This window comes from Macaca fascicularis, chromosome 8 (genome assembly GCF_037993035.2).
Source record: "Macaca fascicularis isolate 582-1 chromosome 8, T2T-MFA8v1.1".
NCBI classification, from domain to species: Eukaryota; Metazoa; Chordata; class Mammalia; order Primates; family Cercopithecidae; genus Macaca; species Macaca fascicularis.
The window spans coordinates 117,153,438-117,225,526 of NC_088382.1; the positions used below are offsets into that span (position 1 = coordinate 117,153,438).

Below are 72,089 nucleotides of genomic sequence, written 5' to 3' on the forward strand. Positions count from 1 at the left end.
GACAATATTACTAAAATAGTGCAGGGGGTGTACACGTCCCTGTGATACTGTTCCAAATATCCAGGAAAGGAGAGGAAGATTTTACTCCCAATATCACAGAGTTTTTACACCCCACCTTGTGATATTGTTCCTAATATTCACAGGAAAGAGGCTGATATTACTGCCCACTTGGCAGAGGGTGTACACCCCCCTGTGATATTGTTAATATTATCCAAAGGGAGAGATGATTATGTTACTGTCAATATCTCAGAGGGAGGGGTGTACATCACCTCTGTATTATTGTTACTAATATTCAGTAGAAAAGAAAATGATATCAATCCCAATATTGAAGGGGGTGTACACCCCTTCTGTGATATTGTTCCTAGAATTCGGTGAGGGGGGAGAAAATGATATTACTCCCAATATCGCAGGGGGGTGTACAATCTCTATGATATTGTTTCTAATATCCGTGGGGGAGAGGTTGATATTACTTTCAGTATTGAAGGGACTGTACACACACGCTGTGGCATTGTTCCTAGTATTCAGGGGGGAAGAGGATGATGTTACTCTAAATATTACAGGCGGTGTACACCCCTTTCGTGATATTGTTCCTATTATTTAATGGAAAGAGGATAAAATAACTCCCAATATCGCGAGGGGCGTACACACACCCTCCGTGATATTGTTCCTTATATCCAGAGAGAAAAGGATGATATTACTCCCAATACCGCAGGGATTGTACACCCCTTTTGTGATACTGTTCCTAATATCGAATGGGGAAGACGATGTTGACTGCCAATATCGCAGGTGGTGTACTGACCTCTTGTGATATTCTTTCTAATATAAAGAGGGTGAGATAATGATATTACTCCCAATATCGCAGGGCTTGCACACACCCTCCCCCAGTGATGATATTGTTTCTAATATCCAGAAGGAAAGAGGATAATATTACTCCCAATATTGCAGGGGTGTACGCCACCCCATGATATTGTTTCTAATATTCAGGGAGAAAGAAGATGCTACTACTCTCAATATCGAAGGGAATGTACATCCCCCCTGTGATAATGTCCTTACTATTCAGGTGGGGAGAGGATGATATTACTCCCGATATTACAAATAGTTTACACACACACACCCTGTAATATTGTTCCCAATAGCCATGGGGGTAAAGGTTGACATTACTTCCAATGGCGTAGGGAATGTACACCCATCCTGTGATAGTCTTCCTAGCGTCTATGAAGGGAAGGGATGATACTACTTTCAATATCGCAGACGGTGTACACCCTACTTGTGATATTGTTTCTAATATTCGAGGGGGGAGATGATGATATTATTGTCAATACCGCAGAAAATGGACACTCCTCCCCGTGATATTGTTCCTAATATCCAGGTTGGGAGGAGGTAATATTATGCTCAAAATCGCAGAGGGAGTACACCCTCTTTGTGATATTGTTCCTAATATCCAGGATGACAGAATATGTTATTTCTTCCAATATCGCAGAGGGTGTACCTCCCCTCTCAGATATTGTTTCTAATATTCAGAAGGAAAGAGGATCATATTACTTTCAGTAGCACAGGGGTGTACACTTCCCCTGTGATATTGTTTTTAATATGCAGAAGGAAAGAGGATAATATTACACTGAATAGTATAGGGGGTAAACACCCACTCTGTAACATTGTTCCTAATACCCAAGTGAAGAGAAGATGATATTACTTCTAATATTGAATGGGGTTTCCACCCTCTCTGTAGATATAGCTCCTAACACCGAGGGGAAAATAGGATGATATTATTTCCAATAATGCAGGGAGTGTACTGCCCCCCTGTGATATTCTTCCTGATATCTAGGTTGGGAGAGGATAATATTACTTCCAATATCTCAGAATGTGTACACTTTGCCTGTGATATTGTTCCTGATATACACCAAGGGAGATGAAAAAGATATTACTCCCAATATTGCGGAGTATACAAAGCCCTGTGACACTGCTTTTAATATCCAAGGAAGGAGAAGATGACACTACTTCCAGTAGTGCAGGGAGTGTACACACCACTATGATATTGTTCCTAATATCCGGGGGGGGGGGGGGGAAGATTATATTACTCCCAATATCGCAGGGGATGTACAAACCCCTGTGATGCTGTTCCTAACATCCAGGGGGTAGAGGATGATATTACTTTCAATATCACAGTTCTTGTACGCCACCCCCCGTAATACTGTTCCTAATATCAAGATGGGGAGAGGATAACATTACTCTTAGTATCGCAGGGGGTGTACACCTTCCCCGTTATATTGTTCCTGGTTACTGTTGCCTTGTAGTATAGTTTAAAGTCAGGTAGCATGATGTCTCCAGCTTTGTTCTTTTTGCTTAGGATTCTCTTGGTTATGTGAGCTCTATTTTGGTTCCATATGAAATTTAAAGTAGTTTTTTTCAATTCTGTGAAGTCAGTCAGTGGTAGCTTGATGGGGATGGTGTTGAATCTATAAATTACTTTAGGCAGTATGATCATTTTCACAATATTGATTCTTCCTATCCATGAGCATGAAATGTTATTCCATTTGTTTGTGTCCTCTTTTACTTCCTTGAACAGTGGTTTGTAGTTCTCCTTGAAGAGGTCCTTCACATCCCTTGTAAGTTGGATTCCTAGGTATTTTATTCAATTAGTAGTAATTGTGAATGGGAGTTCACTCATGATTTGGCTCTCTGTTTGTCTGTTCTTGGTGTATAGGAATGCTTGTGATTTTTGCACATTGATTTTGTATCCTGAGACTTTTCCGAAGTTGCTTATCAGCTTAAGGAGATTTTGGACTGAGATGATGGAGTTTTCTAAATACAAGATCATGTCATCTGCAAACAGAGACAATTTGACTGCCTCGTTTCCTCATTGAATAACCTTTATTTCTTTCTTTTGCCTGATTGCCCTGGCCAAAACTTCCAATACTATGTTGAATAGGAGTGGTGAGAGACAACATCCTTGTCTTGTGGCAGTTTTCAAAAGGAATGTTTCAAGTTTTTGTACATTCAGTATGATATTGGCTGTGAGATTGTCATAAAAAGCTTTTATTATTTTGAGATACGTTCCATCAATACTAGCTTATTGAGAGTTTTTACCATGAAAGGCTGTTGAATTTTGTTGAAGGCCTTTTCTTCATCTATTGAGATAATCATGTGGTTTTTGTCTTTGGTTCTGTTTATGTGATGGATTACGTTTATTGATTTGCATATGTTGAACCAACCTTTCATCCCAGAGATGAAGCCCACTTGATCATGGTGGATAAGCTTTTTGATGTGCTGCTGGATTCAGTTTGCCAGTATTTTGCTGAGGATTTTCGCATCAATGTTCATCAGGGATATTGGCCTAAAATTCATTTTGTTGTTGTTGTTGTTGTTGTGTCTCTGCCAGGCGTTGGTATCAGGAAGATGCTGGTTGGCCTCAAGAAATGAGTTAGAGAGGATTCCCTCTTTTTCTGTTGATTGAGATAGTTTCAGAAGGAATGTTACCAGCTCCTCTTTGTACCTCTGGTAGATTTCTACTGTGAATTCATCTGTTTCTGGACTTTTTTTAGTTGGTAGGCTATTAATTATTGCCTTGATTTCAGAACCTGTTATTGGTCTACTCAGAGACTCAACTTCTTCCTGGTTTAATCTTGGGAGGATGTATGTGACCAGGAATTTATCCATTTCTTCCAGAGTTTCTAGTTTATTTGTATGAAGGTGTTTGTAGTATTCTCTGATGGTAATTTGCATTTCTGTAGGATCAGTGGTGATATCCCCTATATCATTTTTTATTGCATCTATTTGATTCTTCTCTCTTTTCTTGTTTATTAGTCTTGTTAGTGGTCTATCAATTTTGATGATCTTTTCAAAAAACCAGCTCCTGGATTCACTGATTTTTTGAAGGGTATTTTTGTGTCTCTATCTCCTTCAGTTCTGCTCCGATCTTAGTTACTTCTTATCTTCCGCTAGCTTTTGAATTTGTTTGCTCTCGCTTCTCTATTCTTTTAATTGTGATGTTAGAGTGTCAATTTTAGATATTTCCTGCTTTCTCTTGTGGACATTTAGTGCTATAAATCTCCCTCTACACACTGCTTTAAAGGTGTCCCAGAGATTCTGGTATGTTGTGTCTTTGTTCTCATTGGTTTCAAAGGACATCTTTATTTCTGCCTTCATCTCGTTATTTACCCAGTAGGAGCAGGTTGCTCAGTTTCCATGTAGCTGTGTGGTTTTGAGTGAGTTTCTTCGTCCTAAGTTCCAATTTGATTTCACTGTGGTCTGAAAGAGAGCTGTTGTGATTTCTGTTCCTTTACATTTGCTGAGGAGTGTTTTACTTCCAATTATGTGGTCAATTTTAAAATAAGTGTGATGTGGTGCTGAGAAGGATGTACATTCTGTAAATTTGGGGTGGTGAATTCTGTAGATGGCTATCAGGTCTGCTTGGTGCAGAGCTGAGTTCAAGTCCTGGATATCTTTGTTAATTTTCTATTTCATTGATCTGTCTAATATCAACAGTGGGGTGTTAAAGTCTCCCATTATTGTTGTGTGGGAGTCTAAGTCTCTTTGTATGTCTCCACGAACTTGCTTTATGAATCTGGGTGCTCCTGTATTGGCTGCATATATATTTAGGACAGTTAGCTCTTCTTGTTGAATTGATCCCTCTACCATTACATAATGGCCTTCTTTGTCTCTTTTTATCTTTGCTGGTTTAAAGTCTGTTTTATCAGAGATGAGGATTGCAACACTTTTTTTTCTTTTTTTTTTTTTTTTTTTTGCTTTCCATTTGCTTGGTAGATCTTCCTCCCTCCCTTTATTTTGAGCCTCTTTGTGTCTTTGCACATGAGGTGGGTCTCCTGAATACAGCACACCTATGGGTCTTGACTCTTTATCCAATTTGCCAGTCTGTGTCTTTTAATTGGGGGCATTTGACCTATTTACAGTTAAGATTAGTACTGTTATGTGTGAAGTTGACCCTGTCATTACGATGCTAGCTGGTTATTTTGCCCATTAATTGATGCAGTTTCTTCATAGCATTGATGGTCTTTACTATTTGGCATGTTTTTGCAGTGGCTGGTACTGGTTGTTCCTTTCCATGTTTAGTGCTTCCTTTAGGAGCTTTTGTAAGGCAGGCCTGGTAGTGACAAAATCTCTCAACATTTGCTTGTCTGTAAAGGATTTTATTTATCCTTCATTTATAAAGCTTAGTTTGGCTGGATATGAAATTCTCGGTTGAAAACTCTTTCTTTTCAGAATGTTGAATATTGGCCCCCACTCTCTTCTGGCTTGTAGGGTTTCTACTGAGAGATCTGTTGTTAGTATGATGGGCTTCCCTTTGTGGGTAACCCAACCTTCCTCTCTGGCTGCCCTTAACATTTTTTCCTTCATTTCAGCCTTGGTGAATCTGACAATTATGTGTCTTGGGGTTGCTCTTCTTGAGGAGTATCTTTGTGGCATTCTCTGTATTTCCTGTATGTGAATGTTGGCCTGCCTTGCTAGGTTGGGGAAGTTCTCCTCATAATATCCTGAAGACTGTTTTCTAACTTGGTCCCATTCTCCCCATCACTTTCAGGTACACCAATCAAACATAGATTTGGTCTTTTCACACAGTTCCATATTTCTTGGAGATTTTGTTCTTTTCTTTTTACTTTCTTTTCTCTAATCTTGTCTTCTTGCTTTATTTCATTAATTTGATCTTCAATCGCTGATATCCTTTCTTCTGCATGATCGAATTGGCTATTGACACTCATGTATGCTTCATGCAGTTCTCATACCGTGGTTTTCAGCTCCATCAGGTCATTTAAGTTCTTCTCTACACTGTTATTCTAATTATCCATTCGTCTAATCTTTTTTCAAGGTTTTTAGCTTCCTTGTGATGGGTTAGAACATGCTCCTTTAGCTTGGAGAAATTTGTTATTACCGACCTTCTGATGCCTACTTCTGTCAACTCATCAAACTCATTCTCCATCCATTTTTGTTCCCTTGCTGTCAACCAGTTGTGTTGCTTTGGAGGAGAAGAGGTGTTCTGGTTTTTGGAATTTTCAGACTTTCTGCTCTGGTTTCACCCCATCTTAGTGGTTTTATATACCTTTTGTCTTTGATGTTGGTGACTTATAATGGGGTTTTCATGTGGATATCCTTTTTGTTGATGTTGATGCTATTGCTTTCTGTTTGTTAGTTTTCCCTCTAACAGACAGGCCCCTTAGCTGCAGGTCTGTTGGAGTTTGCTGCAGGTCTACTCCAGACCCTTTTTACATGGGTAACACCACGGAGGCTGCAGAACAGCAAATATCGCTGCCTGATACTTCCTCTGGATGCATTGTCTCAGTGGGGCACCCACCTGTATGAAGTGTCTGTTGGCCCCTACTGGGAGGTGTCAGGCTACATGGGGGTCAGGGACCCACTTGAAGAGGCAGTCTGTCTGTTAGCAGATCTCAAACGCCATGTTGGGAGAACTACTGCTCTCTTCAGAGCTGTCAGGCAGGGATGTTTAAGTCTGTAGAAGCTGTCTGCTGCCTTTTATTCAGATATGCCCTGCTCCCAGTCATAGAATCTAGAGAGGCAGTAGGCCTTGTTGAGCTGTGGTGGGCTCTGCCCAGTTTGAGCTTCCCTGCCTCTTTGTTTACACTGTGAACATAGAACTACCTACTCAAGCTTCAGCAATGGCAGATGCCCCTCCTCCCACCACACTCTAGTATCCCAGGTCAATCTCAGACTGCTTCACTAGCAGTGAGCAAGGCTCTATGACCATGGGACCCACTGAACCAGGCATGGGAGGGAATCTCCTGGTCTGCTAGTTGTGAAGACTGTGGGAAAAGCACAGTATTTGGGCAGGAGTGTATGATTCCTCCAGGTACAGTCACTCACGGCTTCCCTTGGTTAGGAAAGGAAAATCCCTCAACCCCTTGTGCTTCCCTGGTGACGCGATGCCCTGCCCTGCTTTGGCTCACCCTCTGTGGGCTGCACTCACGGTCAAACCAGTCCCAATGAGATGAACTAAGTACCTCAGTTGGAAGTGCAGAAATCACCCTTCTTCTGCATCGATCTTGTTGGGAGTTGTAGACCAGAGCTGTTCCTATTCGGCCATGTTGCAATCACCGCTCGACTTGATTGTTTTTTTAAGGTTATCTAACACTTAACGTTCTTGCCTAGCCACACCAAAAATTTGAAGTGGCAGCTGACTGCAGTAAGTGATAGAGACATGGACCTATAGAGAGAAAAAGTTGTAGGCTTTATTGAGCAGAGTGAAAGTACAAAGCTTCCACAGCACGGAAGGGGTCTCAAATGGGTAACCAGAGTTAGATTACACAATTGCTTTTTAAACTCTTTAAGGTGGGAAATACATGCAGCGGGAAGATGTTACCAGAGTGAGAAACAAAGACAATTAACCATTTGTGATGTGTCTTAGATCTTGACGAAAACTGGAATTGCAACTTAGGTTTCATCTATTTTATGACCCTGCAGTGGCATGGCAAAGGAGACAGGATCTTACAGGACTTTACAAAGTATGTTCACAAGGAATTGGAATTGGGAGGATAGGTAAGGCCCACTGGTCACAAGAAAATGGGCAGTTAACGTTCCTTTTAATTTTAGTTTTGGGGAGGGGGAAAGGAGTGAGGGAGAGAAGGACACGGGGAAACTTACAGCAAAATTTTCACTGTTTATAGATTTCTTGGGGAAGACAACACATGCACAAATCCTGGTGTTAGGAATAGTTTAAGCATATATCTTCAATATTATTCATTCAGGACTGAAGCAAGTCCTGATGCAGGAAATGAGTGAGTTTCATAGCTTTCTAAGCCCCTACTTGGCCCAGTAAGCCCAGCTGTCCCTTCCTTTCAGTCCCCCCTCTAAACAGGACATCGCAACTGCTGTTGGGAACTGGGCAGCAGTCATTCTGGCTATTTCCTGCTGGTTGGGGGCAAAGAAGGGGCCTTGCAGTTGTGGTGTCCTCCAGAGGGGAACTTTCTAGGCTAGTTGAGGGACCAGCAGGTTGATCCAGGGGTCCTTGTAGAAGCCGTGAGTTGAGCTCATTTGAGGTTCCATTTGTAAGACCATTTGTAGCTTAATGGCCTCTATCCTGGAGGAAAGAAATTTGACAAGGAGGTTAAAAATGCAAGGCCCAAAGGCGCGTAATAGTAGAATGGCTGTCACAGGGCCTAGAAAGGGGAGGAGCCAAGATATCCATTGGTTAAACATAATCCAGAGTCCTCAGTGTTCAAGCTTGTTTTTCCTACTTTCTATCCGTTCTGTTATTTATTTGACCTTTTCAGTAATGATTCCTGACTGGGTAATGAAATAGCAACATTCTTCTCCTAGGAAGAGACAGGTTCCTCCTCTTTCACCTGTTAATAGGACTAGGGCTCTTCAGTTTTGGAGGACTACTGCAGCCAGAGAATTAAGCTGGCTTTGTAGGGTCACTAGGGAGTTGGCAACTCATTCCATGTCATCATTTAATTCTCATGATAATTTATAATAGAATTGGGTGGAGGAGGTTATGCCTCCAATTCTAGTCCCAAGCCTGCCCAGTATTTCGGCTCCCATAATAAAAGGGACAGTAAGGGCTTGTGTGTGACAGGATTGGGGTGTAAGGAGACTTTGTAACTCTTGTTCAGTATATATGGACATGGGAGGTGCTAGAGAGGAGGGAAAGCATAGTTCTTTTGGAGTCCATTTAGGCATTGATAGGCTGTGTTATCATGGATGAAAAAGATCCCTGAAGTTAACCAGGTGAAACCTGAGGTTACTAATATCCAGGACTGACATCAGGAGATGTTCTTATTGAGAGTCATGCTGAAGTTTATGTATGTGAGATTTGAGACCTGTGTGGCTGATAAATCGGTGACTATGGTGGTGTTTAGGACTGGGGTGGATAAGTTCCACTGTCTGGGGACAGGGACTGGGACATATGGTCGAAAACGCAAGGGGAGACACATCCAACAGTTGGTTGGATTACTAGCAGAGGCCTCTAGTATTCCTGAAAGGGTGGTGTTAAACTGGTTCCAGAGATGAGAATGAGAGTTAAGGGTTTCTTGTAGCCTGGAAAAGTCTAATTTCTTGTATGGACTGGGAGTACTGGAGAGCTGGACCAAGTTTTTAATTACTTGTTGGATATGGCATTCTTTAGCCTCGTCTTGCACGCCTCCTCTGTCAGACATACCTATACGTGTATAACATGTCCAACAAGCGTTGGCCCCCATTTCTCAGGACAGTCACCTCAGATCATTTTTCCTTGGTGATGTGTACAGCCATTGTGAGAGCAGAGAGAAGAAGTTTTTTTTTTTTTTTGACACGGAGTCTCGCTGTGTCTCCCAGGCTGGAGTGCAGTGGCGTGATCTCAGCTCACTGCAAGCTCCGCCTCCCGGGTTCACGCCATTCTCCCGCCTCAGCCTCTCAAGTAGCTGAGACTACAGGCGCCCGCCACCACGCCTGGCTAGTTTTTTGTATTTTTAGTAGAGAGGGGGTTTCACCATGTTAACCAGGATAGTCTCGATCTCCTGACCTCGTGATCCACCCGCCTCAGCCTTCCAAAGTGCTGGGATTACAGGCTTGAGCCACCGCGCCCGGCCGAGAGAAGTTTTATAACATTCTTTTCTCATGTAAGTATATGCAGCGAGAGATACAGGTGCTTGGAAGGGGCTACCTAATCCCCAAGAGTTTCTGAGAGAATGCCACCTGACTCCTCCAGGGGAGGCACACTGACATGAGGCGGTAGGGGAGTGTGGTAGTTGGAGAAAGGGCCATGAGTATGAAGAGGATGGCAGGAAGCCTAAGAGGAGTCATGATGTGTTGTAGGTGGAAGGTCGTAGGGAAGAGGAGAGAAAAAGGAGTAAATTGCTGTTAGAAGGATGGACGATAGAAGAAAGGTTGATGTGATTAAGACTTTTGTCCCGGCTGGAGCTACAGTATATAATCCTACTGCAAAGAGTATGGTTAGTATACTGCTTAATAATGTAACAAAACAGTAGAAGGATTCCATCAAAGAGAGAAGGAGAGATGTCAAAGATCATGTAGGCTTTTTTTTTTTTTTTTTTTTTTTTTTTTTAACTTATCCCCCTTTAAGTAGGGAGAAGTTCCTCTTCAGGATTAACTTCAGGAGTTTTTCTGGTCTGAGGTGTTTCCTTCTGAAATAGGAGACGCAGGTTCTCTAGTGGCTGACAGGTGTGTCAAAGCTGGTCTGGCTGACCTTGTAACTCCTGAGTTGATGATCCTGTAAGTTCCCGAGGAGGTGTCCAAGGTTTAACTCGGGTGTGGTGAATCCAGGATTCCACTCCTGCCACTTTAACTGTAGTGGAGGGAGAGAGGATTACTAAGTATGGTCCCTCCCATGAGGCATCCACAGATAGAGAGGTAGAGGGGAGAGACTTGACCAATACTAGATATCCTATTGAAACAACTCTATTCCTTTTTCCCTGTCACAACTTTTGGGTAAAGTTTTAAGGTTTTGTTGATATTTTGCCAGAGAAGTTATATCTTTGACTAAATTGGTCATTTCCTTATGGAGCAGGAGGTCATTTGTGAGAAAAGACCATCCATACAGCATTTCATATGGACCGAGCCCCTTTCTGTGAGAGGAGTTTTGGATTCTTAATAAGGCCATGGGCAAGAGAGTGGGCCATGAGAGATGAGTTTCTTGCGCTAGCTTTCTCAAATGCCTCTTTAGTATTTCATTTGCCTTTTCGACTTTCCCTGAGGATTGTGGCCTCCAGGCACAGTGAACGTGATATTGTATTTCGTGCCTTGGAAATTTGCTGAGTTATTGTAGCTTTAAAAGCTGGACCATTGTCACTTTGTAAGCTTTGGGGAAGCCGAAATCTAGGAATTATTTCATGAACTAAGACTTTAACCACTTCTTGGGCCTTCTCTGTTCTACAAGAGAAGACTTCCACCCAATTTGTAAAGGTATCAACACAGAGCAGTAAGTATTGAATCCTCTTGACTTTGGCATATGGGTAAAATCTGACTGCCAGTCTTCTCCAGGATAATGCCCTGTTCTTTGTCCTGGAGGGGGCTTATGGTGGGCCAAGGGGTTATTCTTTTGGCACACTTCACAGGCTTTGACCAGTTACTGGATGGTTTTGAGGAGGTTTGGCCCTGTAAAGAGGAATGTGGCCATCTTATGGGTTCTTTCAGTACCCATATGAAAATTTGGTGGAGAGTTTTAAGTACTTTCCACTGGCTAGCTTCGGGTATTAGGACCTTTCCTTTCTCTGTTGCTAGCCACCCCGAGGGGAGAAAACTATGTCCTCGTGAAAGTCCCCATTCTGTTTCAGTTGGGGAATATTGGGGCTTAACCTCCTGGAGGCAGTTGCTCCATACCAAGGGTCCTTCCATGGGCATTTCTAAAGGAAAGTCCTGCCTGGCAGCAATTTTGGCCTCAGCATCTGCTTGGTGGTTTCCTTCTACTTCTTCTCCTTCACCTTTCTGATGGCCTGAGCAGTGTAAGACTGCCATCTCCTTAGGTTTTTGTACTGTGTGCAATAACTCCATGATTTCTCTGTGGTACTTAACGGGTGTTCCTCTGGAGGTTAGGAACTCCCTTTCTTTCCATATTGCAGCATGTGCCTGTAGGACTAGATAAGCATACTTGCTATCTGTGTATACATTTATTCTTTTCCCTTCTCCCAGTTCTAACCCTGGGGTAAGTGCCACTAGTTCTGCTAATTCAGCACTGGTCCCTGGGAGAAGAGGCTTACTTTCAAGTACTATTGCATCACTAGCTATGGCATAGTCTGCCTTTCATACCCCATTTTCTACAAATGAACTTCCATTGGAGTACAGGTTAAGGTCAGGGTTAGTTAAGGGGATGTCTAAGAGATCTTTTGGAGTGGCATAAGTCTGAGCTATAATTTGTTGGCAGTCATGCTCAACTGGTTCCTTATCCTCTAGGAGAAAAGTGGCAGGGTTGAGGGCTGCACATGTGTGTATCTGAAACACTGGTCCCTCAAGGAGTAGTGCCTGGTATTTAAGTAGGCGCTGAAAGTCATAAACTTCCTTTAGCATTTAATATGCCACTTAAATCATGAGTAGTCTGGACAGTGAGATCCTTTCCTTATATTATTTTAATAGCCTCTGACATAAGATGGCTACTACCGCAACCACCCATAAACAGTAAGGCCAGCCTTTGGCTACTACATCAATTTCCTTACTTAGGTATGCCACTGTTTGTGGGGCTGTCCCATGAGTCTAAGAACTCCAAGAGCTATTCCTGCTCTCTCAGTGACATATAGAGAGAAATTTCGTACTGTGGGAAGGCTCAGGGCTGGAGCTTCTACCAGGGGCTGCTTTAAAGTTTTGAAGGCTGTTTCTGCCTCTGTTTCCCATTCTACTAGATGAGTATTTGCCTTCTGAGTCTCCTTTTTCAGGGTATAGAGTGGCCTGGCCATTTCACTGTATTCAGGAATTCACAGTTGGCAAAAGCCAGTGATTCCAAGGAATCCCCACAACTGTTTCAATGTTTTAGGGTGAGGATAGGACAGTATAGGCTGAATACACTCTTTGCTAAGGGCCCTAGTTCCTTTGACTAGGACTAGGCCTAGATATTTAACTTGTTGTAGATAGAGCTGGGCCTTTGTCCTGGACACTTTGTACCTTCAATTAGCTGAAAAGTTTAAGAGATCTAGAGTAGTCTACTGACATGAGGCTTACTGAACTGGTAGCCAGAAGTATGTCATCCACATATTGGAGGACTAGAGTGCCTGAACTTGAGAACTGGCCTAGGTCATGGGTCAATGCCTGACCAAACAGACGAGGGCTATCTCTAAACCCTTGGGACAAGACCATCCACGTAAGCTGGAACATGTGGTCTGTAGGATCCTCAAACACAGAGAAGAACTGGGAGTTAGAGTGCAGGGGAATGCAGAAGAAGGCATCTTTGAGGTCCAGAACAGTGAACCATTCTGCTTCCTGTGGTATCGGAGAAAGCAGTGTATAGGGCTTGGGTACAGCATGATATAAAGGAATTACTGCCTCATTGATGATTATGAGGTCTTGCACTAGTCTCCACTGACCATTTGGTTTTTGTATTCCAGGGATTGGGGTGTTGCAAGAACTGCTGCATTTTCTTACCAAGCCTTGAGCTTTTAAATGTCTAGCAATATCCTGTAATTATTTATGAGCCTCAGGACTTAAGGAATATTGCCTTTGATAAGGAAAAGTGGTGGGGTCTTTTAGCCTGATTTGAACTGGATGGGCATTGTTTACCCTTCTGAATTGTCCTTCCAAGACCCAGACTTCAGAGTTGATTCTTTCTTCAAGTAGGGGACAACAAATGTGTAATTTGTTCCCCATATTCATGTAGATAATAGCCCCAGCTTTAGCGAATACGTCCCTCCCTAATAAGCATGTGGGAATTTCGGCATAACAAGAAGGCATATGAAAAGAGCAAAGTCTCCCAATTGCAGCTGAGGAGGTGAGAGAAATACCGGTTATAGGCTGTCCTAAGATTCCTCGTATAGTAACGGACTTTGAGGACAGTTATCCGGGGCAGGAGGTTAAAACTGAGAAAGCCATGCCAGTGTCCAGGAGGAAATCCACTTCCTGGCCCTCAATGGTCAAACTCGCCCGGGGCTCTGTGAGGGTGATGGCATGAGCTGGTGCTTACCCCAGGCACCCTCAGTCCTGTTGCTGAATCATCTGGTTGGGTGCTTCTGGTCCAGAGGGCCTTCATCCTCTGGGGCAGTGCGCCTTCCAGTGATTACCTTGACATATTGGACGTGGGTGAGGGGGTAGTTTGTTTCTTGTTGGACAATCTTCCTTAAAGTGCACTGATAACAAGCCCCCCAAACTGCACTGATAACAAGCCCTACTAGGCAATTGGCCTGCTCCTCTTTTGGTTCCTTCTGAGCCACTAAGATCTGCCTGTCTGAGGGCCACAACTAAGGCTGCACCCTTTCTCTTATCTCACTTTTCCCTTTTGGCCTGTTCCTCTTGGTCCCTGTTACAGAACACTGATGTTGCCAGGTTTAATAATGCCTCCAACTTTTGTTCTGGGCCTAAGCCAGACTTTTGAAGTTTTCTTCTAATGTCAGCTGCTGATTGGGTGACAAATTTATCCTTTAAAATAAGTTGGCTTTCTACAGGATCTGGAGTTAGGGTGGCGTGCTTTCTTAGGGCCTCCCTTAGCCTTTCTAGAAAAGTGGAGGGGTTTTCCTCTTTTCCCTACATAATTGTGGAGAGCATTGAGTAGTTCATAGGCTTTTTCTAAGTCTTCCTAAACCCTTCCAAAATGCAAGTTAGCAAATGCCTGTGGCTCCAATCTCCATGATCTGAGTCAGTATCCCATTGAGGGTCTACAGTGAGGACTGCCTGTTGCACTATGGGGAACTTTTTCCTCTCCTCCAGGGCCATTCGATCATTTACTTGGCTAAGGTACCACAGATCACCAGGCTGCTGTTAAAGCTGCTTCTTTTTCAGCAGGACTTAAGGTCTCATCAGGAAGTAACATGATATCTTTTCATGTTAGATCAAAGGACGACCCTAATCCTTGCAGGACATCTATAGTTATCAGGATCATCCAAGAAGTTCCCTACATCTGCCTTTATTTGTTTTAAATCTGAGAGTGAGAAAGAGACATGTACATGGGTGGGCACAAATTCTCCTACTGCTGCTTGTAAGGGACATAGCTTAGGTGCCTGGATCGCAGAGTTTACATTCTCTTTCCAGTGTGCCTTTAACAGTTTGGTGTGCCTGGATGGAGGAGAGTCAGTGAGGGAGGAGAGTGGGGCTGAGGGAGAGGCCCTGAGTATGGAGGCAGTTGTGGGCCTCTGTCGTTTGGGCAAAGCTTGCAGGCTTGGCACAGGGCGGTATGGTCACGAAGGGCAAAGAAAGCCTGTAAGTAAGGGACTTCACTCCATTTACCTTCCTGTTTACAGAAACGATCTAGTCGTAGAAGGGCATTATAATTAATTCTTCCCTCAGGGGGCCAAGTTTCTCTATTTTGTAAGGAATACTGTGGCCAGGCAGTGGTACAGAAGAAAATCAGTGGCTTCTTTTTTAAGGTTTCAGGGTCAAATTTGTCCCAGTTATTCAGGATACATCTTAAGGGAGTGTCTGGTTTTGAAGGGGTGGTGCCCATCTGAAATTTTAAACGCAGGAATACCCGTAGCCCTGGTTAGTCCCAGGATTTGTTTTCCCTTAGGGCATCCCCTAAGGGTCAGGTTCAATTATACTCAAAGCTCATGGCCGCTTTTCCCGAGCTCTCCGTCTACCAGATTTAACCATGCTTACTGGTGGGATGAAAACTTCCCTTGCCCCTGCTGTGCGCCCTTTGACCACTTAATGGGGCACAAGGACTGTTGGATTTATTGTGGTCCTTCTACCAACGCATCTTACCTGTTCCAGGACGGTAAGGCCTGGGTCAAGGGCACTACTGATGCTTGCATGCTAAGGTCCAATTTACGTGGGCCTGGCCATAAAACTGTCCTTCAAGGAGAAATCTCTGAATTAGCAACAGGATGCTTAGTAAGCTTAAAAGGGGTGGTGGATGTCCTCTAGGCCAGGGCCAAGAGAATAGTTGATGTACTTTAGCCTTCTGTCCCCACTTGCCACGAAAGGAGTAAGCCCCCCTTTCAAGGGGGTATCTTGTGTCCAGTATCCTGTGTCCCAACTGACTATATTTTCTTCCTTCCAATACCAATTACTGAATGGTTGAAACAACAATTTAATGGCTCTAAGACCCATGCCTATGCACCACAGATTGTACCTGAGAGGCCCCAAGGAACGGGAAAATCTATCTGGGAGCAATGGAGGAAATGTCCTAAGCCTTCTACTATCCACATGAAAATTACAGACTTGTCTTTAAATTGTCCTGATGCAGGGGACCATACACTATGGTGGGGGACTGACCCTTCAAAGTGGCCATCAAATGGTGACACCTGCCTAAACCCCAGAGGGCACTTCTGGGAGGCACCCCAAGAATTTAAGACTTCTAAATAGGGAATCTTGACCCTGTCTAGCAGGAATAACCTTGCTTGCAACATGAGGAAAGAAGTCTAGCTGGTGGACATCAGGACCCAGGAGGCAGAAGTCAGAAGATGTGGCTGTCTCACACTCTGTAATGCATGCAGGGGGAGCCTCTGGTGGGATCATGGATATCCCAGGATATCTGGGAGACTAAGATGTCTGCTGAGCACTCCAGGGTGTACTTCAGGACCACCACGGAAAGAAAAGAGTTGGAACTGGCCAACCAACGCTCCCAATCCTGAAGGGTCAGGGATTGTTAGAGAGCCCTTTTCCAGATAGCCTCACACCTATGTCTTTAGTCCAGCAGCCACACTAATCGCCTTTAAGTGGCCAACAGGTGCCCAGTATTTAGCCTCAAAATTCTAAGGAAGGATAGGACGTAATAGCAAGCGAAAGAGGTCCAATCGTACTCACCATGTGACGATCTAGATGCCTTTCCTGGAGTCTCCTGGCTGCCTTGCCAAAATGTAACGCTTAAGGTCCTTGCCCAGCCATGCCGAAGGATTGGAGTGGAGGCTGACCATGGTGAGTGATAGAGACATGGACCGATAGAGAGAAAAAGCTGTAGGCTTTATTGAGCAGAGTGAAAGTACAAAGCTTCCGCAGCATGGAAGGGGTCTCGAACAGGTAGCCAGAGTTAGATTATACAATTGCCATTTAATATCTTTTAGGTAGGAAATACATGTGGTGGGAATATGTTACCAGAGCAAGAAACAAAGACAGTGAACCATTTGTGACATGTCTTAGATCTTGAGGAAAACCAGAATTGCAACTTAGATTTTATCTATTTTATGACCTTGCAGCAGCATGGCAAAGGAGACAGGATTTTACAGGACTTTACAAAGTATGTTTACAAGGAATTGGAATTGGGAGCATAGATAATGTCTGCTGGTCACAGGAAAACAGGCAGTTAACATTCCTTTTACTTTAATTTGGTGGGGAGGAAAGGAGAGGGGCAGAGAGGACACAGGGAAACTTACAAGAAAATTTTCTCTGTTTATAGCTTTCTTGGGGAAGACAACACATGCACAAATCCTGGTGTTAGGAATAGTTTAAGCATATATCTTCAATAGTAATTCATCCAGGACTGAAGTAAGTCCTAATGCAGGAAAACTAGTGAGTTTCACAGCTTTCTGAGCCCCTACTTGACCCAGGAAGCCCAGCTGGCCCCTCCTCTCAGTTGCTTAGTATTCCATGGTGTATAAATACCACATTTTCTTTCTTTTTTTTTCATTTTTGAGATGGAGTCTTGCTCTGTCACCCATGCTGGAGGGCAGTGGCACCATCTCCACTCACTGCAAACTCCGCCGACCAGGTTCACGCCATTCTCCTGCCTCAGCCTTCTGAGTAGCTGGGACAACAGGCACCTGCCACCACACCTGGCTAATTTTTTGTCTTTTTGGTAGAGACGGGGTTTCACTGTGTTAGCCAGGATGGCCTCGATTTCCTGACCTTATGATCCACCTGCCCTGGCCTCCCAAAGTGCTGGGATTACAGGCGTGAACCACTGCGCCCAGCCCAAGTACCACATTTTCTTCATCCAGTCCACCACTGATGTACATCTAAGTTGATTCCATGTCTTTGCTATTGTGAATAGTGCTGCAATGAACATACGAGTGCATGTGTCTTTTTAGTAAAATGATTTTTTTCTTTTGGATGTATAATCAGTAATGGGATTGTTGGGCTAGATAGTAGTTCTTAAGTTCTTTGAGAAATCTCCAAACTTGTTTCCACAGTGGCTAAGTTAATTTATACTCTTACCAAGAATGTATAAGCATTCCATATTCTCTACAGCCTCACCAGCATCTGTTGCTTTTTGATGTTTTAGTAATAGCCATTCTGACTGGTGTGAGATGGTATTTCATTGCAGTTTTTATTTGCTTTTCTCTGATGATTAGTGACGTTAAGCATTTCGTCTATATTTGTTGGCTGCTTGTGTGTCTTCATTTGAGAAATATCTATTCATGTCTTTTTCCAGTTTTTAATGGGGTGATCTGAAGAAATCTTTGCCTACTCTAAAGTTGCAAAAACATTCTCCCCTGCCTTCTTCTACAGACTTAAAGCTTTTGCTTTTATGTTTAAATCCATGGTTCATTAAAAAACTTTTTTTTGTTTCTGGATTAAGAAACAAAGTTAATTTCTTTCATACAGATATCAAGTTGTGTCACCCTCTTTTATGGAAAACTTGCTTTCCTCATTGAAACACTATGGGGACTTTGAAAAAATAAATATAAATTGACAGTATAAGTGTGAATGAATTGCTATACCATTAATCTATTTGTCTATTATTATGATGTCTGGATTACTGTAATTTTATAGTAAGTTTTGAAATCAAGGTGCTATGAGTCCTATAGTTTATTTCCTTTTATTAAATATTACTTTAGCTTTTCCAGATACTTTACATTCCATAGAAATTTCAAATTAACTTCTCAGGTTTTTACAAAATCTCAGCCAGGTTTTTCATGTGGGTTGCATTAACTTAATACGTGAATTGGCATGGGAATGTTTTTTTGAAATATATTAAGGAAAATATAAATAAAAGACATTATTGTTGATGTTAATACCAGAAATAGGGGAATAAATTGACATTTAAATTTTTAGCATAAACCTGCAAAACTTTACCTAAGTAAAATCTGTATGAACACACTGAAGATACATGACATACAACCCAAATGCTATGAAATGTTCTAAACCAGAGGCAGAGAAGATTCATTGATTCACTTGAGACTTTTATTGAGTACCTACATTATAGCTGACTAGGATCTCCAAATATACATGAGACAGTGCCTGAGACACAGACAAAACTCAGTGCTTGCTGAATGAGGAAATGCGTGAGACACACTCCACAAAGAGTTTGTGATCTATTAAAGGAGGCACCCATACAAACAAGTAATTAAAAGGCAACATTGAAAGACTTATGGGTGGCTTTAGGGAAGAGCTGCTAAATCTGATAAGCTCTCTGATTTCAGTAAAATGCAGCATAAAATTGTTTTCGGGTGAATGAAGTTTACAATCCTAAAATACTCTAAGATCCTAATTGGCACCTAGGGAAGCCTAGTTACATGTTTTTCTCTTTATACTCATTCCTTCTGTGTTACTTTAAGATAAAAGAAATTTAAAGTGCCATAGCTTATAAGTCAATGTTTATGGTTTTTAAAAATTATTTACAATGGATTTATCTAAACATAAAGAAGTCACTTTATTTTCCTGTAAAATTGTGGTGTATAAAGACCAATAAATTATTTTATTTTTCTGTTTAAATATCTTAATGTATTTGAAAAAAAGCATTGGGCTATATTGCTTTTGCATGTGGTTCTGGTTCATTTAAACCCTCTGGTTTCTCTGATCTTGTGTGAAAACACTTTTATATGCATTCCTTCAACTGTGAACAAACATTATCATCTACTGTGTGCCAGATTAAAAATCAAAACAAAACATGAAACCTACAGTTCTATATAAAAGTTAAGTAAGTTGTATATAAAACCTATAGTTTTATATACAAGTTAAAATAAAGATATTTTCTGAAAAGTTTATTATACATGGACAATGTTTGCAATAAATTTTAGAGAATTTATTACATTAGTAAGAAAGAGTAGTCCAGGAAGAAGGTATTTGAGAAAGGAAGTGAAAACAGAATGTGTTTTCTATTTTAAATGATCCTCTAAACATTTATATTCTTAAAAGACTCAGGCTAAAATAGTACATGATACCATGTACTATGGTTTAATGTGGCCCCCGAAAGTGTGTATGTTGAAAACTAATCTCCAACCCAATGGTTTTGAGAGGTGGGGCCTAATAAAAGCCATAATGAGTGGGTTCGTCTTATTCTATAGGTGAAGGGTTAGTAACCATAGTAGTGGCTTTGTTATAAAAGCAGGCTCTTTCTGGCTGTCTTGCTCTTGCTTTCTCACCATGTGATGATCTTTGTTATGTTATAATGCAGGAAGAAAGCTTCTACCAAATGCTGATGCCATGCTCTTGGACTTCCGGCCTCCAGAACTGTGAAAAATAGTGTCTTTTATTATTATTATTATTATTAATTACCTAGTCTATGGTGTTTTGTTATAGCAACAGAAGACAAACTAAGACACTATGGATATCAACTTGGGAGGAAAGTTTAATTTGTTGTGTGCTCAGGATAGAAACAACTAGGAGTTAAAAGTGTGCTGTGGTACACATTTTGTTTTATGAAGTACATACATTTGATACATTTCAAACAAATAGGGAAATATAGCCTAAATAAAAGATTTTTATAGAGATAAACCCCACAAGACATAAAATGGGGAAAAAAAGGTATCCAGTATAAAACAATAAGGAAGAAAAAAATTATGTATAAAAAATAGAAACCACATAGTGTTAAATAAATGTAAATAAACTCTCTTTAACACAAGTAATAATAACTGCTAATGGCATAAGTTTCTTGATCAAGACATGAATATCCACATTGAATTTAAAAATCAATTCAATAATGTAATAAAAAAGATGAGAACGTTTGAAAGGATATATTTCTCCTCAATCCCCCACTTTCCATTCAGTTAAGTCTAATTGAATGTAGAGTCTGTAATAAGGACAAAGCCTCACTTTTGAGATTTGATTGATGGCAGTTTTTCAAGTCCTCAGCATTTCTTCTCCTCTTTGCCCCACATCTCAACAACAAGATTCTGAACCCCAATTCTGGCTCCATCCACTAATCACAATAAAAGCACAAAACCACCAATGTTTCCTTTTGTTTAACTCCCAACTGTATCTGAAATCTTCTCTTTGAAAATCATTTTGCTATTTACTCTGTGAGTAATACAGTTTATTTCTCATTCCATTGGTGCTAATGTATCATTCCTAACATTATCCATAAATCATTGAGGAGAGGGATTGTGGATGGCAGCTGCTCAACCTCCAGCAGGCGATTCTAGGTACCCAAATAAAATGGAGGCTTTTTCCATTACAGTGTCTAAAATTTCAGCCTACTACTTACAACTCTGTTTCTTCTGGATGCTTTCATTTTTCAGTAGCACTTATCACCATCTAACATATAATATGATTTTACTTCGTTAGTTCAATCTATTATTATATGTTTTGCCTACTAAAATATAAGCTTCAGATAAGCAGGATTATAACCTATTTCTTTATATCTAGAACCTAAAGCAGTGTCTCACATTAAACATTAAATATTTGTTAAATGCAATAAAAAAAAAAAAAAGATATACCAGGTCAATATAAACCAAAAGAAAACTTTGGAAGCAATTTTAATATTAGGAAAAATGAATATTTAAGGCCAAAAAGTTATAAGGAACAAAATAGAGGCTTATAAACTGAGAGAAGAAATGATAAGAAAACACAACAATCATCATGCAATTATGCATCAGTAAATATATTATGTTGAAATATATCACTCAACAATAAAATAAATTGTTGAGATAAGTGGACATCAGTATTTTTAGCTAAAGTTGATAACATACTCCTCTTTAAAATTAATAGATGTAGTAGAAAAAACAAAAATATTGTAGGTTTGAATAACATAATAATTGATCTGTAGAGATCAGAAGGAGAAAAAAATGTTAAAAGCAAACACATATAGAACACAAAAATTTTAAATCAGATTTGCATAAATTTATAAAGAAAAACTGATGAAGAAAGTCACAATAGGTTCTAAACAATAACACTCACTCTATGGTTTTGGTACATGTTGTAAATTCAAAATAATTCCAAAATTATAGAAAAATAATTCCACATATGTGGAAAAACTAAAATATGCTACAAAACACACCATGGATTAAAAGTAAAATTATAGCTGAATACTTAAAGCTTAAATAAAATAATAAATAAAAAAATAGAACCAAATAGAGTAGTGCTTAAAGGAAAATAGCTATGTATGTATTTACTGAAAAACAAGAAATAGTAAAAATAAATGAAAAAAGTATTCAAATCAATAAATTAGGAAAAAGAAACAGAGCAAACTTCAAAAATAAGAATAAATAAAATAATAAAAATAAAGAATAAGTAAAATAACTACAGGAAAAACAAAAGCAACACAGAAATGCAAATAATTAAAACCTAAGATAGTTATTGAAAAGTGTTGATAAGTTAAACAACTGGTACTATTGTTAAGAATAAAAAGGCAACCACAAAATATATAGTGTAAAAGGGAGAATAGCTGTGGAAAAACATAAACACTCAAAAGATAATATACTACTATTGAAAAAATTATGTGACAATTTTTAAATATAGATTGAATGGTTTAGGAAAATACTGACACAGAAAAAATAAAAAACTGGAATAGATCAGTAATCACCATCGAAATTAAAATGATAAAACCTGTCCTTTTACTCACCTTTAAGCACACTAAAATGGCTTTACTGGTGAATCCTACCAAACTCTTATGGACCAGATCATTTTTATCTCATATAAAATATTTCAGATAATAACACAAGAAAAGGGAAGGTTGCCAGGGTTATGCTAATAGAACAGCCTTATCTTGCATTTAACTCAGTTGAAGGCAATAGAAAAATTAAATATTATATGCTAATTGCATTTATTGACATAAATTCAAATTTTCTAAATAAATAATCAGGTAACTGAAGCCTCTTACATTGTGGTCAGGTATGACTTAAACAAGAAACAGTAGAGTTCTTCAGTAGCAGCATATTTATCAATGAGGCCATTTAGTTCATGAATGAACTTAAAAAAAAAGTTACAGATTTTTTTTTATCTGTCTGTCAATTTGCCATATTTTTTTTAAGTTATAGATTTTTTAAAGTGACATTGAACATCCAATTGTGTCAAAATCTCCTAGAACATGGCAATTTCCTTAAACTAACAAAAGATAATTCCCAAACCTTACACCAAATGTGGTACCTAATGAAGAAATATTAGAGGCATTCTTTTTTAACTTTAGAAACAAGGATGATACTATTACCACTACGGAGCAACATAATATAGCATCATGGGGTAAAGCAACCAAGCAAAAAAAAAAAAAAAAAAAGTTCAAAAAAATTGGTATTTGCAGAAGCTATCATTTTCCTTTTTTTTTTTTTTTTTTTCTGAGACAGAGTCTTACTCTGTCACCCAGACTAGAGTGCAGTGGCACTATCTCAGCTCACTGCAACCTCTGCGTCCTGGGTTCAAGTGATTCTCCTGCCTCAGCCTCCCGAGTAGCTGGGACTACAGGCGCCCTGTCCCCACGCCTGGCTAATTTTTGTATTTTTAGTAGAGACGGGGTTTCACCATATTAGCCAGGCTGGTCTCAAACTTCTGACCTTGTGATCCGCCTGCCTCGGCCTCTCAAAGTGCTGGGATTATAAGCGTGAGCCACTGCACCGGCCAGAAGCTATCATTTTCAATGGAAGATTCATTTTATATAGAGAACTGATAGACAAACTATTAAAACTACTATAAGATGTCAGCCAATTATCTAATTCAAGATCAACATACAAATATCTGTATTTTTCTATCACCACAATACATTAGAAATATAATCAAAGATGTAGGTACAGTTTGTAACTGCAGAAAAATAGCCTCAGAAATCGCCAATTTTATTACAGGACAAAAAAAAGAATGCTTGATTAAATGAAAAAGAAACATCACGTTTATGGATAGTCCTTCCTTCATTACAAAGCTGCCAATTCTCTTCAAATAAATCTATATATCTAAGTGTAATTTCAATTACAATTCAAGCAGAATTTTAGAATAAATTTGGCAATTGATTCTAAAAATTTATGGAAAAATAAACTCAGACATATCTGGGACAATTTGAGAAAGATTAAGATCCTACTCTGCTCTATGTTTTCTATTAGTTTCACTTAGTTTGATGTTGGCTTACCCATATGGGCCTAGATATTATTTCAATTTCTACCTTGCTCAGAATTCTATCAGCTGCCCAACTCTTTTCGTATCTCCAGGATTAGATGCAGGTGAGGCAGCGTGCAGTCTATGCGTAGTTTACTATGTGATCCTCCCTTTTGTAACATTGCTTATAGTATTTGTTCATTCTCATACATCTGTATAGTTATCATTCTATTGGGTAGTTTGCCACTCTCAAACTTTTTTCTTCCTTATAAAGCAGGACATTTTAAAACATTCTCAATTATTTTTAGTGATTGGTAGAAAGACAAAGTGGATCCAGCTGACAAGTTCTTGGCTTCCACTGGCAACAAACTCCTGAACAAAAGGGCTATCTGAGAGCTGTGAGCACAGCACACAGTGTTCTATTCTTTGTAACTTGAGTCCTCTGTGTGCCCTTTGAAGTGTCACCAAAAAAAAAAAAAAAAAAAAAAAAAAAAAAAATCCTTAACAAACACAGCTTCCCATTACAGGATCCCTACATACTCCTCTCCTCTCCTCTCAGCTTTTCACTTCCTGAATTTCACTTTGTGTCATATATATATACACACACACACATACACACAACAACATACGTATGATATTGATAGTTCCTGAATTTCATCTGTAAAATGAAATTTTATTATTTTATGTCACAGTTTTAAACTTCTGTAATCCTGTATCATAGCTGCATATGAAGAGCACGTGAAATTCATGAGTCTGAGATTTATATTTGATCTTCACACCATGGTTGTTAGGCATATATGTATAAAAATGGTAAAATTGTGAATCAAAATTATTTTATTGTAACTATACATTTATATCCGATAATTCTTCCCATATTTTTTCTCCCATCCAAACTAATTTCAAAGAGTTTTTGCAATGCCTTTGTTTTAGGACCAGAACATAATATTAACACATAAGCTATTTTACCACAGAATTAACCTATAAATACACTCAGCATGTATTGGATACTGTAGCAACTTCAATATAGGTTGAAATATTTGGTCCAGGTTTTTACAAAAGACTTTTATTTTGTAATAGTCTATCACCCAGGTTTCTTTGATTCAGATTGTTATCACATCTTGATGTTTTTTCTAGTTCTCTTAAAGCATACATCCCATTTAAAGACTTTCTCTGTGAAGACGGTCACAATTAGTTGAGCTGTAAATACGATTTTGTTTGGTTTTATTGTTTATACATTTTAGTATTTAAATTTTGACAGAGTTTTTGAAATACTCTATGCATAACTACGAGATTTTTTAAAATCTAGAGAAACAAGCAGAACCTCTTTTTCAGTTATAATTCAGGGTCTCATGTATATATTTTTATTTAAAATGTAAAGCTATTCGATGGAGAAATTAGATCACCCACTATACTTTGAAACATGATTCCAGACCACCCCAGAACTGAAAACACTCAGCCTCTTTAAATCCTTCATAGCAGTCCAATTTAAATAATAATCTAAATTTTCTTATAAAGAAATAAATGTTAAACTTACAATTAAAAATTCAGGGAAGAAAACAAAAGCAATGCAGACTAATGCTTAAATTATTCTTTCTTCAGTTGTTAAATCTATACCTCTCCTATTGATAATGAAGTTTTTAAAAGGCATATAGCTTTTAATTGCTGATTACCATTAATTTAGGTTTCTTAGTAGTTTTGTGCTAATTTATTTGCATACAGGTCTGAAAGCTTTAGATGAATTAGATACTCAGTTTTGTAGTTATTTTCCTATTGGTATGTGTTTTTAATTAGAGAAGCTGTGTTCTGTTCTCTTAAAAATAATAGCTGCCCTAATATTCACATCGAGTTCTCAAATATAATGTGAATAATTTATTGATTGGTAGATTTCTCACTTTATTTTATGGCTGCATAAAGATATATTATTCCTCTCTCATTCGTTCTAATAATTATTATTTTCTTGGAGGAAAAGAGAAATTCAAGACTCAATGATTAGTTTATTTTAAAAGTAACTTGTTAATTAAAGAAAAATTAAATATGAAAATATGACAAAGAACTAAAAATTATCTGATTTTCTCTATCGACCATGTTAAATCTCTATGTCTTTATTTCTTTTAATGTATTGAAAGAGCCTCAAAGATCAGTAGTGTCATAATATTTGCCTATACTTTTAGGCATAAGAAAATGAAAACTCTATGTCTATTTCACCATATTTTGTTCCTCCTTTTCTCTCACATTCTTTGACCTACTTTCACAACTCAGTTTTAGCTAACCATTTTGTGATTTTGAAATGTTTATATGTTTTCTTGTATTTTCATTTTGATGCATATTTTTAAACAGGAGTAAATTATAATAATATGAAAGGATAACCTAATCAGTGAGACCCATATTGAAGAAATTTAATTCAGAAGCAGTTTTCATTAATAAAAATGTTAGTGTATATAAAATGTGATTAAATTTTGGCCCTATGAATTATATACAAATCTTAAATACAATTTTTGCTATAAAAATATATCATGAATTAGAAGAAAAAATTCTTTCTTCAGTAAAGAAAACAGATTAGTGAAGTTCAAATAAATGAGTATTTGTTTTCTAAAGATTAGGTTTTAAATTCACAGTGTGAATAGAATTTTATGTGATAATTGTCCTTTTCTATCTATGCACTTGATATTATAAATTTTAAATATCTTGACAAGATACTGATAATTAATCCTTGATGACATAATTCTTTTCTAATCTAGACAAAATAACAAAGGGGTTCAGCGGTTTCCCATATTTCTTGGGAAAAAAATTTGTGTTAAGGTGATTGAAAGTGTAGCTTTCAAAATTTCTGGTCCTTACGGCATTTATAATGAATGAAATATTACCAGAAGAATGTAGTATTTTAATCCACCGTACCTTACTGCAGTAACCTTAAAAATGAGTCTTCCCAAACAGTAACTGAAAAAAAGGCACTTATTTAATTGATACATATCTACATAATATTTAATACTCAGAAAATTTGCAGCATGCATATATGTTAAAATTTTTTGGTGATAAAAATGTCTGTGAAAGTAACCAAAGTGAACATTTTATTTCATTTGCTTCTTTTCATGATAACTATGCACGTGAGAATACAGGTTGAGCATTCATAATCCAAAAATCCAAAATCCTAATGCTTTAAATTTGGAAACTTTTTGAGTGTTGATGTGAGGCCACAAGCGCAAAAGTGCACAACTAACCTCATGTGATGAGTCACAGTCAAAACACAATCAAAACTTTGTTTCATGTGCAAAATTATTTAAAATATTATATAAAATTACTTTCAGGTTATGTGTATGAGATGTATATGAAACAAATAAATTTCATGTTTAGACTTAGGTCCTGTCCCCAAGGATATGTCATTAAGTATATGTAGATATTCCAAAATCCAAAAAAATCTGAAATCCAAGACACTTTTGGTTCCAAACATTTTGGATAAGGAATATTCAACCGGTACTACTTAAAAGTAGCCTATTAAAAAATACTGTATATATTACCAAAAAGTTAGAAAATAAAATGGAAGAAAATTGTCTTTTAACATAGAAACAAGAAGATAAAAATAAATGTCTGAATAAACTTAACAAGAAATATTCAGCTGCTGCATAAAATTAATTTTTTAATGTTGAGAGAAAATTCCATATTCTAAATGAGCTAATTTTTTCTAAATTAATCTTTAAACTCAATTCAATTTTAATAAAAGTACTAACTGCAGTATTTTCCAAACATGATAATCTTCTTTAAAAATGCATGCTAAAGATAATTTTAAGGCTATCTAAGAGTAGCTGAGTAATTCTAAAAATGTAATAAGGAGTGGGGCATTCACTGTGCTAGACAATAATATTTACTATGAAGCTCTAGTATTTTAAGCAGTTTGGTACTGGATATAAATAATTAGTAGAATAGTTCAAAATCCAGACATATACTCATATGCATGTGGAAAGGAATTATAGGATAAAGGTACTGCTTCAAACATGTTGAGACAAGATAGATTAAAAATCATTTTTTATTGTTTGAATTATTTAGCTGACTGTGCATATGTTTTTAAATAACATGTCTATGTAATTATTAGAGAATTTATATGTATAACATATAGACACTTACATATATGAATATAAGAAAACATGTAATATATTAATATATACATGTACAAAACTGAATAAAATACATATGTGTTTATATATGTGTCTGTATATACATGTGTATATAAATGCACACATATATAGTTAGATGAGAGCATGTTATGTATATATATGTATGTGTGTGGGTCAAAGAAGAATAAAAATGTTCAAACATATATTAGATACATTGTTTTATGGTACTATGTTCTTAATTTTCATTTCATGGGTTTTGGGTGTTTTTGGCTTTTTTTTGCTTCAAGAAATTGGTACACCATAACAGTATAATCTTTTTTTTTATTTTTATTTTTGTTTTTTATTATTATTATACTTTAAGTTCCAGGGTACATGTGCATAACATACAGGTTTGTTACATATGTATACTTGTGCCATGTTGGTGTGCTGCACCCATCAACTAGTCAGCACCCATCAACTCGTCATTTACATCAGGTATAACTCCCAATGCAATCCCTCCCCCCTCTCCCCTCCCCATGATAGGCCCCGGTGTGTGATGTCCCCCTTCCCGAGTCGAAGTGATCTCATTGTTCAGTTCCCACCTATGAGTGAGAACATGCGGTGTTTGGTTTTCTGTTCTTGTGATAGTTTGCTAAGAATGATGGTTTCCAGCTGCATCCATGTCCCTACAAAGGACACAAACTCATCCTTTTTGATGGCTGCATAGTATTCCATGGTGTATATGGGTCACATTTTCTTAATCCAGTCTGTCACTGATGGGCATTTGGGTTGATTCCAAGTCTTTGCTATTGTGAATAGTGCCGCAATAAACATACGTGTGCATGTGTCTTTATAGCAGCATGATTTATAATCCTTTGGGTATATACCCAGTAATGGGATGGCTGGGTCATATGGTACTTCTAGTTCTAGATCCTTGAGGAATCACCATACTGTTTTCCATAATGGTTGAACTAGTTTACAATCCCACCAACAGTGTAAAAGTGTTCCTATTTCTCCACATCCTCTCCAGCACCTGTTGTTTCCTGACTTTTGAATGATCGCCATTCTAACTGGTGTGAGATGGTATCTCATTGTGGTTTTGATTTGCATTTCTCTGACGGCCAGTGATGATGAGCATTTTTTCATGTGTCTGTTGGCTGTATGAATGTCTTCTTTTGAGAAATGTCTGTTCATATCCTTTGCCCACTTTTTGATGGGGTTGTTTGTTTTTTTCTTGTAAATTTGTTTGAGTTCTTTGTAGGTTCTGGATATTAGCCTTTTGTCAGATGAGTAGATCGCAAAAATTTTCTCCCATTCTGTAGGTTGCCTGTTCACTCTGATGGTAGTTTCTTTTGCTGTGCAGAAGCTTTTTAGTTTAATTAGATCCCATTTGTCAATTTTGGCTTTTGCTGCCATTGCTTTTGGTGTTTTAGACATGAAGTCTTTGCCCATGCCTATGTCCTGAATGGTACTACATAGGTTTTCCTCTAGGGTTTTTATGGTATTAGGTCTAACGTTTAAGTCTCTAATCCATCTTGAATTAATTTTCGTATAAGGAGTAAGGAAAGGATCCAGTTTCAGCTTTCTACTTATGGCTAGCCAATTTTCCCAGCACCATTTATTAAATAGGGAATCCTTTCCCCATTTCTTGTTTCTCTCAGGTTTGTCAAAGATCAGATGGCTGTAGATGTGTGGTACTATTTCTGAGGACTCTGTTCTGTTCCATTGGTCTATATCTCTGTTTTGGTACCAGTACCATGCTGTTTTGGTTACTGTAGCCTTGTAGTATAGTTTGAAGTCAGATAAACATAATCCAGCATATAAACAGAACCAAAGACAAGAACCACATGATTATCTCAATAGATGCAGAAAAGGCTTTTGACAAAATTCAACAGCCCTTCATGCTAAAAACGCTCAATAAATTCAGTATTGATGGAACGTACCTCAAAATAATAAGAGCTATTTATGACAAACCCACAGCCAATATTATACTGAATGGGAAAAAACTGGAAAAATTCCCTTTGAAAACTGGCACAAGACAGGGATGCCCTCTCTCACCACTCCTATTCAACATAGTGTTGGAAGTTCTGGCTAGGGCAATCAGGCAAGAGAAAGAAATAAAGGGTATTCAGTTAGGAAAAGAAGAAGTCAAATTGTCCCTCTTTGCAGATGACATGATTGTGTATTTAGAAAACCCCATTATCTCAGCCCAAAATCTCCTTAAGCTGATAAGCAACTTCAGCAAAGTCTCAGGATACAAAATTAATGTGCAAAAATCACAAGCATTCTTATACACCAGTAACAGACAAACAGAGAGCCAAATCATGAATGAACTTCCATTCACAATTGCTTCAAAGAAAATAAAATACCTAGGAGTCCAACTTACAAGGGATGTAAAGGACCTCTTCAAGGAGAACTACAAACCACTGCTCAGTGAAATAAAAGAGGACACAAACAAATGGAAGAACATACCATGCTCATGGATAGGAAGAATCAATATCGTGAAAATGGCCATACTGCCCAAGGTTATTTATAGATTCAATGCTATCCCCATCAAGCTACCAATGAGTTTCTTCACAGAATTGGAAAAAACTGCTTTAAAGTTCATATGGAACCCAAAAAGAGCCCGCATCTTCAAGACAATCCTAAGTCAAAAGAACAAAGCTGGAGGCATCACGCTACCTGACTTCAAACTATACAACAGTATAATCTTAAACTCAGGATTTGGACACAATAAAAGCTTTAGGAAAAAATAACATTTGATCCTTTTTCATTTTTCACTGAAATTAAGGCAATATAACACATGGGATAAAATTTCTGCAAAAATACCAAAGAGAAAACTGTATATAAATTTTATTTAGAAATTTAGATGACATTATTTAAATACTGTAGTTAATTTAATCATTAGATTTAATATTTTAAAACCAAAATTTAAATTTAAATATAAATTTAAAATACCATTTCTGCAATGATGAGGTATGTATTCTGGAATTAGAAAGAAAATAAAAACAAAATTATTCTGATAGTAATTTAAGTAAGTAGCACATCTAACAGACGGATTCTGATTGGATGATAATGTAATAACTCTTAACTAAATAAATACAGATGGAGAATCCCAATCCAAAAATGAAACATTAATCAAATTCATCAAAAAAATCAAGTAAATATCCACAATTGTTACCCGCCAACTAAAAAGGAAAAAGAAAGAGAGAAGTAATTAATAAATGTATTGGAAAAAAATAAGCAAGGAGATTGACAGCTCTGACGTAAAAAATATAAAGAGAGAAAGAACCCGCCCTAATTTCATGGAGCTCAATTTTCAAACAAGATTTAGATCATTGGTCTCCAAGTTCATTTACTCTTGGAAAAGGAAAGCTTTCTGTTTTAAGAGTAAAGGGCTTGTTTTAAAGACAGATTCTTCTTACACTACAATATTAGTTAAGTATAAACGAATCAGAACTATATATGGATTGAGTTTCCTTCCAACAGCACATGGCTTGTATGTTATAGGAAAATCCCTCCAGGCTACATGTTTTATCAAACCTAGAGCATACTGAAATAGTTTTAAGATGTTAAAAATATGCAAACTGTGGCCAAAAGTACCCATTCCTGAAGCAAATAAACCACCATGATCATAAAATTCTATATATACTGTTTAGAATAGAATAGCATGGGAAACACCAAAATTTACTAGAAGGTGTAATATATTTCTGCAAAAAAAATTCTGAGGCTATCTACTCTGTCTTCCAAAAATACATCATATCTATAACATTAAAGAAAAACATTTAATCAAAGCATCAATGAATAATGTGTACCCGGGCACACAAAGAGCTATCACTTTACAATATGATATTCCAATACAAAAGATAGCCATAACTTAGCTCTGTTTCATTAAGATGCATTTTTCCTTCATTAACACCCATATCCCATTCCTCCTATTGTAGACTCACACTACCACTTCCTTCTCAACACACACACATACACACACACACACACACACACACACACTGTGCATTTTTAGCTTCTTTAGAATGTAATTCATTTTAATGATTTTGGTGTTGTGGTAAGGTTGTAATGCATCAGCTTAATTAGGTTGACCTACGTATTTTAGAATTTGCTTCCCTCTGCGTTTTGTTAGGGGGTCCACATGTGAGGTTCTTGTGGGAGATTTTGAAGGTGGAAATAAAACCACAATCATTGTGTTGCTCACCTATGTTGTTCCTAATCTTCAGCTTAACTCATGGGTGTGAGGCTGTAGCCATGCCTGAAACTTCCCCACGAATATAATTTGGATATTTGGCCCTGCCCAAATCTCATGTTGAAATAGAATCCCCAGTGTTGGAAGTGGTGAGTGGAGGGAGGTGTTTGGGTCATGGAGGCAGATTCCTCATGGCCTGAGAGATCCTATCCTGTCCCCAAGACAGTAAGTAAGTTCACACTATATCTGGCTGTTAAAAAGTATGGCATCATGCCCCATCCTTGCCCCCGCTCCTGCCAGATGAGATGCCTGATCCCCCTTTGCCTGCTGCGTGATTGTAGGCTTCCTGAGACCTCCCCAGAAACAGATGCAGGTGCCATGCTTCCTGTACAGCCTACAGAACCATGAGTCAGTTAAACCTCTTATAAATTACCCAGTCTCAGGTATTTCTTTATCACAATGCAAGAATGACCTACTACACCCACCTTCCTAGTACTGTCTTTCAGCATTTCCAGCTCCTGGGGACAGGAGCCTGTGTTTAGATCCATGATAAAGGACCCTGAGTTTTAGAGGATACCTACACCATCCATGAACTGACAAGGATTTCAGTCCAAATTAATGGGTTTGTTCTTGTTCTCCATCAGTGTGATTTGACTTTCCAGGTTATTCTTGCCCTCCTGCACTTTATATCCACCTTTCCTTCCCAATTGCCTTTCCTTAGGACTCATGAACATGACAGCTTCACAGAGGTTGCCTGACCAGCTCTCACTGTTGCATTAGGTCAATCTCTGTAACAAAATGGTTAATACAAACATACACACAAACAGACACACACATATATGCATATGCACTTCTGCATCTGTAACTGAATCTTTACTAGTATAAATACTTGGAACTTAAGGCACACTGGCAGCAGATGGATAATATATTTGGAAATCCGAAAGATCTTCAAAAGACCCTATCATTTACATAGCTATATACACTGCTGATTTTCAAGTTCTGGCTTTGAAAATACCTATGCAACAAGTATTAGATGTGGATGTTGATGATATGTTCTTGAATTTCTGGTCAGTGTTTTTTGGTTGCAAGTGACAGAAACCTAGCTTACACTAGCTTAGGTTAAAATAGAATCCACTGAGCTATGTAAGCAAATAATAGGAATGGTAGAAAAACTAGAAACAGGAATTGAAATACCATCTGAACTTTCAATGTAAGCAAATAATAGGAATGGTAGAAAAACTAGAAACAGGAATTGAAATACCATCTGAACTTTCACTGATTTCTAAATTGTTTTTCTCTGTATTTCAACTTCTTTGTCTTTCAAACCAATCTTTTGACAAAAGCCTCAAAAAATATACTAGTACCTCCAGACTCTATTCACCTAACTGTAACTCCAGAAAAGACAAGAGCTCATTTCTTCAGCTCCTGTTCAAGAATATCCTAGCTGAGACCTCTAATCAGCTTCTATGACTAAGACTCAGGTGGAAAAGAGGAAAGGAGCTAAGTACGAGTTGGCAGGTCCCAGCAGAACTACATGATTCAAGAAAGAGGTGTATTTCCTCAAATAAGCAAAGGTATGGCTATCGGGAAAAAGAGGGAAGGGGCACAGAATTAACAAATAAAACTACAGATAGCTATAATACTGGGATAGTCCTGATCATGATATGCAAATATTCCTCCAGTGTTTGCTTATGTTCTCACATACAGGAATGCAGCATTAAAAATGCCTTATCTGCAGTGATAGAATTATACATGATATTGCAGACATATAAAGGGTTGATGGCTAATGAATTAACATCAGTTTGGTGGGAGGTCTGTGCTAATGGCTATTGAGCTCTCTCTAGAGACCCATCTGGTTCAATATATTTAATAATCACTTGAATCAGGCCAAAGTTTTGTGTTTATTAAATTTGTGGTCAATATGAATCTGAGAGGGAGAGAAAATATACTTGATGACAAAAGCTAGATTTAAAAACACATCAAAAGTCTAAATAATTGACCACAGGTAACCAGTTAGAAACTAGAAGTGATATAGTATATAAGAGGATGTTAATTTGTATCAGAACTAATCAACCAATGAAAAGAACACAATTATAAAATAAAGAAGTTCTTGCTTAATGTCAGTAGTATAAGATATATAGAAAGCTTATTATTACATGTTTTTCTCTCCCTCTTTCTGTCTATAATCAACTTTCTCTCTGTATTCAAAGGGTATGGTTTTTGGTTGAGTTTAAGATTAAAAATGAGCCATAAACAAATCTGAGTTGCAGCAATAGAAAGAGAGTATCAAAACGGGAAGGAAGGTTCTTTACAACCCTGTGGTTTTATAACTCTCCTAGCTTTTAAATTAATAAATAATTTTTATAATTTCATTTCCATGTATATTTGAAGAAATTGATAGAATGTAATAATGAGTCAATTGTTAAATCATTTCCAAAATTGTAATTTATATTGGTTTTCTATGATTTTAATATACTGTATATAATATATATGATATGTGTAAGAATATATAAATTATTCACATACACACATTTACAGAGTTGGATATCAGACTTAATTCTAGTCCTATGCCAGATCCACCAGTCCAGTGATAAGGGTGATTATAATTTGATAACTAAGCTTCAGCCATAAAGTTCATTTGTGACTTTCTTAAATGACTCTTTTAGAATCAATGGTTGTGGCCCAACGTGGAAAGCAAATAAATATATATAAGTGAGAATACGGTTCTCCAAGTATGTTGGGAAATGGAACTAAAATCATTTAAATTCTGTGACACAAAGTTGAGGAACAACCCCTAGAAGGAGACATCATTTGTGTTTCTGACATAAGCTCTAGTTTATGGTGACTTTTACACCCTGAAACATTACCTCATTACCATCCGCTCGCAACTTTCAATGCTCACCTCTGACGTTGTTCAGTGAGGCAATGGGAACATGCACAAACTGCCCAGATCCTGTGAAACTATGATAGAATTAAATCTTGTCTGCAATAATCTATTCCAGGCTAAAATCTCATCAGGAAAAGGCATCAATTCAGTGTAGATCTTTGGCAGAGTTTAAAGAAAAATCTGGGCGAACAAAAGGTCAAAGAGATAGCAGCACATGTTAAGTAATGGAGCTTGAAAATGAACATGAAATTAAATATTACAATGAAACGTGGGAAACATACTTGAGGAATGATAATAAATAGTATAAATTGAGAAAGCAAAATGGAGACAGCGTAATAAGGTTCAAGCGCTAACTGAAGTAATGGGCGATCAACAATGCCGGTAGTATTGGGCATTGTTGTTAATTGATAGAGTTGACAAGAACGATAACATTAGATTGTAGAATGATATAATCTGCTTTGAAGTTCTCTGTTATGTTCCTTGTTAAATCTGAATGTGATTTACTCATTGCTCATTGATCCATTTCTGTATAAGCATTTCATATGTGTCTACTGGGTACATGGAATTCTTCCAGAAACAATATGAAATGAAAGAAATACAAGATATAGTTCACATAACCTACAGTATCCTACAATCTGGCATATGCATGAGATAAATAGTAGTGTAAGATACTATCTGTGTAAATGCCAAAAGGAGAAAACAGACAATGGATGCTCTGGGAGTTCAAAGGAAGGGCATCACTGTGAGCTTGAGCAGTAGAGGAAGGTATCTGGGATAATTAAGATGTGAGCTTGTTCTTAAAGAATGAATAGGATTTGAATTTGTGGTGAAATGGGGGTCAAATCTTCCACAAGAAGGCCTCTAAAAGGGAATAAGTAGTATCTGTTTGCTGAAGGAGAGATCCTGCCTGACTACTTTCTTCCTCAAATCCCTACATCTAGTCAGCCACGAAGTCTCGTTGAGTCTATATTATAAACACATCATGTTCACTTGTCTCCACTCAATCCAAACCACCATCTTCTCTTGTGTAGGTCATTGAACCAGCCCCCTAATGTTTCATTCTTCCCGTCTTCTCGCCACCATTGTCACTATAGCTACAGTGATCATCCAATAACGAGTACCTGGAAAGAGCATTTTCACTTAAAACTCTGATGGTTTTCTTAATGGTATACAACACTTTGTATCATCTGACCCTTGTCCAGGTCCCAGCTTCTCCTCTCACATATGTCTCCTACAGCCATAAATGTGCTTCAGTTGCCCAATTTCCATTCTAATTTTTCTTTATTTTTTTTTTTCTTTTGAGCAGAGTCTTGCTCTGTCACCCAGGCTGGAGTGCAGTGGCACCATCTCAGCTCACTGCAACCTCTGCCTCCCGGGTTCAAGTGATTCTCCTGCCTCAGCCTCCCAAGTAGCTGGGACTACAGGCGCACACCACCACACCTGGCTAATTTTTTTGTATTTTTAATAGAGGCAATTTTCACCATGTTGGCCAGGGTGGTCTCAAACTCCTGACCTCAAGTGATCTGCCCACATCGGCCTCCCAAGTGCTGGGATTACAGGCATGAGACACCACGCCCAGTCCTGTTCTCATTTTTCTACCAGGCATTTCAGACAGGATCTTCCTCTGCCCCTACCAACTCCACTCCTCCCAAATTGAAATACCTACTCACCCTTCCAGTTTCAGCTTAAACATTACTTTCAAGGGAAGACTACCCTTAAATATAAGCTGTATTAGGTCACTCAGCTAAATAAACTCACAGTTTATCACACTTATCACAATATTTTCTTATTAATTAATGGTCTGTCTTCCCTAAAAGATCATAAGATACATGAAGGCCAACTTTGTATTTGTCACCACTGTCACCAATATCTTGCATAATATTTATCATATAGTAGGTTCTTAATAAGAATTTATACAACGAATGAATAAGCAATAATAATCTAGCAACAGGGGTTTAATATCATAAAATTTATAAAAGTCACTAATATCATAAAACATTAATAATGTCCTATCATTAACTCAGTATTAATTGATATTGATCCTCTGGTCAAATGGGATATAGGGTTGAAGGTATGGAATAAAAATATCACAATAAAGGTGCAATCTGTGGTGGGAGTCAGCAAATTAATGCCCACAGAACAAATATGGCCCAGCCACTGTCTGCTTTTGTAAACCAAGTTTTATTGAAACACTGTCTATAGTTATTTTCTCGCTACTATGGGAGAGGTGAGCAGTGCATAGAGGTAAGTGTTTCTATAGAGTTGGGTAGTTGTTGTAGAGATTGTCTGGGATGCAAGCCCAAACTCTTTACTATCTGGCTCTTTTCTGAAAAAAATTGCTGACCCCTGATCTATAATAATGAACCAACTGCATAAATGATGGTAATAAGCTTATATATAAATACATGAATCACTTTTACATATCTTAGACATATGTATCGAGGTCTACATGTATACATATATTAAGCTAACTTATTTATCCAAATGTTGTGGTAATCTATAAACATCTAAGAAATTATAGGAGACAGAACGAAAGCAAGACAGGTAAAATACTGGTGACTTTTTACCAAAAGAGGTGAAAATAAGACTCACCAGATATCGTAATTGGTATGTGCATTAAACAAAAGCAAATTCCATTTTTCTCCATTTAAGAAATTCATAGTTTTAAGGCCAGGCACGGTGGCTCATGCCTGTAATCCCAGAACTTTGGGAGTCTGAGGCAGGTGGATCACGAGGTCAGGAGTTCAAGACCAGCCTGGCCAATATGGTGAAACCCTGTCTCTACTGAAAATACAAAAATTAGCCAGACATGGTGGCACATACTTGTAATCTCAGCTACTTGGGAGGTTGAGGCAGGAGAATCGCTTGAATCCAGAAGGCGGAGGTTGCAGTGAGCCGAGATCATGCCACTGCACTCCAGCTTGGGCAACAAGAGCGAAACTCTATCTCAAAAAAAAAAAAAAAGAGAGAAATTCACAGTTTCAAAAACAATAATAGCCTGTGAGCTGAGCCACCTCTAACTATAATGGTGTGGGCAATTTTTGTCTGTTTCACAGTTTATGGCAGCAAAGACTTTTAGGGGAGCAGCAAATCAACAAAATGTATCTCATCATCTGAGTTTTGCATGATGAATGACCATATACCCAATAAAGCTGAAACTCCAGCTGTCATTACAAATCCACCATGACAGAAAATTAAGTCTGGCACTTAGCCTTTGAAAAACACCAGCTGTGCCAAATGGCCTAGATAAGGAAAAATGGGAAGTAGAAACTGTAGTGCTTCTTGAACATATTCATTATGTTCTTGGAGCAATTCATTTGGATATGGCTGTTATGTACATGTTCAGGTGAGGTGCAGGGATACATTCAATCACATAGTAGCAGCAGTAGTGGTCAGCACACTTTGATTGCAACTGGCAGATATGCAAGTTGAACTAGGGTGTGCCTAAAAGGGGTTTTGTTGACAAACATAACATTTCATGGATACAGGTGTGGGTTCTGCCTCAGAGAGGATAAACCTAGGAGCTAAGGGCCCTTGCTCTCTCTCTTTCTCTCTCCATTATTTTATCTTTTGGATTTCATTTTATAAAGTACTTTCCCCAAAAGGAAATTTCAAGTCTTGATAATGTGGATTATAAAATAACAGTGTATTCTCCTCTAGCCAGTTCTAGCTTGGAAAATTCTGCAGTCTTGATTGGTCTATTCCCTGGACCAGTACAAGTGTCTCTGATAGACTGGAGCCAAGGGTGAAAAAATGGGTATTTGATACACTACTTTATGAGGAGAGAAGTAGAAGTGTTTACCATGCTCACACAAAAATCAAAAGCTACTTCAGCTACCAAAGCTTTCTTTACTTGTGATTACCTATGACTAAATTATTTGATAATTTACTACTCTTATGAGCTGAATCATGTTCCCTTTTACCTACCAAAATTGCAAGCAAACACTAGAAGCTGGAAGATACAAATAACAAGATTCACGTGTTGAAGTCCTAACTTGCAGTACATCAAAACGTGGCTGTATTTGGAGATAGAGGTTTAAAAGAAGCACTATGGTTAATTGAGGTCATTGTGGTGGGCCCTAATTCGATACCACCAGTGTCCTTATGAGAAGGGATTAAGACACAGGCATTCACAGAGAAAAGATTTAAAACAAAGGGGAGGAGACAACCATCTACATGCCAAAGAGAGAACCCAACTCTGCCAACACCTTGATCTTAGACTTCCAGCCTCTGGAGTGGCAAGAAAACAAATTTCCATTGTTTAATCCACCCAGTCTGTGATATTTTATCATGTATGGCAGGCTTATCAAACTGATATATCATTTAATGGGATATAAAATTAATATGTCTGTAATGATAGCAGATCCCCTGGGACTTTTCCTGTTGTCTGAGAATTTGTCTAATGACTTAGGTGAAACTAAATGTGCCACATCTTCTGCCTATAGATCTTCCGATGATTGGGGCCAGCACCTCCCTGCATGACCTCCTGAGACGTGCCCGTTCAGAAATCTTGGCCAAAAGCTAACCCTCCCCTAGTTAGTTTCACCTACAAGTTAATGTAAGAATGAGACTACAAAAAAGGACGTCAACTTTCATGGGCAAGTAGTTGTCAGCAAGAGTGGCTTTCCCACTCTGCACCTGATGCGAATGCTCTCCTTCCTGGATATCAAGGATGTGAAACCTTCAAATGAATTACTTCTGAAGATAGGAGATGTTATGAGAAGAGAACACCAGAGTTCAACTCTCTAGCAATCTTCTCAGCCAGCAAAAACAAGCTGACTTGCCAGAAATTTGTAAATGTTTTTTGATGGTTAGGTATTTTCTCTAATACTATCTAATTCCTTATAAAATGTAAATTCAGTTTCCACTTTGGCACGCTTCAAATTTGAGCTTCTTAGGCCAATGATCTCTATGTGGACCAGCAGTTTAAGTACAGCTACTGCTTTTGACCATCATTACACTCTTTATTGCCAGGCAGATTAATTTATAGAAAATTACTTGCAGTTTTTATTGGTGTTTCCTTAGCCTTTGACCCAGAAAACAGAGACAGGTCTTAAGATAAGCTCTATGAGCCCAGAATAGTTACCTACTGCTTATTATCAAAATGAAAACTAGAGCTGCCAGAACAGCTTCTCGTTTCATGGTGGTAAAATGTGAATGTACTACGAACTCTCCTGATTTTCCTTGTATATTGAAGAGTATCAGAGAGTTGCGTACATAGACATTTTATCACCCAATCATCTGCCTAAATTAAGGCATGTGTGCTAGGCTGAATAACCACCCCACAAGGCTGGCCATATCCTCATTCCTGGAATATGTTATTTTATGCAGCAAAAGGGACTTACAAAGCTTGAGATGGGGAAATATCCTGGATCATCCTGGCGGGCCCAGCGTAACTACCATGGTCCTTACAAAACAGAGACAGAGGGTTAGAACCAAAGAGAGAAAGAGTTCTCTAACAACAGAACCAGAGGTCAGGGTGATGGGCCAGTAAGCAAGAAATGCAATCAGACTCTAGAAGCTGGAAATTTTAAGAAATGGATTCTCCCCTAAAGCCTCCAAAAGGATCACAGCTCTGCCAACACCTTGACTTTAGCACCCTAAGACTCATTTCAGACTTTCTATCTCTAGAATTGTTAGATAATAAGTATGTGTTATTTAAAGCCACTACATTTGAATTAATTTGTTATAGTAGCAATGTTGCTCTATCAACAAGAAACTAATATAACATGCTAAAATAAAATATATAACATTTTCTATTTTTCTTATTGAACTAATATTGTTGAGTATGTTGTTCATTCCATCACACTACGTCTTCTTTTTAGAGTTGCACAACAGAAACCCTCTTTGAATGTCAGTACACAAACAACTGTATCTCCTGAATTCCCAGAATCTGTGGATTACATTTCTGATTATTCTCTTACATGGGGTCTTCCCTACTAGGATACTCCAATCCAATCCATTCCTAGGAACACTAACTTTATCCCTGATTCAACTTTGCTTCCTGTTTTTGTTTACTCCTTACCCTTTTTTCATTTATTTATCTTTATCTTCTTCTTTTAAGCTTTTTTATGTCATCTCAAATAATTTTTTAAAGATGAATATAAATGAATAAATCATGAAGCAAATTCTTATAAATCTTTTATTAAGAAAGATCTTTCTGCTTAATTGAAGTCTTTCCCATTACAATTTAATTTCACTGAAGCCTGAGCAACATAGCGAGGACTTGTCTCTACAAACAATTTTGTAAAATTGTAGGGAAGAAGAGTTTTTTTTTTTTTTTTCCTCACCCATTCATTGTTCGATTCATGACTGAGATCCTGGTAGTAAAAATTTAGATTAACAAGAGAAAAGCACACAAATCTATGTAGTATAAGTTTTACTTGACATAGAAGCCTTCAGATTTAAATAATGAGTATGGTGGAATGCACCTATAGTTTCAGCTGCTCAGGAGGCTGAGCCAGAGAATCACTTGAGGCTAGGAGTTCTAGGCTGCAGTGAGCTATGACTGTGTCACTGAACTCCAGCCTTGGTGTCAGAGTGAGACTCCGTCTCTAAAATATCAACAAAAAGAAAATATAAAGATAAATGGAGGAAATTAGGAAGGATGCCATTTTGAAAAAAGAAGAGTCTAGAGGTTTATTTTACTTTATTTTAAACTTAGACTAACAAATAACATGCCCATTTTAATGGAGTTCAGGATGTGTTTTCCCAAAATATGGCACCTTGGCATTTGAAAAACAACAGAAGCAGGATGGATGTCTCTTCGGCCTTCTCCTGCCATTCTCCCCTGAAGCAGATCATAAAATAAATCTCTGATCTTCCTCTAAAGTAGGTCATCATTCTCATTCCAGAGGGACCCTCTCTCTACCCAGAGAAAAGGAATGAAGACACAGAGAAGAATTTGAACAAACAGGTCTTGCTAAGTTTTACCCAGTTTATTACCATTGGATCAGAACTTTTTGTCTTCTAATCATTCTTCTGCACAGTTGTCCATAAAACTGTACAATTTTCCCTGGTTTCTTTCTCTTTTTTTTTTTTTTTGGCAGGGATCTTTATCTCTGAAGGCTTCTATGTCAAGTAAAACTTATGCTACATAGATTTGTGTGCTTTTCTCTTGTTAATCTAAGTTTTTACTACCAGGGTATTAGTCATGAATCGAACAATGAATAGGTGAGGAAAAAAAAAAAAACAAAAACTCTTCTCTCCTATGATTTTACAATTTTTTTTTTTAAGACTAAGTCTCCCTCTGTCACCCAGGCTGGAGTGTAGTGGCACGATCTCGGCTCACTGCAACTTCCACCTCCCAGGTTCAAGTGATTCTCCTGCCTCAGCCTCCCGAGTAGCTGGGACAATAGGCGCGCGCGTCACCACTCCTGGCTAATTTTTTATATTTTTAGTTGAGACAGATTTCTGCCATGTTGGCCAGGCTGGTCTCAAACTCCTGACCTCAAGTGATCTAAAATAATTTTTTTAAATAAAGATTCATGGTGTAAAATCCATGTACACAGCCTCCATTCTGGAAGCAAACTCACTGATTATGATTTCTCTAATAATGTAAACAACAATTCTATTTCTTTTCTACATAGATACATTTATAATTTATAGTTTCCTTTGTGCATGATGATGACAGACTGATATTGGGCATGTCTCCTGAACAGGGATTTAACTAAGATCAAAAATTGTGTTTGAAAAAAAAATATTTGATTTTTGGCAACAGTTGTTCATTCTTTGGATGAACCTTCTTCTGTAACATTGGCTTCCCATGTTTGAAGGGCTCTTGTATAAGCATGAAGAACTGGTTTTCTCTGCTCTTCATCCAGTGACCCATGACATTGAAACAACCTATCTTTGTCTTCACTGTGACAGAAATGTTCTCATTCAATAGTTGTCACAGAGCACCGTTCATTCAAGGAGTTCCGCTTAGCTGTTACTCTGCAAATACATTTCCTATAGTCGATGCTGATATTGGGGAATTAACCTTTCACACCTCTTTTCCATTTGATCCTACCTGTTGACATCTGTGTGCCAAAAAAAGAATTTGTCAGTGTCATGAGAAAGAGTAGATATGAAGTTCCAAAGTGCTTGTCTGCCAAGTAGACAGGTTTAGCTGAGGAAGGTGACTGGGAAATGTGTGAAAATCACACCAGACATTGAGATGTATGTTTAGAAACAGGAAAAAAAAAAAAAAAACCTGATTAGCAAGAAAGCTAGGAGAAAAATCTCTGGGAAGTGAGCAGATAATAGCTGGCGACAAAGTGGGCCATAAAGTGGTCAATAAAGAAGAACAATTTGCAGAGATGCATGTAGCATTCAGCATGAAAACTTAGTAGTCGGTCAAAGAGACAACAGCCTTGACTGGTCAATGCAGAGTTTGATTTGACTTTTTAGGACTTGTTGCTGAATGAGAATTCCCTTGATCATGTGGGAAAGTAGGGAAGGCCAATGCCCAAATCACTCGTGGAAACTTATAGAGAAAATGAGGATGCCAGCAAAACAGTGAATTATAACACTGCAGGGCCAGGTTACAAAATGTTTGCTCTAGGTAAAAAATATATGTGCTTTCTTATAGAAGGAATGGGGGTAATGCTTCTAAATCTACGTGTGTATGATGACAGATGTTTATGCTTCTAAATCTGCCTATGTATGATGTCAGGTGTTTATATTCATCAGTATATTGCTCTTTTATTTCTCAGCCCTCTGTGATAATATTTTATTTATTTGGTTTTGTTTCATATCTGTTCTCTTCAACAGGCTGTTTTCTTGCCCAGAGGGACAGAAATCAGATTTATTCTGTCCACTATTCAGTATCCAGGCAGCAAGGACAATGCCTGTCACACAATAGGCATTAAATATATACTTATTAAATAAATTAGTACATGAATGACAAAACTCAATTTTCATGGATGCTTATTGGTGAATGACTAACTTGTAAAACTATGACCACCCAAAATTATATTTCGTTTCTATGTTGGCAAAACATCAGTCTATTTGAAACATTCAAATGAGCAATCATGTGTTTGGCTAAATATTTAGCATTCTCCAGGAATTAGAGAAATAGGACTTAGAGATGCTTTCAATCTTTTCTGTCTCTGGATGAGTGAGAAAAACCATAAATAGAACTAGAGCCCTATTTTCATGTTGGGGCTTTCGTTTTATAATTCCTAGAATGCATGGAAACAGTAAAAATACTAAATATTTTAAAAATTAAGAATTTGGATTAATTGTAGGGTTAAACAATAGGTTCAGTCTTTCCTCTATTTGGTTGTCAACTCTCTGTACTCATACATTGAGGATGTTTGAAGCTATTTGTCACCCCATCTGTTTACATTTAGATTTGAAAACTAGATAGCACTTGGGTAATACAATGATTCAATTTGGACAGTGCCATATTTTAAGGAAGCCGTTTTAAGAAACTTTTTTTTTTTCTCCGCGAAGCTGGAAAAACCTCAGTAGGTCTAATCTCTAACTTATTTTTCTGAAAGATAATCTAAACAAACTCTCTTTTATGGTGTATTAGGAAGCAGCACGTTCCTTATTCACCAAGGATACTTGGTAACATCTCAGGAAAAACAGGTGCCTATATATAAGGGTCTGAGTTTCCAAAGTCCTGCAGAATACATACAATTCCTCTTTCAGAAGGAAAATAACCATACGTGTAGTTTCTCTTTCAGAAGGAAAATTTTGTGAAAGAATAGACATCTTGAAACCCAGGAGTAATCAATATCGATGGCATGAATAAACATAATTATAGCCCCATTAAGAGAAGTTAAGGAAAATAGGGAAAAAGGGAGAATCCTGTAACCATGAAACACTCTAGTTTTTTTTTGTTATTGTTGCTTTGTTTTGGGTTTTTGTTTTGTTTTGTTTTGTTTTGGCAATCTAATGCTGATAATCTTCACTATCATTTATTTTCAAGACCATGAAGCTAAACTTTAACTCATTAAAGGCTGCATGCATATCTTATTTTCAGAAATCTTCAATTGATTACAATCAATACATCTTGAAAAGAGCCTTTGGCCAAAGCCAAGATTCCTCTGCACAGATTATTACCTTCTGTGATGGAAACAAAGGGAAAGAAGTCTGCAGAAAAATGTGTCTTCCCTGGAGAAGCAGGCCCTGGAGGGCAATAACCAAGTCAGGAGTCAGAGCTGTAATTTTGCAGACACATGTCTTATTAGATAAATGTGCCTGCTTTTTGTGAATTCTGGAAACTGATCTGCACTTCATTTATTCTTGGTTTTTCCTTTCTCTCCTAAGAACTTGCCAAGGGCATGGGCGCCTACCTCTTGCATCAGCATGACCTGGATGTGAAACATGGAATCAAAGGAGATTATGTCAGAGCTTTAAGATTTAATTATTGCCTTGTTGGATTTTGGACTTGCATGGGGCCTGTAGCCCCTTTGTTTTGGCCAATTTCTCCCATTTGGAATGGGTGTATTTAACTTATGCCTGTACCTCAATTGTATCTAGGAAGTAACTAACTTGTTTTTTATTTTACAGGCTCATAGGTGGAAGGAACTCGCCTTGTCTCAGATGAGACTATGAACTTGGACTTTTGGATTAATGCTGAAATGAGTTAAGACTTTGAGGAACTGTTGGGAAGGCAAAATGTGAGAAAGACAAAATTTGGGAGTGGTCAGGGTAGAATAATATGCTCTGTGTCCCCACCCTAATCTCATCTTGACTTGTAATCTGAAATGTAATCCCTGCATGTTGGGGGAGGAACCTCAGGGGAAGTGATTAGATCATGGGGGCAGTTCCCCCATGCTGTTCTCATGATGGTAAGTGAGTTTTCACAAGATCTAATGGTTTTATAAAGGACTTTTACCCCCTTACTCCTCTCTTCTGCTGCCATGTGAAGACAGACATGTTTACTTCCCCTTTTGCCATGATTGTAAGGCTGAATATTTATTTATAAAGAGAAGAAGTAAGCAAAGTCACAGAGTCTGGGAAATGTGGAAAATGGTCACTTATTCATTTCATCAATTCAGCATCTGTCTATGTATCTATCCAGCACCTACAAGAAGCCAGCCACTGTTGTTGGCGTCGGAGACACAACAGTAAACATAACAGACAAAAATCCTGTCCTTGAGAAACTTACACTCTGTTGTATGGAAGCAAAGTTTAAGTTTGGTCTAAGTGAAGTGGACTTTTTAAAAATGTAGGGGCACAAAGGGGAGGCAGAAAATGTTTGGGTGGGTAGAATAGGCCTAAGTCATAGAAAGTCTTGAAGGTTAAGCCAGAAAGTCCAAGTTTTGTTGTTTAGATAATGCTAAGCCACTAACTAAAGCTTTTAGAGTAGCAAAATATCATCACCAAATCTGTACTTCTGGAAGATTAATTAGACAGCTAATTTGTAAGATGAAGCCAAGAAGATTCAGGTAGATAGACAGTGCAGCAGCTCTGCAAAGAAATAGCACAGACAAGCAGGTCAGGGGAGAGAGATCAGGTGCTGGAGAGGATGTGTGTCTCTAGATGAGAAGTTAAGGACACAAAAACTCTGTTTTCCAAAGAAGGCAAGAAAGTGCCTGGCCAGCACTTCATAATACGGTTTCACCCAGGAAAGATTAAGTTTGCAAAACATTCACCCTTTCCTCTGGCAGGTTAATTCTCTTTGAAGTGGTCAGTTAACGGATCTTTACCCCTTTACAGGCATTTCCTTTTGCTGAAAGCAGTGACTACTGAGGTAGAAATGCATTGGCTCCAGATAATTGAATGGACCTCCCATCATTAAAGTCTTTATTCTCAAAGGAACACTGAGGATTGAGGAGAAAGGGGCCTTTTTGTTCGGGTTTAATTCTATTGCCTCCCTTGCTACTCATCTGTTTAGCAAATGAAGAGAGAAATTAATGATGATGATGAATGAAAAGCAGAGGAAAATGGGTAGGCATTGTAAAGTTAGGCCAATCCACAATGGTCACCAAAATGAGCTTGATGCTTATTTTCCTAGTCTTTAGACCTCTGCTTTTATCCTCGGTTTTTCTTTATTTTTCTGTTATTCTCAAACACACCAATGTACAAAGTGAGTCTGTGGCCAGCTCGCAATGAAAGGAGTAAAGAGCTGTCTATTAAATTCCCAGCTGTGATCTGCAGAAACTGAGACTTTCAAATATTACCCACAAGATAGATGTCAAAAGTGACAGATAAGCATCTAAAAATCCCAGGATAAAACACAGATTAACAGTACTCACAACAACATTTTGAGCACACAAAAATGTTGGAAAATGGAAAACACACATATACACACAAATGTACCCATGCAAACACACAATACACACCACACACATGTATACACAAGATATATGAACTGGGTGATACTGAAAAAGAAACAGTTTAATTAACACCTAAATTCTTTTTATGATCTCTCCCATTCCTGTCCCCACCCACCTACACACACACATACCCACACACCCACACACACACATTTTTTATGCCTCCTTTTAAGCCTTAGTCTTCTAAAAACAAGAAAAAAAATGAGTAATGGGCTCTGAAGATCTGCAATCCTGTGTACAAATTCAATTTCATCACTTGCATTCTATTTCACTGGACATTCCACTTGAATTTTCTGAGCCTCAGTGTTCTCATCTGTGAACAGGACAAATAAGAGTACCTACCTCAAGGTTCTAGCATGTATTCAATGAGATCATGCAGATAATGGATTAACAATGTTTATTTTATATCATTCTCATTATTATTAAACCTTTTAGGTTAAGGAAGCCATATGAATAAAGGCACAGTTTTTTTGGAAGTATAATGCAGTTGAAATCCCAACGAGTGCTAGCAGGTCTTGAAAGCGCAAACTCACTTAAAACCCAGGCGTCCTGGGTCAGCTACTATCACCTCTAAGAAGAGAGAGAGACTTACAACTCCCAAACTTAAAATAGCTCTGAAGTGTTGGCAAAGATATCCTTGTTGTGAAGGTTCATAAAGTCCCCTTTGTGAATTTCACTCCCCAAGTGTTAACTGACAAACAGCATGCAACACTTGACAGTCCCCTTCAAAAGCAGTTTAGAAGAAAGCGCCTGAAATACGAAGAATTTGGCTGCTCATTATAGACACCACTTTGGCAAACATCATGTTGAGGCATCAAAGCTTTTCAGACATTGGAGGACCTAACTCAGACTCGGATAAGCAAAGCTGATAAACAAATTGTCCCTGATTCCGGACTATATCTGTGTAATACAATTGTTCCTACCAGCTGAAACTATAGGTTTTATATAATTTAATTTAAATTATCCAAACAGAAAATGATTGTTCAAAGTTCTACATGCTTTCTTTTACTCCTGGCTTTTGTGGAGTAGCAAACACAAGGATGGCAAACTGTCACTGGCAGATCCTCGTCCTTCCCTCATGTGGAAGCCCTTTTTTCACTGAGGATTCATGATGCTTCATTGATGCTTTCTTAGAAGTTCCTGAATTTCCCAGCCTATTTAAGAAGTCATCTCTAATACCGTGATAGAATAAAGGCTCTATCACCTTGTGACTACACATGCTTTGTCTATACTACTGAAATAAAAACAAATCTTTAAAGGAAATTTAAAACTATAGGTGAGAAATGTACTACAGTTGCTTGTAGATATTACAAACATATGGATACATCAGTTGTGACATATTCATATTTCAGATATAAAAGGCTATAGAATGTGAATCATTTCATGGATCGATGTATTATACCTCCTCCTTCATAGAAGTGTCAAAATTATGTCTATCAAGAGCATAAATGTTGTGCTAGGAAACATAGCTATACAGGCTATCAATCAAACAAGTCATTTACTGATGGCTGCTTTTCTCAAAACTGATTGTAAGGAGGACTTTCCTCCTTTGTAGATAGCCCAGTTTCCCCTAGAATGCAAATTTCTCAGGCATATGAATGTAACAAACATTTCTTGAGCATTTATTACATATTGGCAGCACCATGTCGGGCCTCAGGACAAAACCGTGGGCCCATCCAGTCCCTGCTCTTGTGGAGTTCATGCTTCAGCCAACATGATGAAAGTATTAATAGATTGCTTAATGAATGTGATAAATACTACCATAGGAATAAATTGGGGTCCAGGTGGAATTAAAAGGGCGTAGAAGAGAGATGTTTAGTTTGGGAATAAGTATGGTATTGGGAAGGCTTCCTACAGGATGGAAACCTGAGCTGAGTATGAGCATTAATTTGCCTGGTTGTGGTATGTGTAGAATGGGGTAAAGGGAAGTAAGTGGTGATATAGGAGGGAATATAATCATGTTTACAACAAAGTACAGCCCGAGGCAGAGAAAAACAAGATCAGAAGCCAGAGAAAGCAAGATTTATGCAAGACAATTTCAAGTAGTTTAGCATTGCTGGGAAGCAGAGTATATACAGCATGGAGTTCTATTTCCTCAGACATTCTACTTAAAATTTTGGGTTGGAGGTAGGAGAGTTAGACAATGACCAGTTTTTTTTTTCTTCTTCTTTTTGAGATAGAGTTTCATTCTGTCACCCAGGCTGGAGTGCAATGGCACAATCTCGGCTCACTGCAACCACCTCCACCTCTTGAGTTCAAGCGATTCTCATGCCTCAGCCTCCCAAGTAGCTGGGACTACAGGCGTGCACTACCACTCCCTACTAATTTTTGTATTTTTAGTAGAGACAGGGTTTCACCATGTTGGCCAGCCTGCTCTTGAACTCCTGACCTCAGGTTATCTGCCTGCCTCAGCCTCCCAAAGTGCTGGGATTACAGGCATGAGCCACCGCGTCCGGCCGACAAGGCCCAGTCTTGAAGGACCTTAGAGGGAGGGGTGAGTCACAAAAGTGGGAAGCTGTATTAGTCTCCCATTGCTGCCGTAACAAATTAGCACAAATGTAGTGGCTTACAACAACATAAATTTGTTGTCTTATAGTTTTCAAGTTTCAAAGTCTAAAATGGCACATCAGCATTGTCTTCCTCCAGGAAGTTCAAGGGGAAACTCTGTTTTCTTATTTTTTCCAACTTCTAGAGGTGGCCCGCATTTCTTATCACACGGTTCCTTTGTAAAACTCCCACCACTCCATCCTCACATCTCCTCTCACTCTGACCCTTGTGCCTCCCTTGTTCACTTAGAAAGACCCCAGCAATTTCGCTGGCTCCAGGTAAATAATCCAGGATAATCCCTCATCTCAACGTCCTTAATTTAATCACATCTGTAAAGTCCCATCTGCCACATAAAGTAACAAATTCACAGGATCCTGGGTTTAGAATGTGCACATTTTTGTATGGCGCAGAGGGTATTATTCTGCCTGCAACAGAGGCTATTTCAGGTTTTAAGTTGGGAGAAGAAAGATCTGAGTTAGTGTAAAGTTATCTGAGAATCAATGACATTTTTTAATTCACGAGTTTCTATATTTTAGCAACATCAGGTAATCATGTTATTAAATACTCTTTCTTAGGTATCTAACTGTCATATATCCAATATTGTTCCTTTATTCCTTTTTTCCTAGTCAGTGTGTGTGTGTGTGTGTGTGTGTATAATTTACAGGGTCAATAACAAGCACATAGAGCTTCCATATATCAAAATGGATATGAGCTTCCATATATCAAAAATAATCAAAGAATTAGGGGTAAAAAATAGCTAGAAGGAATAAATTTTAGTATTTGATAGTACAGTAGGAAAATCGTAGCTAATAATAAGTTATTGTATATTTCAACATAGCTAGAAGAATTGCTTTGGGATTCCCAACACAAAGAAAAGATAAATGTTTGAAGAAATGGATATCCCAAGTACCCTAATATGACGATTACACATTGTATACATGTAACAAAATATCAGATGTACCCTCAAAATATGTACACTTACTATGTATCAGCAAAAAAGTTAAAAATCACGTAGCAAAGGCATAAATAAATAATAAAAAATTGTGTATTTTTAGTCTAAACTCATAACCACATGGCAATCAACACTTTATGACTAGGAGAAATCAAAAGCAGATCAGATCTGGATGAGTTTGGGGTTTGCCACTCAACAGGTGTGTATTCTTTGGACAAGCTGCCTAAACATTTTGTGCCCCGTGTTCCTCATCTGCTGCATGGGTACAACAAACGCCTGCTCAGCAGTTTTGTTCTGAGAATTAAATAACATAATATTGACACTAACATTTTGATATTGAGGGCACTTGGCTTTTATAATTAAAAAAAAGGTAAAGCTACCCTATACTTACATATGTGTTGTGCAGAACCCTCTCCATACAGAAATGAGGGCATGAATCATACAAGCTAGATATTGCAATGTGTAAAAATATGCTGGATAGAATTTCTCACATTTACTCTAACCTGACAAAATAATGTTTAAAAAATCAGCAGTCAATATTACAATAGTCAATTGTTCATCTATTCAAACACACACAAAAAATTGTGAAGTCTTTTCAGTGTGGTTGTTTGACTAGGTTGCCTCCAATTTAACATCTTTGTAGGAGCCACTAGGTTGGAGCTCTCCAGTGCATGCTTCGGGTCCAAGCTGGCAGTCTTACTCTTTTTCTCTATTATCCTTTCTCACAGCAGCCAAAGAATGGAAACAGTAGCATTCGTGCTCCTAGTGCTCCAAAGTAGTTTCCAAGTCTCTTTTTCTTCTTCCAAACTATAGTCACCCTAAGGGTGCGAGTATATAAAATGTTCAGAAATCTGAAAAGGCTTAAAATCACATGCTCTTTGAAATAGGGGAATGGTCCTCAGGCCATTCAACATCCAATCCATTACAGGATGTGTATATAAACTTTCCTAGGACAAGCAAAGTAAAGCTCAAATCAATGATATGCGTTTGTAGAGGTTCATCCCAGTCAATACCAGGGTACAGATATAAACGAAATAGCCATCAGATGACAGACATGGTAAAAAAGGAAAGATACTGGGCCTGAAGTCAGAGTGCTTTACTTTTAGTGCTGTAGCTGGAAGGGCAAGTACAAATAATTGATTCCAACTCCCTATGTCATTGATTGTTCACTCGGAAAATACTTGTCCAGGCTGAGCATGGTGACTCACACCTGTAATCCAGCACTTTGGGAGGCCGAGGTGGGCAGATCATCTGAGGTTTGGAGTTCAAGATCAGCCTTGCAAACATGGTGAAATCCCGTCTCTACTAAAAATACAAAAAATAGCTGGGTGTGCTGGCGGGTGCCTGTAATCCCAGCTACTCGGAGGCTGAGGCAGGAGAATCGCTTAAACCTGGGAGGTGGAGGTTGCAGTGTGCTGAGATCACACCACTGCACTTCAGCCTGGATGACAAGAGTGAGAGCGTGGTTTTTTTTTTTTTTTTTTTTTTTAATAGTTATCCTTGCCCTACCATGTGCCGGGCACTGCTCTAGGCACCATGGATAAAATGAACAAAAGAGACAGTGGACACAAAACTAGGAAGATGCAGAAAGTATAGGCCCTATGAAGATATTTGTGACATATGTAAATGCCTTTTTCCCTTTTCAATACAATGCTGCATTTCAAGGTTTTTAAAATAATATGCTTTTGAAAAATGATTTAAGAGAACTATACATGTGTAAAAAAACTAGCAAATATAACTTTAAAGCTTCTCTTTTTCTTTTATGCTTTAAAATTCCTTGATGATGCTAAAAATTAAATATTTACCTATAACTTTTTACGTTTTTTAACATTTAATTTTTGGCATTAACTCTTTAATCCAACTAGATAAATTCTGCTTAATGGGGAAAAAAGCCCAATATTGCACTACTCAACTAATAATCCATAAGTTAATGTGATCCTTGATCACTTTTAAAAAATTGCCGTTTAGTCTCTTTTAGCCTTTTCTGTTGAGTCCTAGTCTCATTAAGTCTAGTACCTTACCATATTATATAAATACGTAAATTTTTAAATAACATTTAACTTGGTAAGATGAAGGCCTTTTTCACCTATTTTCCTGTGTTTTATTAGCATTTAGGAGATATAGTGACCCTCCTAAGGTAATTCTGATCACATGTAGTTTTTATTTTATTTTATTTTTATTTTTATTTTTATTTTTATTTTTGAGAGGGAGTCTCGCTCTGTCGCCCGGGCTGGCTGGAGTGCAGTGGCCGGATCTCAGCTCACTGCAAGCTCCGCCTCCCGGGTTTACGCCATTCTCCTGCCTCAGCCTCCCGAGTAGTTGGGACCACAGGCGCCCGCCACCTCGCCCGGCTAGTTTTTTGTATTTTTTAGTAGAGACGGGGTTTCACCGTGTTAGCCAGGATGGTCTCAATCTCCTGACCTCGTGATCCACCCGTCTCGGCCTCCCAAAGTGCTGGGATTACAGGCTTGGGCCACCGCCCCCGGCCGTAGTTTTTATTTTAAATGCTGATCTTATAATCAATCTGCCAATGGTTCTTATAACTGGTTGTTTCTAGTCTATATAAAAGATATTGAGGCAGGGCACGGTGGCTCATGCCTGTAATCCCAGCACTTTGGGAGGCCGAGGTGGGTGGATCACAAGGTCGGGAAATCGAGACCATCCTGGCTAACACGATGAAACCCCGTCTCTACTAAAAAATACAAAAAATTAGCCAGGTGTGGTGGCAGGCACCTGTAATCCCAGCTACTCAGGAGGCTGAGGCAGGAGAATGGCATGAACCCAGGAGGTGGAGCTTGCAGTGAGCCTAGATCACACCACTGCACTCCAGCCTGGAGTGACAGAGCGAGACTCCGTCTCAAAAAAAAAGAAAAAAAAAAGATATTGAGCAGTGTTTCTGGAGAAATGGCTGACATCAAGGCTGGAGCAGGGTAGTAGTACAATGTGGGGAGCAGGGGAGTGGTAAATCCTTACTTTGCAACTATTGCAGTAAAGACTGAACCAGGAAAGAAATGACAATTGATGCTAAATTCCATGGGCATATTTTGCTGATATGAAGGATGTTTGAATGGTCTTAAAATGTCTTCCTGAAGACTGCTTATTAGTTATAAGGGGAAAAACAGTTATTACAAATTAGAGAAATTGTTCAACATCTCCACCAAGTGAACAAAACTAACATCACCAATGAGGGGCAGGTGTACATTACCTGCTTCTGGTAGAGTTTATCAAGTAATGGTCTCCAACCATTTGGACACCAGGGACTGGTTTCATGGAAGCCAATTTTTCTACAGATGGGGGGGATTAGATTCTCACAAGGAGTGTGCAACCTAGATCACTCGCATGCATGCACCGTTCACATAGGGTTCATGCTCCATGAGAATCTAATGCTGCTAGTGATCTGACAGGAGGCGGAGCTCAGACACTAATGCTTGCTCACCCACACACCCATCTCCTGCTGAGTGACCTGGTTCCTAACAGGCCACCCACCAATACTGGTCAGTGGCCTGGGTCCTGGGAACCCCTGCTATAGAAGATACAACATCACCTGTGCAGTATTCTGTTAGAGATGCATAACGTGAATCCAATTATGAAGAATCATCAAAATGAAAGCGAGCAACGTTCTGTTTTTTCAAAAAAGGAGGGATAGGAATGTATTCTGTAGAAATGTTCTGGGTTAAAGGATGCTGAAGAGACCTGACAACCAAATGCAAGACCTGGGCTTAGGCTGAATCCTGTACTGGAAAAAGCAGATAAATGTCATTTGGGACATTATTAAATCAACTGACCTAAAAAAAAAAAAAAAAAAGAATACAAAATGGTAGTTCAGGTAAAACTGTTTCATCAATATTCATTTTACTCAAGCTGAAACTACTGTGAGGCTGGGTGCAGTGGCTCGCACCTATAATCCCAGCAATTTGGGAGGCCAAGGTGGGTGGATCACCTGAAGTCTGGAGTTGAAGACCAGCCTGGATAACATGGCAAAACCCCATCTCTACAAAAAAAAATACAAAATTAACCAGGTGTGGTGGCACACCTGTAGTCCCAGCTACTCAGGAGGCTAATGTGGGAGGATCACCTGAGTTCAGGGAGGTTGAGGCTGCAGCGAGTTGTGATTGTACCACTATACTCCATACACTCTAGCCTGAGTACACAATGACACCCTGTCTAAAAAAATTAAAATTAAAATTACAAAGAAAAAACTTTTTATTGGGAAATACACACTAAATTACATAAAGTTAAAGATCCACAGTGAATGCACCTTTAAATGACTCAGAAAAACAAATTATAGTCATGTGTCACTTAACAGAGATACGTTCTGGGCAAAGTATGTTACATGATTTCATCATTGTGCAAACACCATACAGTATACTTACAAAAACCTAGATGGTATAGCCTACTATACACCTAGGCTATGTGGGATAGCCTGTTGCTCCTAGGCTACGAATCTGTGTGACATATAACTGTACTGTATGCTGTAGGCACCTGTAACACAATGGTAAGTATTTGTGTATCTAAAAATATTTAAATATAAAAAAGTGCAGTAAAAATACTGTATTATATTTTCATGGGACCACTGTTGTATATGTGGCCCATCATTGACTGAAACTTTCTGATGTGGCACCTGACGGTATTTAGAAGACAGGTGATATGATTTGTCTGAGTCCTCACCCAAATCGCACCTTGAATTGTAATAATCCCCACATGTCAAGGGCAGGGCCAGGTGGAGATAATTGAATCATGGGGACAGTTTCCCCCATACTATTCTCGTGGTAGTGAATAAGTATCGTAAGATCTCATGGTTTTATAAACGGGAGTTCCCCCTCACAAGCTCGTCTGCCTGCTGCCATGTAAGATGGACTTTGCTTCTCCTTTGCCTTCCTACCATGATTATGAGGCATGATTTCCCTGACCATGTGGAAATGTAAGTCCATTAAACCTCTTTCTTTTATAAATTACCCAGTCTTGGGTGTGTTTTTATTAGCAGCGTGAAAACAGAGTATTGCAATAGGTAAAGATAGATTGCTAGATATAGAAAGATAGATACACTTAGAAAACAAACAATAAGGAGAATGGTGTAAAATATTAGTATTACACAAATCTGAGAAAATGTATGCAAGTGTTCTTTGCACTATTCTCATTTTTGCAATTTTCCCTGGAAACAGGAATTATTCCAAATAAAAGTTTTAAGTAATAAAAAATAAATGTACAACAGTGAAACAGTGGGGACAACAGCAAAAAAAAAAAAAAAGAAAACTAAAGAAAAAAAGACAATCTTTCCTGTAGAATAGCCAGTTGAAGTAGATTTTCCTATTATTTTCTGTGACTTCACACTGCTACTTGCTTTGTGGTATTTAAATGGTTCGTAATTGTTTATTTATTCACTATTTGCTGATTGTCTATCTCCCTGTGAACAGTCCCTGAGTCCAGGAATAATGCTTGTTATGTTCACCACCATCCTAGCATTCAATGTAGCGTGAAGCAGAGTGTAGGAACTAAACAAATTCCTGTTGATTGGATGAGGAAAATAGTTTTAATTTTTATATATTTAAAATAGTATTCAAGCACTTTCAACCTTACCTATTATTTCTAATTTTTCATAATGGGACATGTGGTATTTTCTACTGTAGGGCTGAGTGGGAGCAAACAATACATAGTTTTAATTTACTGCATATAATGTACTGTGCAAAGGACTATTAGAGTATTATTAAAAGAATGTAATATCTGCGTTCAAAGGGCTTATAGTTTAATCAAGGATGAAGCAAATTATTTATTATGATGTCTAGAATTAAAAACTTTGGCCTAAAGATTATATAATATTAATTAATTTCAGTGAATGAAAGTAAAATAAAACTTGTATAAATAGTTCTGGCTTAGTATCTGTATCCATGTATGTGGATTTTGGGAGACAGTCATATAATGAATCAATTATACAGCTAAGAACCTGGAAATCCTCATTTTTAGAATAAATATTGAAATTATGACAGTGGGATAACATCCAAGTGGAATAACAAATTTGAAACTTTGGAAAAAGAAATAGATCATTTCATAATGCCAGCGGAATTAGTAATGACCTCACCTAATTTATAATGAGTGACTGTAGCATGTGGTTTTTTGGTTATTCATCAGTTACTTTTGTCCTTCAAATATTATACATATATCCATGAAATAAAATACATTTTTGCAGTGATTTAATTTAATAAAAATAGTAAAATGTATAACCACCTCTTTCCTATAAAAAATTCTAAACAAGTGCACGAAAGAGTTGCTAAGTATAAAATAGCAAATCTTTAAATTTTGAAATTAATTTAGAGAAAAAAAGTATAAAAATAGTCGCCAACTTTTATCCTGACAAAAAACCAACTATAAAGTTGGGCAAAACTGTCAAAAACAATCACTTAGCTTTGCTGATGACACCATAACGGGCTCCCTTCGCATGAAGTGTTGACAGTTAAAGTGGTCTGTGTGGCAAGTGCAGAATGAGAGTCAGCACCTCTGCTAGTCCAAGGTCTTGGCCCTGTTTGAAGCAAGTGATGGACTGGCAAACTAGTCAGAGATTTGACTGGAAGTTCTAGAAGGTGAGCAAGTCATAGAGGGCCTGAGTAATCAAAATTAACATTACCAATGAACAATATGAAAATGAAACTGAGAAAACACTTCCTTACTGTATCAGGGTTCTCCGGAGGGACAGAACTAATAGGATAAATGTGTATATGAAGGGGCATTTATTAAGGAATATTGACTCATATGATCACAAGATAAGGTCCCACGATAGGCCAACTACAAGTGTAGGAGCAAGGAAGTCAGTGGTGGATCAGTCTGAGTCCCAAAACCTCAAACGTAGGGAAGCTGACAGTGAAGCCTTTAGTCTGTGGCCAAAGACCTCACAGCCCCTGGCAAACCACTGGTGTAAGACCAAGAGTCCAAAAGCTGAAGAACTTGGAGTCCAATGTTTGAGGGCAGGAAGCATGCAGCACCAGGGAAAGATCAAGGCTGGAAGACTCAGCAAGTCAAGTCCTTCCACGTTCTTCTGCCTGCTTTTATTCTAGTCCTGCAGGCAGCTGATTAGATGATGCCCACCCAGACTGACAGTGGGTCTGCACCTCCCAGTCCACTGACTCAAATGTTAATCTCCTTTGGCAACACCCTCACAGACACACTCAGGAACAATACTTGGCATCCTTCAATCCAATCAAGTTGACCCTCAATATTAACCATCACACATATATAATATCACCAAAAAAGAAAAAGACAGGAATAAACTTAACAAAAAAATTGAAGATTTGTAAACAGAACTAGAAAACATTGTTGAGATAAATTTAGAATGGTTAAAATCGAAATTCAATGTTCATAAATCAGAAGACTCAATATTGTTAAAATTTTAATTCTCCCCAAATGAATCCATAGACCATAGCTCCTATCAAAATCCCAGTTTTTTGTGTAGAAATTGGTAAGTTGATTTTAAAATTGATATGGGAATGCGAAGGATCTATAATAGCTAGAACAATTTTGAAAAAGAAGAATAAAGTTGGAGGATTTGCATGACCTGATTTTAAACCTACTATAAAGCTATAATAATTAAGATAGTGTGGTATTGGTGTCATTACAGGCAGTTGGAGAAGATCAGCGAAACAAAATTGATATTCTAGAAATTTTCCCTTATATTTACGCTCAACTGATTTTCCACAAAGATGCTAAGTCACTTCAAGGGGGAAAGGATAGTGTTTTTTCAAAAACTATTTTTTTTTAGTCTATCTCACACCATACACAGAAATTAAATGATGATGGATCATAGGAGTAATGGGGCAAAAGGGCACATGCAGCATTGGGGAAGGAAATGGAAGGAATGGGCTGAGACCCTAGAATCTCAGTGGGTCCCTAGTTGGTCCAGTACCCCCAGCCAGCTGCCATGGACACCTGCAAGCTGGTACTGATCCAGCATTGCGAGAGCACCAGGAGCCTGGAGAACCACTTCAGCAGTGATAGGACAATAACCTGAGCCCAGCAGGGCGTGAAGCAAAGGGCATCATGCAGGCTCTGTGAGATGCTGCCTGTGAGCTTGACATGTGCTTCTCCTCAGTGCAGAAGAGAGAGCAATCCTGACCCACTAGATAGTGTTGGATGCCATTGACCAGAAGTGGCTTCCTGTGTTGAAGACTTGATGTCTCAATGAATGACACTATGGGGATCTCACTGACCTCAATAAAGCAGAAACTACTGCCAAGCATGGTGAGGCCCAGGTGAAAACCTGGAGGCCTCCTATGCCATCCCAACACCTCCACCAAAGCTACCCCTTCTTCTACAGCAACCTCAGTAAAGATCACAAGGATGGAGACCTCACTGAGGATCAACTACTCTACTGCGAGAGTCTGAAAGGCAAGAGTGTCTTTCGGACAGCGCCCTTTCGAAATTAAGTAATAGCTCCCCAGATGAAGGAGGGGAAACAGGTATGGACTGCAGCCCATAGCATCAGCCTTCTGGGCATTAAGTACCTGGAAGGTCCTCTGGAGAAGCTATCGTGGAGCTGAACCTGCCAACTGGTATTCTTATTGTCTATGAGTTAGATAAGAACTTGAAATCCATCAAGCCTATGCAGTTCCTGGGGGATGAAGAAACCATGCATAAAGCTTGGACTCTGTGACTACCCACGGCAAGGCCAAGAAGTGAGGACCAGTAGGCAGACCACTATCCCAAGGAACATCTTCCCTGTCCATTCTATTCCTCTGCACCTCTCCCCTGCACATGTCACGCTAACCACATCTGCAGCTACAACAAAAGAAGCCTAAAGATATGGTCAGTGTGACATGTGAAGGGGAGAGTGCAGAGGAATGGGACAGGCAGGGCACAAGTGACTGTCATTTTCATTTGAGTAATTTTTATCTCCTGCACCCACTCCACACAATCTAGTCAGAATGGCACCTCTGGGGCATAGGTCCTCAGTCCAAGCCATGGAAAAGCTCTTCTTATCCAAAAGGAGTTTAAGAAGTAGTATCTTGGGTTTTTGCAGGTGGTTTGTTTACTATTAGTTGGTGCAAAAGTAATCACATTTTTTGCCATTACTTTTAATTACTTTTGCATCAACCTAATGAGAATCTGCTTGACTAGAGTAGGGAAAAAGCATGCCAAGGCATGACCAATAAGAAGACGCAAGAGAGCCTCTGTATTCCCAGGAGCCACCCTTTACTTTTGTGTAGTCGGGTGACTGCCCAGGGAGCTTACTTGCCCCAGTGGAAGCTGAACGTGAAACCTGCATTGTTATTTTTTCAAAAACAACAGGTATTTCCTCCCTGATCCCAGAGGAGAAGGCTCCAGAAGGCCAATATCAATCCTGAATTAAGTTTATGTGTTACATTTACTTTTACAAAATATATCTAACTTTTAAGACCGGCTCCAGAAGGTCAATATCAATCCTGAATTAAGCTTATGTGTTATATTTACTTTTACAAAATATATCTAACTTTTAAGACCTTCAGCCAAATTAACTTTAAAGGAGTTTAACTGAGCAATGAATGGTTTCCGAATTGGGCAGCCCGCAGAATCACAGCAGATTCAGAGAGACTGCAGGGTGCCTGGCGATCAGAACAAATGTACAGACAGAAAAAAGTGAAGTGACGTACAGAAATCAGACATGAGGTACAGAAATATTTTGACTGGTTACAACCCGGTGTTTGAACACTCAGCAGTGTATGACTGGTTGAAGTACGGCTGTTGGGATTGGCCAAGACTCAGCAATTATTACAGGTGCATACTCCTAAGTTAGGTTTTCAATCCTGTCTACCTGTTAAGTTAGGTTGCAGTTCATCCACAAGGACTCAAATATAGATGTACAGAGTCCTTCTCAGGCCATATTTAGTTTGCTTTAACATGAGTAATACAAAACAAAAACTCTTCTGGAGTTTCTAGTGGCAGTTGAAATAGTTTCATATGTGGACATCAGAAAATAAGCCATTCCTCATACCAATATGGCATAAGCTCCTTGACATCTAAGGGGTGGGAGTTCATCCTGATGTGCACTTTAGAGCCCCTCCCGTGCCTTGTTTTGTGGCAGGGAAATGCTTCTTGACCATGTCTAAGTGTCTCTTTCACTATGTACGACTTCTGAATCATATTCCAATTGCTTGGCCCTTCCACAGACCCAGTACTCATTCTGGTCATAGCTAAACTAAATCTTTTTTTTCAGGTCAGTATAAGAAAGGAGGGATGTGTAATAACAAATGGATCATAAACTGAAATATAACTCATAAAACTTTTAAAAGAAAAAAATGAGAAAATTTTTGTGACCTTGGGTTAGGCAAAGCAGCAATTTCAGGCAAAGTATTCTTAGATATGACAACAAATGCACAAACCATAAAAATAAAAAATAAAAAAACCCTGGTAAATTAGACTTCATTGAAATTAAAAACTTCTCTGCTTCCAAAGACAACATTACGAAATTGAAAAGATTTGAATACTGGAGGTTAGCAAAAAAAGAAGAAATCCAAAAGATAAGTCACATACTGGGAAATATTTGAAAACCATATACCTGATAAAACTTGTACTCAGAATATATAAAGAAATCATATGACTCAGTGACAAAAAGATATACAACCCAATTTTTAAAATAAGCAAGAGATTAGTAGATATTTCACCAAAGAAGATATATCAATGGCTAATAAACATATGAAACATGTTCCACATCATTAGTTATTAGGGAAATGCAAGTTAAAACCACAATGACATATGAAAACATATACTACAATGACTATAATTACAATATATACAATACCAATTATTGAAGAGGGTGTGAAAAATCTATGCAGATGAGAAAGTAAACTAGTACAGCCTCTTTGCAAACCAGTTTGACACGTTCTTAAAATGTTAACCATAAACTTACCACATAAGTCAACAAATCCCTTCCTAGAAATCTACCCAAGAGAAATGAAAACACATGTCCACAAAAACACTTCCAATATTCATAGGAGTTTTGTAGCCAAAAACTGGATATAATTCAAACGTCTGTCAAATGGTAAACAGATAAACAAAATGCAGTATATCCACAAAATGGAACACTATTCAACAACAAAATGGAATGCAGTTCAGACATATGCAACAGCACGCACGGATGAACTTTATTCAAAAACATTAGCCTAAGTGAAAGAAGGTAGATATAAATCCTACATATTACACTATTTTCACAGCCAGTTAGATAGGCATGAGTGGGGCAGGAGAGAGAGCTCTCCCCACACCCAGTAGGAATATCAGGTGATAGTTTGATAATTATACTATCTCTCTAAAGCCAGGGGAGAACAATCTCCTGATGATCTACAGCTATTAACACTAAAGATAGTGTCAGGGAGAAGAAACTTCCTGGGCATGTGGGTTAAGAGACAAAATGGGGAAATATGACCCTCCAGGTGCATTCTACGAGAAAAAGGAACAAAGCCTCAGATGGGCATGAGTACAACTTCCTAAACACATCGTGCCTCATCAGTTCCCAACGGTAAGAGGGAACTGTGCATGCATATCCTAAGAGATGAGCCTATGAAGCTCTAGGATCTAGGTTACATGCTCCTTTTAACCTTCCTGTTCCTGCTTGGGTCTCTTCCAAGAAATCTTTCTTTCTTTCCATTCTAAAGCCTTTTTAAATAAACTTCCACTCCTGCTCTGAAACTTGCCTTAGTGTCTTCTTCTTCTTTATGCCTCTCAGTCAAATTCTTTCTTCTGAGGAGGCAAGGGCTGAAGTTGCTGCGCACGTGTACAGATATGCTGCCAGTAACTTGGGGTAACTCGGGTCTTTTCTACCGGTAACATTATTTCATTCATATGAAATATCCAGAAAAGGCAAATTTATAGAAACAGAAAACAGATTAGTGTTTGCCTTGGGCTGGGATGGGAGCTGAGATTGAGTGCAAACATGCTTTTGAGAATTTTTGGAGAGTGATGGAAATGTTTTAATACTGGATTGTAGCTGTGATTGCATAACACTATAAGTTTGCTAAAAATTATTCGATTGTAAATTTACAGAGGATAAATTGTATGTATGTAAGTTATATCTCAGTAAGGACGTTGAAAAGAAAGAATAAGCTGTTCTATGACAAATTAACAAAGTGAGAAAAATATCCTGAACTTTTAAATAAAATCCCCCTGCATGCACTCATCACCCCTGACCCCCCCACTCATATACTTCCAGGTTATATGGTGGTTCTTCCTCCATTAAATTATGAGCCAGCCATTTCCTCAGGGTAGGTTTATTCCGAGGATGGGTTGATTTAAGAAATACGTTTTTGTTCTTTAAGTTTCAAAATACACTCCTAAAACACCTGAAAGGGATAATAGTTTTGAGAATATTATTCCAAAAGGGTCTTAGGCTATTCATATCCCACTCCACCCTCTACCCGTAGGCTCAACCATGGGGTTGGGTAGCTGGTAATATAAAGAAACCAGAGATAGTGTTGACAAATTTAAATACTTAGGAATACTTGGCTTCTGTATTTGGAGAGAGCCCAGAATGTGGGCAAAATCCCAGAATTTCTCATATCCAAAAAGGTGAACAGAGCAGAACCATCTGGAGAGAGGATCTAGGCAGGCCTTGGAGAGCTCTACCAAGATTCTTGCAGCTGTAGAGTAGCAAGGCAGCAGCCACTTTTGACTTGTGCACCTGAAAAGAGATGAGGAAGCACCTGAGAGTGATTCTCACCTCCTCAGAGATCTCAGAATTCAAAGGGGGGGCAGTTCCCCCAAACATCCTAAGCTACCAAGAACACAGGTGTGATTCTGGAAATGGGCAAAGGCAGATGTGTGATTCCCTTAATTGACTTAGATTACATGTCTTCCTTCTGGCAGAATGGGGGCATGAAATAAAAAAACAAGTTTGCTTACAGAAGAACCAGAAACAAGAAAATTAAATTTCATCCACACTTAATGTATAGGCTGAGACTCACACCTGCAGTATAGCACTATAATGCAGCATTTTGCAACTTTTTTTTTTGCATTATTACCTAAGGAGCCTTTTTAGACATATTTTTCTAATTGCTCTCCTCATAAAATTTTAATATCATAGTTATACTGTATGTGTGTATGTATATGTGTGTGTGTATATATATACACACTTATGTATATATATGTGTGTGTGCATATATATACATATATATACACTTTTTTTTTGAGACAGAGTTTCACTCTTGTTGCCCAAGCTGGAGTGCACTGGCATGATCTCAGCTCACTGCAACCTCTGCCTCCTGGGTTCAAGTGATTCTCCTGTCTCAGCCTCCTGAGTAGCTGGGATTACAGACGCCTGCCACTACGCCTGGGTAATTTTTGGTATTTTTAGTAGAGATGGGGTTTCACCATGTTGACCAGGCTGGTCTCAAACTCCTGACCTCAGGTGATCTGCCTGCCTCAGCCTCCCAAAGTGCTGGGATTACAGGCATGAGCCACCGCACCCGGCCTACTGTATATATTTTTATATGCTGTATTTATATCTGTGTCTAGTATGTATGAAACATAAGGGATGTTTTTTTGCCTCCTCTAAGACCCAATTTTATACATTGTCAACAAGGGTGATATTGCTCTGGAGTGAAATAAAAGTCCACTTAAGGGGAACACAAAAGAAGTAAGCTAAATAATTGATTATATTAATTTATGGCTAGAACTTGACCAAATGTTTTCTTATGCAACATCTCATTTGGGCACTGCTAAGAACTTGTGAAGTATTCTTACCATTCTTATTTTCACAGATAATTAAATGACTGCTCTGCTAGTAATAGTTGAGCTGGAACTGGGATCTAGATGTTCCAACTCGAATTCTATGTTTTTCTACTTGACACTCTGCACCAGAAAACATTTTCTTTTGGGAAACGGTAGCAACCCTGTCCTTTAAATCATGGAACTCTAGTAAGATAAAACAATAGAAAATATAAAGAACACCTTCCCATACAGAAAGAAACTGACCAATTTGATTATTTATTCATCTGTAATTATTGGCATTTTACTGGAATAGCTGAAAAGCTATGTAAAATTCAATATAAAATATGTAATGTGCAAAGCTCTAGGAATTGGGATGGCTTTGTTTTCCCTATTACTGACATTTTCATATATCTAGATAAGTGTATAGGTATTTAAAATGGTGAGAGGATGGCAACTGGCATAAAATACATACAAAAGACTAATTTGAAAATTATTGCTTAAAGAATATTGAAAATACACAAACACAGATAGAAAGATTAGCATATATTCAATAGCAGATAAAGACTTTTTATTGTCGTTAATGAGCAATACTCTAGTCCAAAGAACTCATTCCAAAAGTAAATCCATAGTTTATTTACAGTTACTAAGTTTTACACAGTAAAATCTGTAAGCTATAACTATATTTACAGCTCACATTCAGATTCTAGGTATGTATACCAAATGTTTTGTCATGGATATGGTTTAGACGTTTCATGCCAAATTCTCATGTCTATATTTATAAAGGAATCACTGCTGCACTGTTTCTCTAATCCTGAGAATTACAAAAGGATGTTACTCCCTGAACTTTAATACATGATGTAAATTTCAGACTGGTGGTTTTGAGGAGCTTTTCCTGGCATTACCATTTGAGGAGCAACTCTTTCAACTGTCCGTATTTCCACTGAACACATTAGCCTCATCTTCTGGCATTAAAATAAGTAAGTTAAATAATTTAAAACCCTCTGGAAGAGGATTTTATATGCTGCCCATTTTAGAAAACAGTATTAAGGAGCAAACAGTAGATAATTTGGAAAAAAAAAAAAAAAAGTCTACGTAAAACTGATCCAGAGGTTTGTACTACAAAGTAGGAAAGGACATGCCAACGATTCAAACTCTAGCACCCTGCAACCTGTAGATATGGATTGGGGTGAATCTAGTCCAAGTAATCACGGACTGTAGATTACACGTCCCCTGAAAAATGAGAGAATCAGTGAGGCAAAGAGTTGGTGAAAGAACATCCCAGGAGAATGTCAGCAAGGGCCCCCATGGAAGGGATGGTTTTGGCATATTTGGAGAACTGAAAGAACTCTAATATGGTATTACTTCTCTGGAGTTTGCAAGAATATTTATCATGGAAATCATTTGACATATTTCAGCATGTTTTAATTATTATGCTGTTCCTGTTTCTATTTGGCATAATAAATGTCATAAAAGAAGGGTATAATCAATAGATACATGACAGGGATTAGAATAATTCAAGTAATAACAAGAAGAAAAGCATACGGGTTGTGCTATACCAATTTTAAGAGTATTTGAATTGTTATGTACACAAAGCTGACATAGCAAAACACCTCTAAATTCTAACTCCTTTCATACGGAAAAGGGCATAATCCATCATGACCCTTCAAATTCAGGAAATTCTGATATAACTGTGGTTTTAATAGAAGCATTTAGAAGTCACTTGGTTTTTAAAATAATATTTTTCTTTAATATCCTGAAGAAAATATTTAGATTAGATGGCTGTGACTAAACTCTTTCTGAAAATATATAGTGAAACACGCTGAATTTAAGGTAATGGTGTTGAAATACAGCAGTAAGTCAATCTGTGGACAATCTAATATTATTATATGTCACACTTTTCTTGGATGAAGAAATCTATCTTTCTGTCCACATCTATACCTATATATCTATATATAGATATACACAAACACTGATATTTTTGAGTGAATTGAGAAATCACCTTAAGGCAAATGGCAAACAATTCAAGTAAGTATTTTTTGAAAAATATACAATTGTTTACTAAATACAGCTGAACAACACCTGGATCAAATATAGGAAATCAATTTGATGATTTAATGTGGTCTTCACATACTTTTTTTTATTTTTCCCAAGACACTATGTAAATTAAGTAAAAGAGCTGCATGGAGGAAGGCATGGTGGCTCAGGCCTGTAATCCCAGCACTTTAGGAGGCCGAGGTGGGCGAATCACGAGGTCAGGAGACCGAGACCATCCTGGCTAACACGGTAAAACCCTGTCTCTACTAAAAATACAAAAAATTAGCCAGGCTTGGTGGGCACCAATAGTCCCAGCTATTTGGGAGGCTGAGGCAGGGGAGGCTGAGGCAGGAGAATGGCGTGAACCCGGGAGGCGCAGCTTGCAGTGAGCCGAGATTGCACCACTGCACTCCAGCCTGGGCGACAGAGCGAGAAGCCGTCCCCGCCCCCCCCCCCAAAAAAAAAAGAAAAAAGAAAAAAAAAAAACGTCTTCATGGACTTGTATAGTAAGAAACGGAGGTCAAAAGTTAATGAACAGGGCCAGGTCCAGTCCAGTGGCTCACGCCTGTAATTCCAGCACTCTGGGAGGCCGAGGTGGGTGGATCATCTGAGGTCAGGAGTGGTGAAATCCCGTGTCTACTAAAAATACAAAAATGAGCAGGGCATGGTAGTGCGTGCCTGTCGTCCCAGCTAGTTGGAGGGGCTGAGTCAGAATTGCTTGAAACTGGGAGGCAGAGGTTGCAGTGCGCCAAGATTGCCCTGCACTCCAGCTTGGGTGACAGAGCAAGACTCAGTCTCAAAAAAAAAGAAAAGAAAACGAAAAGTCTGGGTACAGTGGCTCATGTCTGTAATCCCAGCACTTTTGGAGGCCAAGACAGACAGATCACCTGAAGTCAGGAGTTCGAGACCGGCCTGGCCGACATGGTAAAACACCGTCTCTACTAAAAACACAAAATTACCCGGGCATGCTGGCATGCGCCTGTAATCTCAGCTACGTGGGAGGCTGAGGCAGGAGAATTGTTTGCACCCGGGAGGTGGAGGTTGCAATAAGCCGAGATCGTGCCATTGCACTCCAGCCTGGGCAACAGAAGAGCGAAACTCTGTCTCAAAAAAAAAAAAAAAAAGAAAAAAATAAATAAAAGTTAATGAATAGGCTGGGCGCAGTGGTTCATGCCTGTAATATTAACACTTTGGGAGGCTGAGGTGGGTGAATCACTTGAGGTTAGGAGTTTGAGACCAGCCTGGCCAACATGGTGAAACCCCCATCTCTACTAAAAATACAAAAAGTTCGCTGGGCATGGTGGTGCACGCCTGTAGTCCCAGCTACTCCAGAAGCAGAGGCAGAAGAATGGCTGGAACCTCAGTAAGCTGAGATAGGGCCACTTCACTGCAGACTGGACAACAGAACAAGATTCTGTCTAAAAAAAAGTTAATAGCCGGGCGCGGTGGCTCAAGCCTGTAATCCCAGCACTTTGGGAGGCCAAGACGGGCGAATCACGAGGTCAGGAGATCGAGACCATCCTGGCTAACACGGTGAAACCCTGTCTCTACTAAAAAATACAAAAAACTAGCCGGGCGAGGTGGCGGGCGCCTGTAGTCCCAGCTACTCGGGAGGCTGAGGCAGGAGAATGGCGTGAACCCGGGAGGCGGAACTTGCAGTGAGCTGAGATCCAGCCACTGCACTCCAGCCTGGGCGACTGAGCGAGACTCCGTCTCAAAAAAAAAAAAAATAAATAAATAAAATAAAAATAAAAAAAGTTAATGAACAAATTATAAGAATCACAGAAAAATTATTGAAAATTAGATAAAATGTCTCCCAATGTTAAAGACTAAGTCATATCAATAACAAAAATAACAAAATAATAAATATAAAGGAATGATTAAAGATACAAATGAAAATACCATATTCCAGTAACAATGCCATCAGTGACTAGGTGGTAAGCTCTGTTAAGGCCGAGTTCTACAAAATTTGTCTGTAAAGGTCATGACAGTAAATATTTCAGACTTTATGAGCCACAAACAGTCTCTGCCACATATCCTTTGCCTTTTGTATTACAGCTTTTAAAAAAATATAAAAACCATCCCTCAAGGCAAGTACCAGGTTCTCTTTTCATATCCCAAGTAGTTAGTGGCTTACTGAATATAGACAGGTGGACTGAGAGATGGGCTTCATTTTTCAGTTATCTGAGTTATGAAACTGTTCAAGAGTAGCCCCACAAAAGATGAAAAGAGGAATACAATTTCCAAAATTGTCTTTCAAAAATGCACAATTGCATGGGTTGTTTCCTCAGTTCTACATTTTGGTCAGAGAAGTACTTCATCAAATGAAAATCTTTACTTTATTAATCTGACCACTATCCAGTGTCAATATGCTTTGAAAAAGGTCTCAAAAAATCTCAAAACTAAAGCTGCCTTTGACAACTGCATGTAACTGGTTGGTAATTGTGGCTTCTATTTGAGCCATACGGTGACTACATCTATATAATTCTCTCTAATCCCCCTGTACAGAACACCAATAAATGAGGTGGCTTCAACTACCTGGTTTGAAGACAATTCACCAAGTATAAGAACTGGGAAAAATATTCAAGCCTGAAAAGCTGGTTCCTTTCCCCAGCCATAAAGTGAGGTGAATAGAGAGTGAAGGTGAATTGATAGAGCAGTTTATATCATCCTACCTGTTCCCTTGGTAATCACTGGGGGAAAGAGATGACACCATAAAAATAGTCCTCCCAGCAAATTGAGGGAAGGACTCAGAATCTAGAGAACTGTAAACCACTGTTTAACTGGAGTTACCTGACAGCAGAATCTTCAGATTCATCGGGGGTAGATTGTAAGTGATATGGGCAAAGTTATGTCTAGACTGAAAAGAGTTAGAACCATCCATAGTATTCTTTGAAATTAAATTTGGTACAGAAGATAATTCTAAATTTTCTATGGACTTATAGGAAGATACAAACGTAGCTGGGTATGTCAATCAATCCATCAGTCCCCAAGAGAAACTTATCATGAGTTATCTGGAAGCCTCTCTGGGGTGAAGTTCGAAGGATCACTCATGCCATGAAATCTCATGGAGACCTACCTGGGCCCTCCAACCACCCCATGTGACATACTACAGTTCCAGCCCTTCAGTCACTGCTGCTGTGAGGGCATTAACAACTGGTCACTAAACCCTTTGAGATCAGTAGCAGATAGAACCAGCCTAAAAGTCCTCCTGAAATGTTGGATTACCTCCCAGTGCTAAGTGGGCGAGTACATAGATCACACTCTTCCTCCTTCCACCATCACAAGAAATGAGAACCAGGAAAAAGAAGTGGGAAAACCCTTGAAAGAAAAAGAAGCTTGAAATGCAAAGTTTTCAACTGAAGGACAATAACTATATTTGTTTGAAGAAACTTTAGTGTAAGTCTCACCTGGTCTAGAATAAGTTGTCTGAGCTATCTAAGACAGGAAGTTTCTCTTTTAAGAAAGTTTAGTTATAAGATTAGAGTTGTATTTTAGCTTCACCAATTTTTATGAATAATTAGAGCCATGAAGCATCCTATCTGATACACAGAAAAATAAAATAATATTTTCCTCAAGTTGCACAAAGTTAGAATACAGAAAGCTTCAGAAATCCACAGGAAATTACAGATATTTAGAAATGCAGGGACCTGAAGGTAGTTAAGAAATATGAAGAAGAAATGGGAAAATAATTATCTATTTAAAAATTGCAGTGAAAAAAAAATCTCAAGTTTGAGGTTGCCTCCAAATCTCTTATAAATTCTAGTTTGTTCTGAAAGAATAAACAAATAGGTTTCCAGGGAGACAAAATCAACTTTCCCCTCAGACAAAATCTGCAGAAACTGTAAGTTGTTAAGTACTGAGATGTAGGAAAGCTGTGGAAATACTTCAAATTGCCAGATGAAGGATTAATACATTAAGTTGAAAAAACAGATGGCAAATATTGGCTGTACTTACCAGAAAGATCTGTGAAGTCAACCATATATTTCAACTGTTGTAATATCTTTCAACAGATTGATGAGGATGGTCTAAAGCAAATGCAAAATTATAATAAAAATAGGCTATTAAGACTATACCTAGAAACTAATGGAGTGCTTCTAGAAGAGTCAGTCAAGATTATGATGGCATAATAAATATGTGTAACAGTTGAAAGAACTGAGGGCGTTTAGTGTAGAAAAATTAAGATTTAGTAGTGCACATGACATCTGACATCTATCTTCTAGTAAGCAAAGGGCTGTTACATAAACACATGGAAGAGAAATCCTGTGTAAACTCCTAGGCATTTGAGAACAGAATTCATTAAAGTCAGTGATAGGTATGAGTGACATATTTTATCTAAAATGATAAAGGAAAATCTAACAATGACTGTTCAATAAAGTTGTCTTGTGTGGTTAGGCATTCCCCATCACTGCAAGTACTTACAAAGAAACGAGACCTAAATATAAAAACAGAGAATTCACACATTGGTGTAAAGGGTAAGGTTGGATGACTCTACACTTCCTTGAACTCTAAGAATCTTTAATTTTATTATACTTTATTTATACTTTAGAGTCTTCTATAGATAAATTTAGAATTTTTGAAAATAATTTCTCAAGCCATTTTCCTTTTGTTTAAAATTTTAGAGCTTTGTTTTCAGCTTTCTGAATTCATGACTAAATTTACTCTGGCAATAGAGTTACTAGTTGCTTGATCAAAAGCACAAAATTATATGAAAACCAATGATCTGTTTCATTAAGGAAGGAGTCTCAAACTCAAATTCCTACAGGTGTCAAGTAGGTACTATAAACTATTGCATTGGGCAGGTGATTCTTCTTCTTTTGAAACATTTCAGTATCTTGAATAATCATTAGTGTTTCCAGTTTTGCAAAAGACACGACATCTTACCTAAATTAATGTTAAACCCCAGCATAATCATTCACTGCGTATGTTTGTGCTGAAAGAGTGCCTTTCTTCCATACGGAAACCAGGGACGCAGGCTGCTTTCATCCTGTGGTCCTGAGAATCTAGGATATTCCAATCCCAATCTCAAAGCAAGAAAAGAGGGTGGAGACATTTTTTTTTTTCTCTCTCTCTCTCTCAGAAACCTTGTCAAGATTGAAATCCATTACTTCTGCTTACATTCCATTAGTGCAAATTTGTTACATGGCTTGTATAAAAAGAGGGCTGTGAAATGTAGTACATGGTTAAGAAGCCACTTTCCAATGGCAGCTCCAAATAATTATTAGACGGCTTGCCATTTCTGCCACATGTTGAAATAAGTATTCTTTTCTCCATTATGAGTAAATCAACCATGCAAGGGTGATGATAAACAGCTACAGAGAACAAGCCTCACTGCAGTGTCTTGGACCATGGAACACAGGAGAACATACACAGCTACCAACCCTCCCCTAAGAGGAGATGGCTGCTGCAGGGTTCTAGGTAACTGACTGATGTGCCTGGCACATAGGAGGTACTCAGGAAATATTTTTTGGCTTAATTGAAGAGTCTTAGATTATCAGACCTTCTAAATTTTTTTCAAGAAGGGTAAGACATTTACATTTTTATGTAAAACCTGCTGGATTATAAATTTGGAACAAAAAAAAAAAACACCTTTGCAGAACAACAAGACATTTCTATGCCAAATATGCATCATAGGCAACTAATTTTCAAGTTTTGTATAACAGTTACCAAGGAGCTTTCCAAAAATGCTCCAAATATTTTCAAGCTAATTACTTTATTCAAGGGATAAATAATA

At 38.3% G+C, this 72,089-nt stretch overlaps 1 long non-coding RNA gene and 1 pseudogene across 1 annotated transcript; one reads left to right on the plus strand and one right to left on the minus strand.

Moving 5' to 3' along the window:
* Positions 1 to 7,222: 7,222 nt before the first annotated feature.
* LOC135964551 (uncharacterized) lies at positions 7,223 to 16,526 on the minus strand. The gene is made up of 3 exons (XR_010577037.1): positions 16,345 to 16,526; positions 10,154 to 10,252; positions 7,223 to 8,047 (listed from the first exon to the last, which is right to left on the minus strand). It is a non-coding gene; the product is annotated as an uncharacterized lncRNA (long non-coding RNA).
* A 42,194-nt stretch (positions 16,527 to 58,720) lies between these two features.
* LOC102124665 (phosphoglycerate mutase 1 pseudogene) lies at positions 58,721 to 59,323 on the plus strand (annotated as a pseudogene).
* Positions 59,324 to 72,089: the final 12,766 nt, after the last annotated feature.